Source organism: Falco biarmicus, chromosome 8 (genome assembly GCF_023638135.1).
Source record: "Falco biarmicus isolate bFalBia1 chromosome 8, bFalBia1.pri, whole genome shotgun sequence".
NCBI classification, from domain to species: domain Eukaryota; kingdom Metazoa; phylum Chordata; class Aves; order Falconiformes; family Falconidae; genus Falco; species Falco biarmicus.
The window spans coordinates 3,416,680-3,488,768 of NC_079295.1; the positions used below are offsets into that span (position 1 = coordinate 3,416,680).

Consider the following 72,089-nt stretch of genomic DNA (forward strand, 5'->3'; position numbering starts at 1 on the left):
GCTTTACTTCTCCAGCAATACATATTCATGAGGAAGGTCATTATAGCAGCACCCAGTAGTGTGGCTCCAGTTTCGAGCAGTGGCACTCGGCGCTTAACAGCCAAACTCACAGAAGAGCATTGCAGAACTGAACACCGAGGTAGTTAGAAGAAAGCAATTTTCTGAAACCCAATGAAACCAAAAAAGTTTTCACTTGCCTTATTGGGCTACCAGGGGGAAAAGAGATTTCTAACTTATTTGAGTCTCTCTTCCTACAGATTTTAAAATGCCATTTTGCCTTGAGAGTGCTCTGGCAGGGTGCAGCATAATGGATTTTTCAGATGCGATAGGAGGGCTGCACATGGCAAGCAAGGCTGCTGGGCTGAACGCCACGGATTCAAATAGCCTGCTTGCTGAATTTCAGCAAAGAGCGGGCTGGAAAGCAGTGCAGGGGTCAGGTTTCTTCTGCTGCGGGCTGTGGCTGCTTGAGATCTTGATGACAGGCTGGACAAGACAAGAATACTTTCAGTGTAAACCAAACTCATACCCAAGAAAGCTCTGGGTAGCGATTAGCTGCAGAACTGAGAATTTAGGGGAAGCTCCTGGCGTCTCCCTCAGCCTGCCTGAGCTCGAAGCTCTGCATGTCCCGGCGTTATCCCAGACCTGTCCGCTGGTCCCAAATGCAACATTAGGGCATCCCTCCCGTAAACTGCATTTCTCAAATACTTTAAATCCCATCCACCTTTGAGTACCTGCCTCACATCAGTCTATTTGTACTTGCAGGACATTATAAAACTATTTTTAAATTTTTTAAAAACTGATTTACAGTTTCATGGTAGCAAAAGTGTATGCAGATTACTTAAAGACTTAAAGACTAACATATGCTAGACAAAATGTTGTTAGCATTCAGATATGTTTTTTAATATTTCCTAAATCAAGCATTTAATTCAAATTACTGCCTATATCACTGTTGACACATTTCGGTGTACATAAGTGTGCATGTGTTTGGCTGAGTGGGTGGCAGTAAATATAACATATAACCAACATATTTCTATACCACGAGCTCGATATTACTTTCTTGTAAACTGTGTTTTGCCAGAGCATTAGCTTGACTCATTAGCTCAAGTACTCATGCATGTATGAGCAGCACAGGATAACATAACAAGACATAACAAAGCATCCCTATCCCCCAGCTGAGTCTACCTTTCTTTGTCTCTAGTCTTTGATCACTGACTTTATCTCCTTGTCTCTTTCACGTTCTGCAGGTGTGACCATGAATGCAACCTGCGGCATGGAAGAGGAAGGCCATTTCCACCCATTCTTACATATTAATGCCTCAACAGGAGGAACAGACAACGCTAACGCGAAAGGCTGGTGCCATACTGCGTTTTCTGCAGGTGACTACAGAAGAAAGCGAGAAGAAAGAAAACCTCAAAGTGGCAGTGAGCCATTTGTATGCAATCTGGGGCTGATAGGGTCTAAACAGAGAGCTCACTGCTGCTGGTGTTGCTGCTCACCCACCTTTCTGGGACCTGGTAGCTTCTGGAGGAATCGTGCCTCCTGTCGGTACTCATCTCGCATTTTGGGATGAGGGGGATCAAGTCTGGGTCCCGAGTGTTTTCCCTTTCTTTAGTGTCAGCTTTTATCCTCACTGTTCTGTGGGACTGGCTGTCTCTGCACTGCAGTCAGGGTCCCCCACCTTTTTATTTCAGTGATTACAAGGTAAGATTTTGTTGTGTCCTCATCGCCATTGTGATCCTGGAAACAGCTTCTGTACTTCCCTGCACTTATTGGTATTCTGCCCATGATATTGGTCTGAAAAATTGTTTCTTCTCCTCTGAACGTCACCTTTCCTGCTTTTGAGCCTGTGGCAAGTGAATGTGTCTGAGACGTGCCCTTTTGGCCTCCCTGCCTATCTCTGGCATTGGCTGGCAAACTACAGGGGATCAGGAGGTCTTAGCCCAGAACTGTGGGGCTGTGTCCGGGCTGCAAACCCCACGCTTGCCTTTGGCAGACTTTGGGCTGCCAAACTCGGGGCCACCCCTGCCCAAGCCCCAGCAGTGCTGCCAGGTGAGGGGAGATCCTTCAGTCAAGCTGGCCCCATGCCAGCACGATGCAGAGCGCAGTAGTACATAGCTGTTCATTCCTGCTATTTGCAGCACTTTCGTAGCCAAAAAAATGTCCTTCTCTTTCCGGTGGTTTTAAAATGGCAACTTAGTTTTAGAGTTTTTTAAAGGAAGTGATTTTCCACAGCTGAGATGGCTTTTATCAGACTATCCTTAATATTAAACAATGATGCCATTCAATGAGTCAAACCCACCACCCTCTAAAGACTATTAAAAATTCAGTAACCTTGGCAACAAAATAAAAAGCAATACTGGTTTAGTTGTTGAAAATGAGGAACATACACCCTTATGTGTGTGAACATATTGTTAACAGATTGGTTTGGGTTGTTTATATTTTCCTAATCGTATGGCTCAAGCCTACATTTCCTCCTCTTGCTTCCTCAAACATTCCAGTATTAGAAAATACCATTTTTTCTTCATATAAAACCTGTCCTACATCACAGAACATCATCCGATCAGGAAAAAACATTAAATCTCTCTGAAACAAAACCAGAAAGTCCAGAAAGTGGGGCAGGAGCCTATAGACACTCTTGTCAACTGACTATAAACAGAAAATAAAGTATGCACTCAGGTAATTTTTCCAGGCAAACTGAATAGTCTCTCATGGTTATTCTCATATTAAATCTTTTAGAGGGTGTATAAACTTGCTCTCTTCTAGCTGGTGCTTTTCAAAAGACTAGATTTGCATTTAAAAAGGCTAAAAAGTGCATGAAGAGGTAGATACTATGTATTCCAGGTTAGGAGTCAAGAACAGAAATATTCCCTTCAAGAATGAAGTCTGGTATAGGTCCAGAAGCTGAGCTGTGTGTTAAGAGACAAGTTGGTGAGTTTAAACAGTGCTCCTAAGCATGGAAATATCTGGGAACAGCAGGAAAATCCTGGCTAGCCGCTTGCCCCAGCACCCAGCATCACTGAGGCTGCTGGTGCTCTGCACTTCTGGAGGGATGTGTTTGAAATTTGCTCTTATATTTGGCTGCCTGAGTTTTTGTGTGTGCATTTGCTTTTGCAAATTATGCCGAAGCATTCCGCTCATTCATTGAAGGGGCTCGAGGCAGTAAGTTCAGGCCATCTAACAACAAACTCCAAAAAGTGCTGTATATTTTCTTTGTTTGAGTTTGTGAAAAAATTTGTTTCCCCAAGCTAGTGATAATATGGATTTGGAGCACAGCTTTCCAAGATTTATTTAATAAAAGGTTACCATTTTTCTTCTAGCAGAAACAAGCGGAGAAAAGAAAGCTATTCTCTTCTACACAATGGAAGGTAGGATTATAGAATAAACGCAAGGGAGATAAGAAAGGTGAATCAATTTAAATGACCTTTATTCAAGCTTCATTGAAACAAATGAATAAGAGGATTTATCCCCCAGAAAATAAAGCGGAAATAAGAAAATAATGACTAAATAGCAAACTAAAGGAAAAATTCTAATTATATTGAAAGCGATTTGCCAGGGTTTCTTAGTTTAAAATTAGAACTAACTAAGAGTATGTTAAAACATGTATAAATTAAAGCTGAGCAAACACAATAAAACCACTTGGATAGCTAAGCTGCGAGTAGGATATAGTGCAGTGCTTGCAGCTGAGAAATGGCTTTGCCTGTTTGCACCATTAACCTTCTAAAATTTAGTCCTCCTACCCTATGGATCAACTGTTTTAGAGATTAATTGGCTCTCTAATCCTGTGAAAACCTGGTTTTATATTTCTTGCATAGGACAGGACCCTAAATATTCTGTTGCAGAGCTAGGCAAAAAAGCAAGTAAGTGGTGTTTTAAAGGAGTCACAAGCAGCTGGTGTGGGGCTCAAGGGTCAGCGGGTCAGGGAAACCCTGCCATGGCGCACAGGACCCTCAGGCTGCCCTCGGGTTCCCTGGCTGTGCAGAGCAGGGGCACCTCGGAGCAGGTTTCAAGCACACAGACGCCTGCTGTGCAGCCCCGGGGCCAGCCTGGGTGCAGCAGCACCCCTCGCAGCCCCTGGGCACGCGCCCGGAGCCCTTGCTGCTGGCGGCCAGGTAAACGCTGCTTCTGAGCACGCTGAACGTCATCAGCCCTGCAACGATGGGCAGAATTTTATGTGTTTTTTCTTCTAAAAATATTTTTCATATGTTTAACAAAACAAACCCTTTAACATAAACTGTATATGCAGTTCTCCTGGTGCCTTTTGTTTTGTTTGTTTGTTTAACTTAAAGCTTTGCATCTTTTTGGTATGGTGATCAACCAACTAAAATTGTTAATTACATGGTGATAAATTTCTGCCAGTGTACAGATCCTAGGGTAATAGATCTAAGTGAAGTGATGGAATTTGGCAGCTTTCCTTTCCTAGCAAGATTATGGCAGTTGCTCCTAAATCTATCGATCCGGTGAGACAGTAATTAGGTAATTTAATGAGAAACAAAGGATTTTTAGTCTGCAGAATTTACGGTACTAACAAGACAGGTTATTATTGGAAGCTATTTCTGATAAAAACACTTCCATCAACCAACAAGAATATTGTCCCTTGATTAAAAAAAAGGGAGCATCGTTTATTGTTATCGCTGCAGGGTTAGGCCACCGCGAGAAAATATCCTATACTTACGCTGGTGATGGCGACAGTTACAGAGTGTTTTGTTTTAAGAGCATTAATATGAATCGCCTTTGCAAACATGTTTTTGTAGGGTGCAACCATGTGCATGGATGGTTTTGGTTCAGTGTGTTAATTATTTCCCCACGAGTGAGGCAATTTCTGCTGGTCCCTGACTGCTGTGGCTGCCAGGTAGCTGCCGGGGACAGCGCGGCAGGCAGGGGAAATAAGGCTTCGAATTGGAAATGTGCCCAAGCAGTATTGGTTTCAGCTGAGGGGTTCAGTACAAGCTGAATGTACAGGAAAACTGTGTTGAACTCGCATGATACTGGAGACTGTCTTTGCCATATCTCTAAGAACAACTAATTGATCCGAAGCAACATCCTAAGCCTGGCACTTAATTTAACTCCATGGAGACGCAGAAGCTCTGCTGGTAGCAGAGACAAGCAAAGAAACCAAAACTCTGCTCAATAAAAGAGCAGATCAAATAAAGCTAACCCGGAGCTGACTAAATGAAACATGCAGTTCATCCGCTTGTGCTGCGCAGGGGCAGATACAAAAGCAGACAGACACCCCTGGCCCAGATCCTGACTGTGCAAGGGGCCCCTGGTAAAGCAAACAGCCTGTGGAGCAGTGTCTCCTGCAGTCCTGAGAAATCAGAGCAGTAGCCAGGAGCTGTAAGGTCATCTCCACATGATTTACATGATGGGAAATAGATACCAAGTGACTGTGGCCTTTGCTTTTGTAGGTTGTGGCTGCAGCACGTGCTAACCTCAAGCTGTGAGCGAAGATGCAGTGCCAGACGGTAACACCACTCCTCTCTGCAGTTGTCTCTGATTCAGGCTTTCACTACAAACTTCACGGCTCCTCCTGTGGGTGATATTGCTTATTCTCCAGCACCTGTTTTGCAAATAGTCTGAAGACTTCAGATGGCTATGCGGAAGAAATGTGAAGGTGAGAAATATTTTGTGGCAAAGCTTTTCTTATGGCATAAATATTTAGAGAGGCACAAACTTCCTGAGGTGCTTATTCAAAAGTATCTTCTGTTCACTGCGAGCTCCAGAATCACTGCATAATATCCCCATCATACAAGTAGTAAGTCAGTTTACACATAAATATAAGAAGTTTGTCTCTTGTATTTATCTTTGCTTACGTAAAATAGACATTTGACTATAAAAATATTGTGATTAATTTGGGGAATTAGTTGGCTGAGTACTTAAACAATTCTCCTACCAGAGAAATAAGAAGTATTTAACTAAAGGAAGAGTCAATGTCTTCTCTGAGGATACTTTAAAAGATTATTTAAATCTTATAAATATTTAAGGGCTTGCATAGAAGGTAATGGATTTTAAAGAAAAAAACAAAACAACAATGTGTTTATGAGAAATACCATCTTATCTTCTACAAAACCAATTAAATAAGAGAGCAAATCCTGTGTGGTGATTGTGTTTTGAAATTTACCTCTGTTGAACTAGAGCATATCTCTGGTGAGATACAACTGGGATTTTGTTGAAAATAACACGGACATATTTCAGCTTAAGTAGGTTAGAGCTGCTGCTGTAGGAGCATCGCATAGCCCTGAAGAACCGATGTGAAGGTCCATGTTCCTCAGCCTTCCTTTTCCTTGCTGCAAATCAAAGGCCCCAGCCAGTACCTGATTCCCACGCTTGTTTTAAACTGTGGTTTGCCTGAAGACGAGACCTTCATGGTCTAAAGAATAGCCATGATGGTTCTGAGGGGGTTAAAGAAGAAACTCAAATCTGATTAACTTTGTTAATGAAATGACTCAGTGCAACCATTTCTTTCTTCCTGCTGCAGGTGACTGTGTGCTTAAGCGCATATTTACGCACGTACCTTGCAGTTGAAGGTGAGCACATAGTAAAGCGTGTGGAAAGGTGTTTGGTTAGGCAGGTCCTCACACGGTGTGTCTTGGCCACCCGTGAGGAAAGCTCCCTGGTTTCTACAAAGCCCCAGCTCTCACAGAAATGAACCTGAACACCTTCCCCACCTGTCCTGTTTGGGTAAACACAAAAGAGTTTCATTATAGCTCTGTGTGCTGAAGGCACATTTTCCACTTGGTCATTAAGCTTGCTCACGAAGACAAGAACATCATTTGCACATATTTTGAAGACAGAATAGCAGTCTGATTTAATTTAATTCAATACAAAGCTGGTGTGCACCATGTCTAACTGAGAGGAGAAAAAATGTCCTTGTTACCGTAACCCTTGAACCTGTAGAAAGTTTAAGGTGACATGAAAGGTGTGGGTTGTTTTTTTTTGTTGTTGTTGTTAATGCTCTGCTTTATTCTCACAGAATGAGTTGACAAATGTTAAGATGAAATCTCAGCTGAAGGAGACTCTGCAGAAATACTGTCCCCCTAGCAACGCTGTTACTATGCACAAGGAGTATATAAAACCTCATTCCCCTAAAAGACTGTGTTTGAGAAGGAAATAAAATTTTATTTTATTTTTAAATAAAGATAAGGTGCTTGTAAATGTTTCACGTACCTCTAAATATACCCTAAGCACAATTTGAATAGAGGCAGGATTCATAATATAAACTCAGAATAAAGACTGCAGTACCAAAGCAAATAACTAGCGGAACCACAGATACAGATCTTTTCTGTGAAAAGCGTGTTTCCACCATTATGCGTGGGGAGAAACAGAGCATTTGAGTTTGATGCCAGAGAAATAGAAGTGAGGAGGACAATAGCATCCACAAAGGGTAGCTGCTATAATAATAGGAGAGGGCATTTGAATGGGGAAGGCTTGTGGCAGCTAGTTATCGCCCAGAAGAGGCCTAGACCCTGCAAAGGGAGATGGTTCACAAAAGACAGTCCTGCAAGAAAGCAAAGTGAATAGGAGAGGAAAATGAATCTTTTCAGTGGGCAGATGAAGGATGCACTCAGAAAAATGTGCCTCTAGAAATAAATCCTCTTTCTCTTTTCTCAGCAGCTTACTTAGGAACCAGAGCTTACAGAGTATTAATGATTGCAGCGAGTTAATGAATATGTGTTGTGTTGGTGCGGTTAACAATTGACTAGCAAGAAGCAGGCAGCATTTTTGAAAAATTCTGCTGTATCCTCCAAACTGTTGCTAAGGAAGAATCGTGTCACCAGGAATCTCTAAGCAAATTCTTTGAATACGTTGCTGTTAGTGATTGTATACTTTCTCTTTATTGCCTTAAGTGTTTGCGAATGGCTGGATGCTGCAGTGCACGTCTGTCACCTTGCTTATACAAACAGCTTCAATAAGATGCGTACAGTTTATAGCCTTATACGTTTGGCCACCAGAAACAAAGGTGTTCTTTTCTGTTCCAATAGCACAAATGGATGCAAAAACCAGACTGGACTGCTGAGAACTGTGGGTCACTCATGCTACAAAAACTCAGCTGGTATCCTGGGAAGAGGGATGGGACCCAAAGTCTGCGGTGCTCACAGGCTCTTGGGCACCCCCTCGCCACGAAGCTTGCCGGGTCGGGCAGTGGCTGGCACAGTGAGTCATTTTGATGCTCGGCAATGGCCGTTCTGCACCCTTGCTCCCCAGGGAAGCCAGGGCCCAAGTCCCCAACAGCTGCACAGTAGGACCCTGGTCCTGCAGTGCCTGCTGCTGCCACCCCCCCACCGGGGACACGTCCCCAGCAGCCTTACCAGCTCCTGCCACGTCTCAGCAGCTCAGCCCCGCTGCAGAGCAACAGAAGGAAGACGAAGGTGCCTTTTTTTTCCTTCTGAAAAAGCCCATTTCCAGCAGCAACCGCTCTTGTAGCCCCTTTTACTTTCCCAGCTGAGCAGACCCAGTGCAGGTGCCACCCAGTGGAATTGTTTTGATTTTGTACACCCACGATCACGAGTCTTTCTGAAATGGCACTTTTCACGCTTGTGACAGAGGCTACCAATTATACTGCATCTTACATGGCAACTGTTTACAAGAAAATTACATTGTTTATATATTTTTGTTGCAGTTAACAAATTATCTTAAATGTCAAGTTGCTTGATAGAGAAATATGGGAGTTTACTGTATGCTTTAAAGCACTACAATTGTTGGTAAATGGCATTCAGCACAGAATTATAAACATTTAAACGTTTAGAAGGAAAATACTTTCCCAAAGGATTCATCTGACATCATAAACCATGAAAGTGAAGGCTTTGCAATTTATAAATGTCAGCAGCATAAAACCACCCAACTTCTGAGTGCAATTAGTCACGTGCAGTTAACGGTTTAACTAACAGTTGTGCTGTACTGCTATTGATTTCCTATTGCTTTCCTGAAATTAATTTGATAGCAGTTCATTTTTCATTAATTGTGTTGTGAGCCTTGTAGGGGTTTGGGAGCATGGAGGAGGTCAGCTCACGGACCGGACCCAGCAGTTTGCAGCATAATGGTGAAAAGTGAGCCACATCTGTCATTCTGCACGTAAGAGCCATCCGTAACCATCATCTCATCCCTGTCCTCACCGCTGTCTTCTGTGTCACCCTGGCAGCACTTTAGATCAGTTAGGGCTATTAGGCACTTAAAATAAAATCAGTGTTTTCAGGTTTCATACAGAGGTGCTGCCAGGCAGGGGCTGGGGCAGGTGCGTTTCCATACCCCTGGTTTCCTCCTGAGTCCCCTCTGTTAGTGCAGCCTGCACGTGCAGGTGCTCTGTGCTCCCCCCCCCCCGTCCCCGTCCCCAAACCCACGCGCTCCATGGCGAGCTGCCTGCTGCATTCAGCTGCTGCTTATCCGGGGGACGCCACCAGGACTTCGCTTTGGATCAAAGGTTTGGGTAAAGGAACCCCGTTTTTCAGGATCTAAAGGACAGGATACCCCTCCAGTGAGAGCTGCAATTTACCTGTGGTGGTCTGGCCAAGCCCCGGCGGGGCAGCGATCCCCTCTCACCCAATTCCCAGCGGGAACGACTGATCCACAGCATCTCAGCAGACCCCCATCGCAGGCCAAAGGCAGAAGGCCAGGGCTCCATGCCTGTCGCTTTGCTTCCTGCCACTGCGGCTTTGTGTTGCAACAGACGGGGCATGGCATGTTCCACAAGGTAAAGCTGTGTCAGTACTTCGTCCTTCTGATAGAAAACCTTATGTTTTCCACTTACAATGGTAAATCATTAATATTCGCTCTGGTCTTAGTAATGAACATCAGTCCAAATCTTCAGGAGTGCCACATTTGTGCTTTTGTCTGTATTCACCCTATTTAAATGGAGTAGTAAACAGGGGATAGACAAGTCACACAAAAAATTGCATTAGGAAACCATCACCCATCCCCGCATCATACTTTATACTTTCCAAGCCACTAGTGTCTTTCTGTACCTATCCAGCAGTGGGTCCCTAGTCAGTGCAGAGGGAGCTTCACTATTAATTATGATGATAATGTAGTATGATTTGCATTTGCTTCATACATATTACATATTTCACATGGATAACAAGGGGAACAGCGTAAATACCCAAAGAAATGGCTTAATGGGTTATAATACCTATGGGATTAATGGGATCCCAGAAAGAGAAAGAAAAACATATTTGTTGAGAAATATTTTGGGGAAGTCTGAAGCAAACAGAGCCTGAACAAAACTGACTGTAGAAACAGGAATTAGAACAGCCCCAAGAAGAGCACTGTTTCTGTATATTTCCTCTGAACTAACTTGCGATTTAGAAGATGAACATCCTATGCAGACTGACATTAAAAATGAGATTAAATAGAAGAAGGGAAAGGGGAAAGGAAGAAGAATTTCAGAATAAGGGAAAGGTGAAAATGTTGCATGGATTAAAACCAGTAAATTGGCACTCAAGTAGCAGTGACAGGGGTATGACAGATAAATTGAAGGAATATTTTTTCCCCAACAACAGAATAATTTCAAGCACATTTCACTATGTCTCTTATTTAATTATTTTTTTTTGATCATTACAGACTAAGACAATGACAGTGACAATTTTTCTTCAGCTTGGAGGACAGTCAGTGCTTGTGAAGGAAGATTGGTCTACAGCAACCCAAAGGCTGCAGACAGCTGATGCCAATTGGCTGGTCCCAGTCAAGTCCCTGCACTCCATGTGCCTTTTCTACAAAATGAAGGTTGTATTTGTTACAGTTGTGATGAGGAATTAGCTCATAACTTCAAAGAGCTTAAATAACAGAAGTGCCCTGCCAGGGATACGTACTGTTATGGAGGAAGGAGATGGCTCATGCACCAAAGACTTCCAAACAGGAACCCCATCATCGTAAAGCATTATGGTAAGGAAGGGTGTTGTTTTCTAGCTTCTCTTCTCTAAGTGTTTACATGGGATAGCATCTCATATATTAGATAGCATTTCATTATCTTTCATAGTAATGCTCAAGTCGTGTATCGTATTTTCTAATAAATCTTAAATTTGTGTAAATCTTAATAAATATTTTCTAATAAATCTTAAATCTAATAAATTTAAATTCAGCATTGGATACACAGGGCTACATCCTTCACATGTTTTTTTCTGCAGTTTATCAAAATGAAACATGACATCTACTGTAAATGATATTCCCATTTAGTGCTTAATGATACATCTGCTTCCCATCATACACAAATTCTGATGGTTTGCTAAACAGATATTTTGTTTAGTGACAACGTATATGCCAAACTGAAGGTTCGTTAGCTTCAGACTATCAACAGTGGAAGCTGGTGTAATTACAAGTTAAGTCTATGAGGTAAAATGGCTTAGTTATTACAACAGGAAAAAACCAAAAAAGTTTACAAATATTGGATTTAACATTGTGCTGACTTCTGGAAAAAAGATCACTTTTAAAATTTGAAGAGCCATCAAGTACTGTTATTGCTTTCCACTCAACAGTGGAAAAACGGTGCTCTGCCAACAGTAGCTCGACCCAGAAGCTACCGCTATTGGGATGGAAAATGTAAGAGAGAGCATAGTATCTTTTTGTTAGCTTCTGGTGTACTTGATAAGCCTTGTGGACACAGTCAGAATTTCACGGGATTCAGGGGCAAAAGAGCATAGAAAAGCCTATTGCTCCACCCCCCCGCACCCCCCGGCCTGTGCCCTATTTAGCAGTCTCTAGGCTGGGGAGCACCCTCTAATGTTCAATATGAAACTCAGCAGGGTTAAGTACCAGAGATTTGGACACCCCATTTCCAAGTGTTTTTTGATGGCAGAACATGCAAATTTTGGCAGACCTACAGCAAGGTTATTTTTGAAAGTTAAGGTGTGGGAAAAAAAGGTTAAAAGCAGTTTATTCATTTCTGTCTTTATATTTTCTTCTTTTTTTGTCTTATACTCTAGTCTTTTTTAAAGAAAGTTTCTGAATTGTGACAGAATCAGTGGGAGTCTCAGTGGTGTAAATTAGCTCTTAACTACACCGAGGCAATAATCTGAAGGAATTAAATGTACACATTTCTGTTGTCATGCATACTTAGTAAAAAAGCACAGTCGTGATTGGTATCCTGACTGTACATCTGAGACACATTTTTTATCTTGTAATATCTTATATGAGCGGTGGTTGTAATTCATGGAGATTTTGATTCTGTGGACAATCACACTAAGTTGGCTCTGGAAAAGGGAGACCTAGACTTGTATGAGTGAGGAAAAATAATTATTTTTCCTGATTTCAGTTACTTTCCAAGGGAGGCAATCAAAACTTTCTTTGAGCAAATCAGAAAGAACAGTACATAGGTCCATACTTAAAATCTGCTTCTCATGCACCATACCTAATATAGCTTTACATCGTGATAAATAGGGTGATTTTTATGAACTGATAATATGAGATTTCTATATAATTATTATAAATTGTTGGCATAGATAAATAATGATTTAAAAAAGAATCTCCACAGTAAAAGTCCATGCCATGACCCAAACCGGGATATGTTTCATACGTTTTCCTTTGACCAGCCGTAAATTAAAAAGCCAAGATGTATCTGATCCGGTTTCAGCACCAAGCCACTAAATCTCTTCAGTCCGAGTGTTTAAAAGCTCAATAATTAGAAGCCTCTTTCTATTGTTTGTTTCAGAGCCATCTGTCCTCACCCTGAGCTTGTCCCTGGAGACTCCATGTCCATAATTTCGGGACAGAACTCAAGGAGTTCCCCCTCCCCTGACACACGTTGCTTCCCTGACAAAAATCTGCAAACCACAGATAACCCAAAGTTAACTTCCATTTCCATTTTCAGCACCACACCTCCCTCAGCCAGGCCTTGCTTGATATCATCATCAGTTTTAGAGCTGCTTCATATGGTAGCAAATTTTCTATACCATTATGCACTTACATTTATTAAAAAGTTCCACTCTGATACCCCCGAAGTGGCTGCAGATGATTATAATCAGCGACGGTTGCAGGAATGGAAGCGCCAATACTGTAGCCACGTCCGATGCCCCAGACCCTCCTCGTTTACTCCAACGAAGATGACAGTTTACTTGCAGAGAGTGGGCACCTACGACTCTAGAAAAGAACATGTACTAAGGGAAATTAAGACGTATAGAAAGGGGGGAAAAAAAAAAAAAAAGAATCTCCATTTTTCTCTCTGGAGAGAAGCTCTCCCCAGCTTTTGGCCAGGCTGTGTGCAGGGAAGGGGCATTGCCTCCTTTCTCCATTCCACTCACGCCGAAGCTCGAACTTAGGAGCAGATGGCTCTCTGGCTGTCACTCAAACCTCACCTGCACACTTCTCTGACAATGCATCGAGCTGTTAGAGGTTGACTGTGATCCCAAGCATCCCGGGGACATGGCCTTGTCAAAATAAAGTTGACCTCTAAATGACACTCCAAATATTAAGACATCTGAGATGCTACTGGGAGAAAGCAGAAAGTTGACTTAATGTGAGCTTTTCACCTGGATTTCCAGCCTTTGCCATGCTCACATCGGGTTAAAGGAAGAATAAGAGGCAAATCATTATTTTTGATCTTACCTGTCACTCAGTGTATTTCCCCCTAAGAAAGCTGGTACCCAAGAGACACACCCCAGGTACCATTTTTTGGCACCTGTCCCAAAGGATAAGGTAGCAATCCATTACTATGAAAGATAGTTCAATATTTAACAAGAAATGTAGGTTTTTTACAATATTACCCATTTTCCAAGTGAAAACTCTACAGTCACTTGAGAAGATCATATCTATACCTTTCCCTAAAGCCTCCAGTCCTGCAGACTCCTCTTTCTGCAACAATGATCCCTTTTTTATATTTATTTTTTTTTGACACCCCAGGAAAGCGGTTCTGGTGACTGCAGCTGTTTCTACACATCCCATCCTAGACTTGGGGCTAGACTGTCCTCCCTCCTGGACCACCAAAAGTGATGCTAATTTCCTCATGCTGCTTCTGCCTTTGTCTCCGTAGTGACACTGATGCTTTGGCTGTCACCTGGATGCCATCCCTCAGCCCTCCTCTCTCCTGCCACCGCTGCGGCCCCCGTTGCTGTGTGCCAGGGCACAGGGATGCTGCTTGGAGCTGAACCACCACGCTAAAGTTTCATTTGCCTTCATGTTCCGCTTGCTCTGCTCCAAACTGGTTTTGCTTCTCTCCTTCCAGTTTAGCTGCCAAACAAAGAAAAACAAACAAACAAACAAACAAACAAACAATAAAAAACATTCCTTGCCTTAGCCATACCCAATGTGATCCAAGGTCTTCACCTCACCTTCCAGTTTAGCTGCCAAACAAAGAAAAACAAACAAACAAACAATAAAAAAACATTCCTTGCCTTAGCCATACCCAACGTGATCCAAGGTCTTCACTGTGCTTCTCAGCCCTGTGCTGGAATTGCATGCAGCTCTCTGTAGTTATTAAAGGAAATTCACTTCACACGGACTAAATCTCCAACACAGGAGCAGAAGTAATATTAAAAACTGTTTGGCTGTGTAAAGCACTTGATGAAAGGCAAACGTAATGGCCAAATTGCCTTCCCTCATCTATATCCCTGCCTGGCCTGGCACAGACCCCATCGGGATGAATGGAAGGACTCCCACTGATGTCAGCGGGCTGGGGATCAGGCTCTTCATATCCGTGCTTTGAGGGGCTGAGCAAAAAGCACTTTGTACCAGACATAGCTAGGTGATTTTAATTGTGGCAGTGGAGTAAAACAGCACCGGCAGTGGCAGGATGGGAAAGGGAAAGCTAACAAGGGGCTGTGAAGTGCTGTGAGACAGGGGAACTGCCTGCCAGTGGAAATAAGGAGTCTAGGAGATGTGTAAGTTTGGGGTTTTTTGAAAAGAAAATGTAAAGTGCCTCTGCTTCTCTGTGTCAGTGCAGTATTGACTTTTGTTAATGCATGGCTCACTGGACATGTGTCCTCCCTTACTGAGATGCAGTGGAGAACTGCGCTCCTCCCCAGCTCTCCTCATCCCTGGCCAGCAAAACCAGCTTCTGCTGGACAACAGTCCCAACCCCTGCTCTCAGGAGCAGAATTCAACTACCTTCTATCTGCCAGATGCACCTTTTCTCCTCTGAGCGACCTTCTCTCCCGCCTTCTCTGTGGTGAGAGCTTCCCTAGGGGTGCAGTGCAATTTCCTCCATCCACTCTCCTACGTGAATTGCTCCCATGTACTTCATCTCCAAGACCAGCCTCAGCGTGCTGCACGTAAGAAACGCCTGATGATACAGGGAGAACAAGCCTGAAGGATTAGCACGCGTTTCACGCCACGGGGAGTTGTAACTACTATAATTTTCCCACAGGACAGGAGATCCAGTCTATCCTGCTGCTTGATCCTTAAAATAGCTTCTTTATTTTTCTGTTTGCAAACTAGTTCAATTTTCTGAAGATTAAATTCTCTCTACATTAATGATGGAGGCAATCAGCTTTCTTACAAGAAGTTTCTTTAACATTTCCCTCAGCTACAAACAAATCTAAGCTTTGAGAAGTTGTATTTTAGCACGAATGCCTGGGAGTTTGAAACGCTCATGCTTTTACTGGTATTACAGGTCACTGCCCTTCTCAGCATTTACCAAAGCTGAAACACTAAATAGCTTGTTATTTCTATTTAGAAATGTGTCTATGCTTGCACCCGCTAGTAACCTCAGTGTAGCAAAGAAAGATTAAACATTCAAGTAATTTAGCTTAGTTCCAGTTCATTTTCAATTAACAGGAGAAAATCCTCTCAGACATAATAGGCTATTTTAGGTTTGGGTTTAGTTTATTTGTCTGACAAAAGTAAGCATTTAGGCTTACAAGTTAAAATCACTAATGCTGTTAAAAATATAGATTATTAAAATAAAAAGAAATAATAAAGAAAAAATAATAGAAAATTAAAATACTGGTTTCAAAGGTATTTTCCCTTTCAGAATATTTTTAAAGTAGTAAATACCCCAGAATGAATACAGTACAAAACATTTCAGGGAAGAAATTGTAGTGTTGTTATATAAGGGTTTATTTCCTAACCTTTCTATATGTTTTTTTACTGTACTTCGAATGTAAAACCCGCTCCTGCCCAATTTATCGATGTCAGCTTGTCTTTTCTGATATTACTCTTGGCTGTTACCTGTGTTGAGCGGGGAAGGTTTACCCAGATACCCACCTTGCTGAACATATTAGGCAAGAAGGTGTTTTCTGAAGATGTCTTCTTGACTTTACAGGCAAGGGCAATATGGGTCTGGGGAAATTAGAAGGTTGGCTGGCCAATGTTTCCCATTGAGGTTGAACACTGTGTGATCAAACAAAAATTACAAAATAGTTTCATCAAAAAAGGATGTTAATTATTAGGAAAGACAAAGTTTCCTCTTTGTGTGTCAAATGAGGTCCAGCAGTTTCCATGGGTAGAAGATCGAAAAGTGTAAGGGTGAAGAAGAGAGCAGACATACCTCAGGATTCTTGGGTCAAATCTCATATAGATGGGTACATCTGAAAACTCACACATCTCAGCTGTGCTGGTTCCGATTTTTATACTGAGGAATTATTTTTCCCAAATGACTTTCTGCCCAAATCAGTAAGACCTCAGACTAGAACTTCCTACTCCACCTGCACCCTCAAGCTGCTAACTTTTATGCTTTATGTGTTTCTTGTGTTACTCCCTGTCTGAAAAGTTATAAGCCCATCAATATTTATTTTTTTTCATCGAATCAGTTAGTTTCCCATAGCAGGACAGAAGCTGTGGATGGGTACATACCAGTAAGCTGCACTGGGAAAAGTGGAACGGAATAAAGGGGACAAGAAAAATACAAAGAAAAATGCAGAAAATCCTAGAGTATTTTTAAGCTGCCTGGTGCACCTTTGATGTAAAGCAAGAGCTCTGGTAAGGAATAACGAGGAAGTTAGAGGTGCAAGGGATCAGCAGTGCAGTGGACACTGCATCTGAGAGAAATGCAGGAAAAAAACAGTACCGCTGTTTTCAAGCATCATAGTTACCTCTTCTCCAGCAGTTCTGGCTGAGCAAATGTTTCCTCTTGCCCTCACCTGGTGACAGAAGGAAAACGTGTGTATCCAGCTCCTCAGAGACATCAATGCTTCAGTTCCAGGGCAACCTGTGTTTAGAAAATCAATTGGAGTGAAAAGGAGACTGATAAACATTTAAGAGCAGTGGGAAGCTAATGATCCTTTTACAGTCCAAAGACACCACAATCATTGCAAGCTTTACAGAAGACTGAGAACAGCAGCTCCTACCCCGAGCACCCGTGGGAAACCTCTCGCCTCTCTGGGGACTGGGTGCTGCCACAAGGCAGGGCGCCACCACGAAGCTCTACCAGCGGGAGATGCAGGACAGCCACCATCCTGGGCTAAAGGCAAGGTCCGCTTGCTGCCGTGTTTAAGTTAAACTGAGACATCTTTTCATTTCCGTAAGATATTTTAGTCCTTTTAAGGTCTTTATTTTCTGACTCACCTGGACGTTATTTTGGCACCTTTGTACTTTGCCATCCCCCATTACAAAGTGGAAAGAAGAGCCAGGAAAATAACTGCCCTGGGGCCTGACTGGCTACATCTAGGCAAAAAACCCTCTTGCATGGTGGCGTTTCCCATGGAAAGATGCCTCGGTGCCTTGTAACTCAGCCTCTGCCCTCGCCTCCCGACTCCTGGCATCCCCAGGCCGGGCACTGGTAAGGGAGCGCCGGCAGGGCTCAGCCGTGGAGCTGCCGGGTCCCAGCCAGCTCTGCCTGCCAGAAAGCTGCAGAAACCCCAACTACTGACATTTAGCCAGCTTCCCATGACAGAAGTTTGCTTTTTCTTTCCTTCAGGAAACCTCTTTAGTCCTTTTCTTTTTTTCTTGGTTGTTACAGATTGATAAACCTCAGTTTGAATCACAGACTTCAGGATTCACCTGAGTCAGAAATTTTCCTCTAGTTCTCTAATTTTATCCACGTGGATTTTTATGTTTTCCACTTGTCCTGCATAATTTATCTCCTATATTCTTCCACCCCACTTCTGTTTCCCTTGTGACTGGTCTCTTAGCACATTGCCCTTCCGCCTTCCTAAAAATAAAAAGTCTTAATTTTCCTACGGATTGCTCTGCCACCCACCACTGCGATTTATAAAGACCTGTCACCACATTCAAACGCCAATCTTCCTTGGTGAGCAAATACCGTTTGTTGGTGCTATATGTCTTCCTGAAACCTCAGATTCTGCACTAGATCTGACAGACCCAGGCTAGTACAGGAAAATTTTGAAGTCAAAATTGCATGGATGGGATCGGAATTAGGCAGCATCTTCCTGGCACTGTTTTTTCTTTTTGTTAAACCAGAAAAAGCACTGATGTACTTAGCCCAAAAGGAACTTTGTGTTATTGATTTCAAAGAGCACCAAATATTAATTCAAAGCCTGAGTACTAAAATGCCCCATTCTTGGTCAAAATATTTCCATTTAGTAGCTTTTTTACACAGCGATAGTTAGCTGGGGCTTTTTTGCTGCCCCCTGCTCGCCCCACAATGCACATAACTTAGAGATACAGTTTATGCAGGTACCATGCTAGTCTTCAAAACACAGAATTAATAGGAAGTTAATCTATCCTAATGCTGAAACAATCTCTTTTGTTTTTTTACTGACTGAATAAAGACAGATTCCTAGAAATTGCTCTCTGCAAAATAAACAGTTGCGTTTAAGGACATTTGTCACTCTTTAAACACGTGGGTCTTAGAAACTGTGGGTAAGGTTACGGTGTCATACCACTGTTCTCTGTGCTTCTGACATAAATTAAGGTTTAAGTACCAGGTTATTTTAAGCAGCGATCAGACTGAACTAGAAGTCATGACTGATGTGGTTTGTCTTTCCTAATCAGAAAAAAAATCCTATGAAAATCACCACTGCAAAGCCCCGGTGTTCTGGCTTTGAAAGGAAACAAAATGACTTGTCAGCAAAGACAGGCATCTCAGCACAACCACTTTCATCTACAAAACTGCAAATGGCGTGATGGAGCGGGTACGGCTCTGAAGCAAAGTGTACCCGGAGAGGCCGTCCCGCACAGCTGTGTTGTGCTTAGTCCAGAGCCCAGCTACTGGGCCTGGGCCAGTTGTTTTCACTTACAGATTCTTTTAAAAAAAACCCCTCAACTCTGAGATAATAATCTTAATTTTTTCATTTATAAGAGGATTTTCTATGATTTTCTGGTTGTTTGTCTCACTTTAAACTTCCTACTGAGTTTCCATCCTTTGCCCTCTATTAGATTTTGTCTGCACACAGATTGCTTTTTCATTGAAATTTATTCAATTTCCTTACCAGTTTTAGGAGAAGAGACTTGAGGTTTTCTCTTACCTGGTAAAGGAAGTTCAAGATGGAAAACGTTTGAGTCAAACACAGCTCTTTTGTATAGAAGAATTAGAGTCTGATGTTTCTCTTGATGCTGGAAGAAATGAAAAGTCTTTGAAGTAACTCCATCAAAGTCAACAAGCACACAGTAATAATAATAAAAAAAAGCTGTTTATGTCTTCGTTTTTGTTTGCTTCTTGCCTTAATCTGAAAAAAAAAAAATCATCTGAATTATGATTGTTCTTTGTGTGTGTGAGGCATGACAAATACATTCAAAAATGTAGACCAAATACAGTTCTGATAAAAAATTCAGGATTATTTCCCTTTGTTTTCATGGGCTGAGTTTCAGCTTTTCGTTTTGATTTTTTCAGAATTCACATTTACCAGTGTGGGCTATTTTACTTGGTTTATTAATATTTTTCATATGAACAGAAGTGACAGAAGTTCTGCTGCACTTTTGACATTTAGAATTGAAAACATATAATGAGTCAAAATAAATGAAGCTCACAAGTTTCTCTCCATTATTGTTTTTAATGACATAACTGTGAGTCATAACTTTGAAGCAATGGTGAGTTATAAATTTGATGCAGTGACTGTAAGAAACACATGAGTAAAGGGGAAAAATCTCACATAGGAAATTAAACTCAGAAGAGAACTGAATTAACTAAAATGAATTAACTGTTTTTCCTGAGATTAGATTAATTTTCACAGAAAGAAATGGCAAGTGATTTCAAGTGTATGAATACAATGATAAAAGTGGAATATCGGTGTTCATTCAGAAAAAAAAGATCAGGCTATTTAAAGCCTGAGGGGTTTGGATTTTTTTTTAATTATGCAAAATTAAATTACAATGATTATGTTGAGAAGAATAAAAGCATGAACAAGGCACGCATTTTGGCAGGGGTGGAATGTAGCTGTGCCAGAATTTCTGCACATAAAGATCATACAAGCAAATTTTAAATGGAGGGAAAAAGTCAAAGCGAGCTCCCTGGGCGCATGGCGCAAGCACTGGCCAGCCCAGCGCAGGGCAGAGTGACTTGAACGCTGGGCTCGATGCTGCCGGCGCTCCCGCCGTGCCCCTTCCCACGTCTGCAAGGTTCAGCCCCAGTTTGGGTTCTCCCTCAGTTTTGATTTGCTGGTCGGGCCTCTCCTTTCCTTTCTTTGCTACTTATGTGCTTACCGTTAAGCAGGCAGCAAGCATCTGGAGCAGACTCCTCAGTGCCTTCTGGCACCTCTGTGGAGGGTCGCCCCAGACTTCCACTGGTGGAACACAAATTTCCTTCCCTGTGCCATTGCAGGGACAACCTTCCTGCCTCACAGGGCTGGGGAAGTTTTTCTAAAGTCTACCACGAGCAGCAAATTACCCCCAACACGCTATTTTCAAGGCTTTACAAACAATGTGGGTTTTGTGACCAGAAGAAAGGTGTTCCAGGTATCCTGTGAATTCACATACGCACTGAGCAAGCGCTTTCCCACGGTCCCTCCTGACTTTTGACTTTGTCTTGTATTACCCCTGAGAGCAGCTATCAAAGCGTTTCTGCCGTGGCAAGGTGCCAGCGAGGACCCTCCCAGGCACCAGCAGGAAGGTTACCTGCTGTCCCGGCCGAGGACCTGCCTTCTCCTGCCTGCAGAGAGAGGGAGGCGGCAGCCGAAGCCGGGGTGCGGGATCCATGCCAGGGCTCCGGGCTGGCCTCGTGGCACGCTGGCCAGCACCAGGAGCAACTCTGCAGCCAGCGTGATGGAGGACAGATTGAGAGAGATTCCCCCCCTGTTTAAACTATAGAAAATATTATTCATCCAGATAAATCCTAAATGTACTCTTAGAAAAAGCCTGAGGAAAAGCATAGGTAGGGAGAAGAGAAGCAACGGAAATAGCAGTAGGTGATGTAATGGCCTAAAATCATGAGGGACCAGACAGCGGGGTGCCAGCGGGCACGTTTACATTGGCCATACCTTCATTTCTGAGGAATCTGTCCCTCTTCAGGGCTCGGCAACACTTGTAGCGCTTGCCATGCTGACCTAAATCAAACTGACTAGAGAAGTCAGTTTGCTTTAGTTTGGGTAGGGAGAAGGGACACATTTTTGCATCACGAATCTCTTCAGGGATCTGAATTATCTTTGTTTCCTTGCAGTCGTAAGAAATATGTGTTCATCCCCTATGCCTGTGCATGGTTAGTGGCTCCTGGGGGAAGGAAAAAGACGCTATCCTTGTTGCCTGGCGAGCATTTTAGGCGTCCCCAGAGGTGCTCCACTTCTGTGCATCCTCAGGAGGGCAACCACCACGCGAGCACAGGCGAATCAGTCAAAGACACTGTTCAAAGGGAGGTGAACATTGCAAATGATCGTGTCATCATCGCACACAAGTCCTAGAGCAGATTTTGCCGGGAAGATGCAAACATTACAGCTTTTGGAAGGAAATAGAGCCACAAAGCAGGCACAGTGAATACAAACACGGCCCCAGTCCTGCAGCCGGGGTGACGGCGCAGCAGGAGCAGGAGGGAAAGTGCAAGTCGCATTACTTCTTCTAAAGAAATATTTAATCTAAAGGAAAAGGAGGAGGCGGAAATGTCAAGGAAGCATCGTTTAATTATGATAGGGGGAAAGATTATAGGTATATCAGCATGGAAGATGTAAAACCTATTTTGCAAAAGGGATTATTAAAAATTTGATTTCAAGTACAGAAATGTTAAAAAGCCTCTCCCATTTCAAGATTCTCTGTAAACAAACTGAGAGCAAGTCTTGTTTAAGAGCATCATATTTAAGTGCAATATCACTGAAATGAGCTTGATTTCTAAAAATATAAAGGATAATAAAGCAATTAAAAAAAAAACCCAACAATCTCTTAACCCCAAATAGACCTAATAATTTCAAATTACGGCTTTCTACATCACCTTTCTGCCCCGTCCTCCAGTTTTGATATCAGTGACATATTTGCAAAGGCTATGGAGACCTCAGTGAAATTACCTCTGATCAAAACAAAGGCTTCCCAGGCTTTCTGGGTCTCGCTCCATCCGTGGCGGTAACCAGACATTAAAAATAGACTGTGCCCTTTCACTCTCCCTCTCGCTAACTAAAACGCAATCGATACCTCATCATCCTTTCTTCTGCGCAGCAGCCCACAGGTTATTTAGCTTCAAAACACTGCTATTGAGACAGCCACTGGCAAAGGAAGCTGCAGGATTGTCCTGCACTGATGCCATTCTCTCCCTAATGTGGTGGCTGGGAAAACAGGTTACCTCCATCTCTTGTGCCACATTCAAATTGCATTCAAGCCTTTATCAATTCCTTCCTTTCTGTCCTGCAATTGTTTTCTTTTGTTGTGGGAACCAAAGAGGCTCAATACTCCTTTAATAATCTCTCACTGAAGATTTCTAGGAGCAGCTCATGTCTGAGAGGATCTCCTGGTGGGATCTCCTCAGCAGATCACTGCCAGGGCTGTGGCAAAAGGATTTCGGGGCTGCGTGCCTCCTGCTTTGTGCTCAGACTCGTTTCAGAAAGTTTTTGGTGATCAACCTTCACCGAACCTGAGCGTTAATTTTTGTGGTGTGGGGCTCAGTAGCATGCAGATTGTTGTGTGTAGCTAGAAACAAAAGGCAGGCACCCCTCCTGAATGGCTCACCCTTGCCTGGTCTTTTCAGTTTGGGAATCAAGAAGGAATTTCACCGGTGCGCTCCTGCTGAGGCTGATTCAAGCTCTTTGAAAATGCTGCAAGATTATTCCCTAAAGACCAGCTTTGTTGTGCTCCACCGTCACAAAGAAGTGGCGTTTCTGATGTTGGGTGCTATCAATCACACTTTCTGGCGGTTTCTGTGTTCTCCAAAACACCTGCAGAAGAGGCTCCTCTGGCAGTGACCTCTGCAGGTCACTTCTTGTCTGCGGTGTGAAATGTACTTGTAAGCTGCACAGCGCAGAAGCATAAACTCATGCTCAGAGAGCCTCAAAGTTTGCACGATGGCATTATCATGCTCTGCGAAGCTGTTGGCAACTGCCAAATGCATTTCATTTATATTGAAGTCTGAGAAAAACATAATTAGCACCTCATATTAAAAAGCAAGCAGTGTGCTGTTGACAACAAGCCAGGAAGTTGATAAACAGAACTTCCTCAAATTAAGTTTTCCTGAAAAACCTAGATGAGGACATAAATTCTGAAAAGGACGGCGTTAGCAGCTGTGCAGCGCAGCCACAATTAAACTCCAAACCCTAATGTTATTGCTTGCTTTTATAATACATCTTTTCAGAAGGTTTTCAAATTATATCAAGCAAATATAATGTTTTGGGTGTGGGGCCTCTGGGCAAGGGATGCTTTGCTAAAATAAACACCACGCAGAAAAGAAGCATGCAAGTTGCTAAAAAGCTCCTGTGGTTCCAGAGCAGGTTGTCACCCATGTGTGCTGCGCAATTCAAAGGCCGGCGCCGCTTTGGGTTTGTAGCTACGTGGAAATGTAGCTTTTCAACACTGAGATCCCTTTAGCAGGTAGAGCACCATTACAAAGAGGAAAAGAAGTGAACCCATACGTTACACAGCCTCAGGCCTGACACGTGCTGTTCCTAGACCTCTTGCCGATGTGGCACAACCTTCACACACCCCACATTTTCTTCGGGGCTTATCCCAAGAAAGTCACGGTGCGACCTTCCACCATCTTCTCTGCTTCCTCCTCTCGTCCTTCACCGCCCCGTCCCCCCACCTGCATAAGCTGGGCTTTCTTCCCCCGCACATACCTCTCCCTCCTCCTACAACTTAGTAACTGTTTCTCTCTAATTCTGTTTATTCTTTGGTGTTCATATCCTTCTACTTTATTAGTCCTTTTCTCATTGTGCAGATTTATGTGATGCTGTAGCAGCTTCCAGGTAATTTTAATGTATTGTCCGCCAAGCTTTCCTTAATAAATATTAAAAGACACACACATGTACGCTCAGAAACCTGAGAGAAGCTGATTTCTAGAAGCACACCAGAAGGCTGCCTGTATTTTTTGGCTTAGTCCCAAATGCTACCCCCAGTTCCACCAACATAAGATTATAGTGGGTGCAGCTGCTTTTGGTGATGCCAACTGCCCTGGCAGGAGGGCACAGTTCTTCTGAAAGCGACAGGTGAAATGAGTAAGAGAAATATCAAGAAAAGAAACTCCCATGACCATTAAATGCGATGATTTGTGTGGGTATCTGTACCTGGTATCACAGTGCAGCTCAGCAGAGATTGCACAGGATTGTCTGCTGGCAGCCTGTGCGAAGGGTGAAGAAGGATTTTTCATTTCATGCATCATTTGCAACTACCTTCAATAATTCAGCAAAGTCAATACATATCCTTGATGCAGAGTTAAGAGAAAAACCCTGAAGCAAACAGACAAAAGTAAGTAATCCAGAGAGTGACCAAGCATAGTTAAATCCTTTTTTCTCTTTCTCCCCCTTGTCTCCCCCCTGCCCTGCTTTGGCTACATCCTACATGAGGACATGTAGTTGTTTGCATAGAGTTCATTACAGTCATGGAAACTCCTTGAAATAAATACACTGGGAACCGACCCCTCTGCACCTCAGATTTCAAGGGATTTTGTAGTGTCTGTGTTCGCTCAGACCATTCAGTGTTCGAACTGCTCATTGCCCCGTGGTAGAGACCACAGAGCGGCCATGGGAGAACATTTAATCCCCAACAGCAAGAAGAAACTGTCATTTAGATGTGTGACTTTGCCCTGACCTCTGCTTCCCAAAATGGAGAGGAAAAAATGGGTAATACAGAAACTAGAAATCACTGCAGAATGACCCCATAGCCCACAGGCCGAGGTCAGACAAGTGAGGACTGACTTTGTCGGGATGACAAAAGCTCCAGATTTGATACACGTCCTACTCCACACGTGACAAATTCTGACTCTGAGGGTGGGCATGCCACGTAGCCATCCCAGGGCAGGCAAAGGGCTGAATCGACAAACCAGACCCTCCTTGTGAGACAAAGCACTTCTTTATCCTCCGGGGATTATTTTTATTTTTATTTTTATTTTTATTTTTATTTTTATTTTGGAATGTGACCTTCAGCTTACTGTAGCATCAAGTAAATGGATAAAGTCTTGTGACCTCGACAGACTGCATGGCTCTGCTGAGAAAATGGTTAATGTGGCAGACTTGAGGGAGATGATCATTCCATGAGCAAGGCAAGTCTAGAAGCCCCACAAAACCCCTGCAGAGAAGAGGAGGAGTGTGCCTGGGACACACATTTGGCCATGGGGTCAGCAGGCTGGTAAGTACAACTTTTCCTGACAGCATCTTGCTCGAGAGCCAGGGGTGGTTGTTTTGGGGACTAGACAACAGGAGTCTAGTCATTTGCTAGAACATTTGCTCCCATGCCGCTGGATGACTGGGCCGCATCCTGCGGTAACACCTATTACTTGCAGAAGTAACTGTCTCTTTTTCCACGCTGTTCCTCTCGGACATGGCACCGGGTTGGCAGTGCCAGCCAGCCTTGCAGATGTGCTGACCTGCTCTTCAGTGTTTGGAAGCCTGGACTGTAAATGGAAGAGCCACAAAAGCCACTGCTATGTGGGCAGAAGAGCAAACTTTCTTACTCATCACAGAATCCCTCAATTATTAATGGCTTTCAGTCTCAACCTGCTTCCCAGACACTGCTCGTAAAGCCAGTTCAGAGCAGCCTCACGTGTGAGGCAGCAAAGGCGTTCGCCGCTGGGGCAACACGGGGGCAGCTGGGTGAATCACTGCACACAAGAGGCGAGCTGGACTCGGACACTGCTGGAGGAAAGACTCTTGGAGAAGAGTGTAGGCAGTGTTCTGGGGGTTAATTTTTCTCCAAGTTTTCTTTGGAGAGAGGTTTTTCTTTCCTGTGAAGAATTCAAATTTCTTTCAGCTCCTGCTCCGTCCTCTTGCTCCAGCAGAACACAGCACACACATTTCATTTCCTTTCCTGCCTAGTGGGATGCTGAGGAGATGTGATCTCTGAATTGGTATACGTTTCAGCTGGCCCATATTTGCAGCAAAATTTATGACACATGCCAGTGCCTCCGCTGGTTGATTGGATACGGCCAGGGAAATGGAGAAAGCCTCAACTCACTGAGCTTCAAAAAATGAACTTCACTTAAATGATGTATTGTTGTTTTTCAGCAGAAAGGAACACCTGGCTTGTACAGTGGGGAAGAGGAACAAAATGCAACATTCATAAAAATGACTGAAAAGGGACTGGAGAATATGGTTATTTTTGCTTCCACGTGACAGAAAGTGCCACAGAACAGTGTTTGCAATTATAATCTGGCTGCTTTCGTTTGCCGTGATTGCATTGCTATGTCCACTAATTCAGTTTTAATCTTCATTAACATCTCCTGTACTTTACAGAACAGATTCAGACTGTCTGATGCTTCCCATGTCACTTGGAAGAAGCATTAGGAAATTATTATTGCTTTTCTTATGACACTAGATAATGACTTCTTCAGACATAAAAGTAATTTATATTGTATGAGTGAGATTCTGGTTTTGCTTATCCCACTGTACATCTTCAGTGCAGATGTGTTGGCTGTATTCTGAGATAAGTGAGAGTAGAAATGACTCCAGAAAAGAAAGATTCTTGCACGTAGCTTCAGTGCAAAAAAAGATTTGCAAATATTTTTTAGGTAGCTTAGAGTTTAGAACGGTGAATAGGGAGCACACGTTTAATTCAGCTAAAATAAGAGTTAACTCAGATTGTGACTGGGTGGAGAGAAGCAGGGAGGCACGGGAGGAGGGCGAATGACCGGAGAGGACCCAGAGGCAATCCTTTACCTATTGAGCTACAACAGAGTGTACAAAATGCCAAGTCTGCATGTGTGTGCATGTGTCTGCAGGATAGACAAGATCTAGATTTACGTACACATTCATAAAAGAAAAATATAAATCAAGGGATAAACTTTTAGCAACAGGATATATAATGCTACAACACGCACTAATTTCCTTTTTCCTCAATGCCACAGAAAAGTGAAGCCTGTAGCAAATTCAGCGCAAAGATATAGACAGACCAGCTCTTTTTGAGCAAGTAAACAAACACAGCTGACACTGACTCTTATTTACATGGACACACCTGCACTCTGCACGGAGCAGTAAAAATTTTGAGTAGTTTTAGTGCTTGATAAGTGTGTTATAAGGTCTGAGCACAAACAGGGATGAGGTTCCGGGGAGAGCAGAGGTTCCTTATGGCTTTCTGTTACGGGCGTGCAGATAAATGGCTCTGCATCTGAGTGCTGATACAGAGCTACTACCTGGGAGCGTTAATAGAGTTAGCACCTAGCAAGCCTAATTGCAAATGAGCAGCTCCACCTAACTGGTCCAGCAATATTAATATAATCAAAGTATACCCATTTTCACTGGGACAATGTGATGCCCATTTTGGTCTGTATTGTTCCTGGAGATATCATTGGAGACTGTTCTTGGGAAGCAGAATCCATTATGATGTATATCTTTTAAAGAATAATTACTTGCCAGTAAGTGTTGGTCCCAGAAGAAATATATTCGGAATTGACTAGCACTCAACCACCGATCCCTCCATAGAACTGGGGAGTCCTGTAATACCTTTCATAACTTTTCAATTAGCTTTTGATTTGGGAGCATTTTTGCCTCCTGCCACGGAGGGAATTGGCTGGCAGAGGGCAGCGAGCAGCGCAAGGAACCGTGCCCCCCCCTCCCCCCCCGAAGCCACTGCTAACTACTAACTAAAACTACTAACACTGTGTTTTTCAAAATAATATGGAAATTAAACAGTGCTGCTAAATACATGCCATTGCATATGCCCCTTGGGTTTTTAAACACTTGGCATGTGGGTTCCTCAACATTCTGGCGCTTGGAGAAGGCACCGTCACTCCTGCAGAGATAGATCACTGATTACAAGCATTGCCGTGCATGCCTTCGGTTGGGTGATCTGCTAAATAAGAGCAATTCCTGAGACTGCAGTGGACAATCCCACCCTGTGCATTACTCTGCCACTCAGGATCAATCAGGAGGTGACCAAATCCCTGGCACTGAGCTGTGGGGCCAGTTACCTTCTGTGGTTACATGAGAGCAAATCGTACCAATACGGAAACCACAGGCAGTTTTAGAATGATCTGCCAACCACAAAATGAAATAAATTGGCTGGATTATTTATTCACAGAAAGGTAATTCCACCAATTTTACCACTTATTCTCCTCCCTCTCTAAATGGAAGCCTGGAAAAAATCAGTTGTCAATGTATGTATTTTTTGAGTAGTATTGTAGGAGAAATGATCATCGCAACATGCTGTCAACAAAGTTATGGGAGCACCTTGCATTTTTATTTCAATAGAGGAAAGGAGCTGCTCATATGGAAATTACATAAAAATATAATGATGGTGATTTCTTAGTATTGTAGAGAAAGCCAAGAAAAGTACAAGAGGCAATTTGAAAATAGGATGCTAGGCACACTGCTTCCATCAAACCAAAGATTAATTGTTTAACAAAGGCCTGGTGGTCAGACCAACAATTATCTGCTGTTTCATCATAATAATTATAGCAAGCAATTGAAAAAAAAAAAAATCTGTACCAGCAAAGAAAATTCCTTAACTGCTAATTCCAAAACAGTAGCCTGTTTCTGTCTGTTTGCAACAGCAACTTGGTATAACAGCATTTTTAGCATAAATACTTGTTTCTTTCAAAAACAGTAACAAATCTTTCATTAACTCTGGGAAAGAACTAAAAAGGAGGACTACTATATTTTACTTTTATTTCTATCTCTGTTTTAGTTACAAGAGTTTGTAAAGTCCCTTTCAAATGTGAATAAGTTTGTCTAAATATCATGATTCCTTCCCCTGTCCTCCCTACGGTGTGGATGTGCCTAAGGATAAGAAAGGATGTGAGACTGGGAAAATATTGCCTACCAAACCATCTCAGGATGCTCTTTTATACAGACAGATTATCAGTACAGCATCTTTGAAAGCAGCTGCTCAATTTATTTTAAGTCAGGTTAATTTTGCTTCTGATGTCATTTACTGATAGTCTAGAAGCTTGTTTGCATTGGAAGGCAACTCTCCGGAGTGAAACGCGCAGAGAGCTGGGCTCCAGGGAATGCTTCAGCACGTGCTGGTGCCCTGGAGATGCTGGACCCGATCTGCATTTCGCCCTGCTAACTCACAGCTCACTTGTACAGATTCTCTCACGTTCTTCAGAAGAAAATATTTTCTGAGAATACTGAAAAATATGACCAAACCAGCAAAGCTGGTCAATATGAAAGGCTAAAAAAAATATAAATAACAAATAAAACCGACAGCAAGAGAGACTGACTCCCCATGTCCTTGCTCCCGAGCAGGAGTACCACCGTGCTGCCTCCTCCCGGGAGCTGCATCCCCCATCGCGGCTGGCTCGGAGGAAGGACCCGTGCCGGCCGCAGGCGAGGACCGGCCGCGGAGCTGTGCGGCACCCCTGGGTGACAGCGCTCTCAGGGGAGGACCCCGCGCTGGGTCAGTGCACCGTCTGCTGGGGGATGACTCATGTCTCTATGCCACTTGGTGCAAAATTAATGCTGCCAGTGCACAGCCCAGGGTCTTACTTAACTGTAATTCAAGTCTTATTTTCTCTGAAACCGAAAGATCATTTCCAGGAAAAAGCAAACTCAGCCCTTGGGGAAGCGACCTTCCTACAAGACACCTCCCAGACTTGAAGCTGCCAGCATGAGGGACACCTGCTGGGGAAGGACAAGGTGGGTGCTTTTGGCTTTTCCGAGTGTTGCAGTGGTGATGAAACACAAAACACAGAACCGACACTGCATTTAGCACGTATCGGCTGCACGGAACCTTGGAAAATAATTTTATAGGAACTGGCAAACAGCACTACCAACCCCGGTGAAAGGGCTGAAGTTTCTTTATCACTTCTTTTAGCTTATGGCCCTGGTACAGGTGCTCCCTGGGCACAGCCTTCCTCTTTCAGCTAACATGAGATCTGCAGAGGAGCAGAGAGGGGGGGGTTGGCAGGTCCCGTTACCTCCCTGCCGCGAGCAGAGCCACCCTGGGGACCCGGTGCCCCAGGATGCCACCAGCCACCCGTTCAGCGGGCTTCACCTGCCGGCCAAACAAACGACGAGGTGGGTGCATCGCGATCTCTGAAAGCAATGTAAACTTGGGGGTTTTTAGTAGCAAAGGTGTTGAAGATGTGTTTGAGGCGATGTGTGAGTGTTTTGTTAGAGGAAGGATGAAAAACTGGTAAAGGGGGTACCACACAGTGGAAGCAGAAAAAACAACAAACTGTTTTGCTCAGAATGGGAAAACTATTGTTCCGCTTCTGTCACTGAACTAAGACCTCACTCCTGGAATAAAGACACCTGCTTTCATTGCAAACACTAAAATCACAAGAGCTTGTCACAGCTCTGGGATCAGCAGATCCTTGTTTTTTCATGGCAGTTGTGCTCCCCAGCCCCTGCTGTGCCCTGTGCAGTTGAATTGTTCCTTGAATTACTAGTGCTTTCCCAAGTAAAAAAAAAAAAATATTAAAAGTGCAATAATCAAGTTAACTTGTTCTACAAGCAGTGACACAAGGCTTTTTCTCTATTTGGCATTCAGCTTCACTGCCTAATTAATTAGCATTTGTACAGCACTTTGAAAATATGAAATGCTATTGAAGTGCTAAGTATTATTATTAATATTAGCAGCAGCACCATTTTGCTCTACTGAATGCTTTTTCCACCAGACTTGCTATGAAAAAAGCAGTCAAGCCAGCTGAACTGACGTGCTATAAACCTGAAATGCACTTTGAGCTTCTTCACCATATTTGATTACAGTGAGCCAAATGGCTGAAACATCTGCATAGCTGTGCAAATTTTTTTAATTATTAAAAAAAAATCAACCTCATATAGCACAATTTGTTCTGAATCTGTCACTAAGGTAGATATATTTTGCTTTGCAGGACAATTTTTGGATTGTTTATGAAAAGGATTCTGAGATGCTGGAACGCTGAAGGCTACCTCATGTATGTATCCAAATGTGCGATCAAGAGAAAAAGCTGCTTCTGAGCTCTTGTAATTGTATCTTTCTCATTTACCACAGAAACTGCTGATAGTTAAAAGGCACAAACTTCTAAATAGGTAACTGATCCCTGTTGCCCTCAATTTAAAATATAGCTGTAACTTGTAAACGCAGGAGCTCCTGAGACAGATCTTTCTTGATTTACATTTTGGTAGCTGCTGGTTTTGGCAGTGGCAAGAGGTTATCTGGCCTTAACCTTCTGAATAGGTTTTATTTCAAAATCAATTACTTTTACCTTGTGCTGGCTATTTGATGCTCACATGCTTACTAACACGTGCATGGGTTAGTAGCTGCAGTCAACATTTCTTCACCTGGTTGCTTATAACTAACAGATTCTTATTTCTGAGCAAGCCAACTTGTTCTGCTCGAGGTAATTTGCAGTAGGCAAGAGCTAACTAGCACTTGGCTGCCTTAGGCCAAAGAGAGACTGCAAGTGACTGTAAGAACAGATCATTAACTTCTTGCAGTTCACGCCTCCTGATGGCCCCGGTAGCCGTCCAGAGAATGGGACACGTGCCCGAGCTGTGTCTCCATCGGTGCATGGGCTGACCTGGGGCGAAGCTGCCTGCAGAGGCGGCAAGCTGAAGCTGCCAGGCTTTGCACGGGAGCGGAGAGGGAACATGCTGGAAATCTTTTCTGACAGTCCTGCTACAGGAGTGGTACCCCCACTTCAAGATCTGCTTTCCTATCCCCGAGTCCATCCCTGCCCGTGTTCCGCAGCGGGAAGTGGAACCCATTGACCTGTGAGGGACGAGCCCTCGGAGCCCTGCCCAGCTCGTCTGCTGCTGCACCAGAAGGCACGAGGGGACAGCAGGGGTCGGAACGGGCACCACTTCGTTTGACATTTATGGCATGACCGTGTCTAAATATTCTGTTTATTGCGCCACAAGAATTTCCCTGTGTCTTGACCCCTACCCGATTGTGTATTAATCAAAATAAAAATAATCAAAGTTCAAGTTCATGCTTCTCAGTTCCCTCCTAACAGTAGCTGTTATTGCCATGCTGGTTGGAGAGGGGAGTTTCATAGTTGCAAGAAAGTAATAAATGCTCTTTAGTTCAATAACAAATAAAACGGGGCACCAAGGCAGAACAACAGGTAATAAGACTAGAGACCCCAATGCCACGGGGCCCGAGATTGCACCCAGAGCTGTAGGAACTGCCCGGTGTGACAGGCACGTACCCACCCCCAGCGCAGCGGCGAGGTGGGTCAAAGAAAAACCCAGCTTTCGGGGTGAGCCAGGTGATGGGCACAAGCCCAAGGAAGCGGGCAACCTGACAGCAGAACCGGCACAGGAATCTTGAACAGCTGATGGATCGCTACAGACAGAGAGCATCCAAATAGCAGCAACAGCAATACAGAGCAACCCTGAGCTGCGTGGAGCTGACAATTTTCATTAAAACATGGCATTCAGTCATAAAAATATTTTGCGGTTCTAGTGAGCGCTTCACCCTCCCCTTCCAAATCCCCTGACACCGAGATAACACATCCCTTCAAGATGCATAATAGCGGAATAGAAAGATCTTTCACATTTCAAAGCTGTGTGCTGCAGCGTGCAGCCAGAGCTAAAGTGCTGATGAAGATTGGCCTGATAGTTTTCTGAATTCTGGGGATATTTCCAGAGCCAGAAGACCTGTTAGAGAGGCTGATACATAAAGCAAAACCAGCTCCTTCATTCATCTCGTGTGCAGGGTTCAAAGGAAAGACCCTGTGAAAACGTTACGAAGCACTGATAATACAAACCTCATGAAAACGAAGGAGAAAGAAAATACCCAAGAAACAAAAAGCCTCCAGAAAGTCACATAATACAGAACTCAAACCCTGCAAAGTGGGTCTTTGAATACAAGATTGGCATAATACATTTCCAATCTTCAGTCATACAAAAATGTCTTTTTGCATATGAAAAGTCTTTGCAATTTTTGCTATCATCACTATGAGCCTCAGATGCATTCTCTTTGATTTAGTAAACAATAAAAAAAGAAAAAATTCAAGTGTTTTCTACAGATGTGTAAAGATGCTTTTAAAAGAAATTATTGCTTCTTCCTCCATACCACTTGCAGAGGGAACTGCCATCCATAACTGCTTACATTTTCGTTTGCTCTTTTTTTCTTAAAAAAAAACCCCAAACAAACAGCAAACCAAACACAAAACCCCCAAACCCCAACTCTTAGCCTGCCTGCCTGAGTCTTTCTGGGGAGAAAGCGAGGAAAGAAGGCCAGAAGAGAAAGGAAGGTTAAAAAAAAAGAGGGGCAGTGGGGTATACTTAACGGGAGACTGTGCATCAAAGGAAATTAATAAATTAATAATACAAAGCATATGCTACTTCCAAATTGAGCCAGGGGGAACTATTAAGCATATTTTAAAAGGTATTGTGTTTTGAAACAACTGGAAAACGTGAGTTCTGTAGGCTTAGAGTTTCTCAAAGATCCAGTACTTTTAAAATTACTCAGTTGTTCGATATTTATTTTCTGAGGAATTATTTTTCCTCCTGTTTGCATTTATCTAGTGTTTGAAAGAGGTACGAAAAGGCTGCCCTGAAGAAAAGCAGTTCAGTTTTATGTTCCTTTACAGAAAAGGCATAAAATCGGAGCCTGAACTTACGTCCCAGCACAATCCCACAGAGGTGCCGGCAGCCCAGACCTCCCCTCACAGCACCAAGTCACTAGGGGCCTGTGGGATGCTCCGAGTGACACCCACAGCTCCCACCCGATTCTCGGCCTGCAAATGTCATGTTTGGGCAAGACACAAGGGGCCATCTGAAATAGAGGTGGAGAACAGCGAAGGGACCCCGTGCTTTCATGTTGCCCAAACTCAAGGAGCCTCGCCTGTGATGTGACGGAAAGGCTGGACCATATGCATTTTATGGTCACCCACACAAAGTAACTATTGTAGTTGTTTAACGTGTTTTCATTCCTTGATATGATATCTTAAAGCCTGAGCAGAGTTCAAGAAGCTCATTTAATTTTAATGTATTTTATCCCTCTAACCAGAACAATTTTTTCTTCAATTACCTTTAGCAGAAATCTAATCTAGCAAACAAGAACAGCAACAAAATATGTCATTACAAATGATTTTTACAATTTTGTTGCTGCTCTGATTTATTATGGTGTCAAGTTTTTCTAATTTTGTTTGCCGATTTCCTTTTAGAAAAAAAATATGTCTTTGAATTTGCAACAGTTGCCAGCAACATGTATGTGAATATTCGGATGTAAAGAGACAATTTCAATAGCCATTTAAACAGGGTAAAATACCTGCTCGGATGCAGACAGTAATGAACTCAGGTCTGTTTACCAACGGTTTACAAAAAATAGTACAATGCTCTACAAGGCTATTACAACGTACAGCTGATAGCCAGAATTTAAAGTGGGATAAATACTTTCTGGCAAGGTCATAAAAGGAATCAATGCTGGAAATTTAGTCTTTCATCACAGAACTACACAGATAATTGCCAGGCAACAAAGAATATGTTGGCAATGACCATTTGTTCTGTCCTTTAAGAGATACAGGCGCATCCACAGTTGCAAATGCTGTAGCGCAAGAGCAAAGGGTCTGTGGTCGTAAATAGCTAATGCCGTGGACTCAGCATCTACTGGATTTACGTTTGAGTTGTGCATTTCTGCCTGGGTTGATCTGGACCTTGGATACAGATGGATGCTCTTCAGAGACCATGCAGCGTTGGGAGCCCTCCTGGAGGTTGCCTCTCAGGTTAGACTGGGGCATGAAGGGACGATTCCACAATTTGCTTCAAACGCACTGCCTTGACCCAAAACCAGACACGGGGGAAAGCACTCCCACTGAGGAAGCTGGTCCTGCCCACCACCACCATGCCCTGCTGCGATGGGCAAGCCACCTCCACGGAGGCCAGCAGCACCCAGCTCCGCATTCCTCCCGGCCGCTCCTGCTGGGAGCGCAGCCCGCAGGACCCAAGCGGCCCAGGGCAGCAGGCACCTTGCTCGCTCCTTCCAGCCGGGCACAGGGACAGAGGGTCTCAGGCACCTCCGGCGAGCCCCCCATGCTTGGTCTCCCACAGGCCCCACGTGCCACCCACAGTAGGCTGAGCAGTTTTGGGGACCAGTTTTTGGACTGAGGATGGAGGAGCCAACGAGGCTGGCACTGAGCTCCTATCGCCCCCACTGTCAGAGCCAAACCCGAAGCATCTCTCCTCGGGCCAAACACAATTAAAAGGAAGACTCTAAAGACCCCACCTACTGGAGGTAATCATGCAGCTTCGAGTGGTTTTCCTGGCCTTGATTTCTGTTGTTGTATCTCGACAAAACTGCAATAAAAATAACGTATCGACTTCCATTCCAGATCCAGAAGAAATACAGAACGCAAACCACCAGATATATTGCCTTTTCTTGAGATATAAATTTTGGTTCAAAAATGGATATTGATAAATAGAAAATATTTCATTGACTGATGGCAAGTTCTTTAAAATTTTACCCCACAGGAAAAGTCAAATATAGTACAGAGCATACAGCGAGGAAGGGGAGAAGGGAAGGCCATGGAAAGCTCCGGGAACCAGCTGCTTCCTCTGAGGCTGACACCACGTAGCAAGTACCCCTGGATGACATTCAACACTTACTGAAAAATGCTCTTCTAAAGCGCATCTACTCAAGGCCTCACACTATTTTGCCGTTACAGCTGCCATTTTACCCGCTTTTGAATTCTTCCAGCTTTATGCTGCCATTCAGCTCAGCTTAACCACAGGCAGCAGCGTTTCCCAACCTTTGCAGTATTCAGTTCCAATTCACTCCAGTTAACTGTTCAAGTGCAATAAAACAAACAAAAAAGAAACCCCATAGTTTCTTTGGAGTTTTAAGTTATTTATTTTGTGTGATGACAAAAGCCAATGAGGAGGAATGCTGTGCCAATTGCTAAAACTGTGCAACACTTGCATGAATTTCCAGCAAAGAGCAACTCAGTTAAACAAAATCTGGTAATCGCTTTTTTGGTGACTTTATCGAAAACTCTTTGTATCAAATAAATCTTTGCTTTGAAAGATTGAGGAAAATGATTAATAAAATCAGCTGGAGCTTGAATTCCTTTTATTAAGAAATTCCTTTGATTTTATCAGGGCTAAAAATCAAAGTTGAAGTCCTGTTTCAGAGGAGTCTTTGTGTTTCTATTTTTTAAATTAAATTAGAATAATGCTTATCAAAATTTTACTTCAAGTGGTTGTCAGGAATAGCCTCTTTTCTTCCTCAAACCTCCAGAGGCTGATCCTAACTATCCAAGTTCGGTAAATAAGTTGTATAAACAGTGCCAGATAGTTTCCCGATGAATATAAATATTTTATATTCAGATAGCTTCTTTTATTTCTACCCAGGTATATCAAGGTCATTTTATTCTGTATTTGTTCATAAAACATTTGTTACTAGTCACACGGGAGGAGCACTGGCAAGGCAATACAGGCGTCTTTCCAGCAGAGGGGAAAAACAAAACCCCCATAAAGCATCTTAAGCCCTCTAGGGTTTCTCCTTTGTTTATTCCCTAAGTGAAAACGTGGGGTTAGAAGCCACGTTTCTCAACTATACTTGTTTTCCTTAAATCAGGTGAACACAAAGGCTTTAGGAAATGTTCTTGAGGAAAACAATTCATCCGTAGCCACCCTGCACTCTCCGAAAGCTGAAACACGTGAGAGAAGGGCGACAGGAGGCCAGGGGGTACCGCAGCTTTCAGACCTGGAGCACGCCTGGGCTCTGCTTCTCCAGGAGAAGGGGGCATTACGCGCCGTGCAAAAGGAGAGGGCAAGAGCCGTGTTTTCTAGAGGCTCCACAATCACCTGGAAAAGTAAGTGCACGTTCGGCAAAGTAAAAGGGTCTTCCATGTCCCGCTTCTTGGTGACAAATCAGTTTTCCTACAAGTTTCCTTAATTAGGCAAAGCTTTTCACTTCATAAGCAGGCACCCTGGGCACGGGGTACCACAGCCTCCGGGGCTCGCGCATGCAGTAGCAATCCAGTAGCTCTTCATGTTCAGTAAAGACACCGTTACATACTTCTCCATGGATATGCCGGTCTATGACTCACATGGGCACATCACAGTGATGATTTTTAAACCTTCAGAGAATAAAAAGCTAAAAGCCAACCAGACAGATTCTTTGGAAAGCAACAAGAAAACCTGAAGAAGATGTAGGCTACAGGTAAAGTACAAGTAAAAACTGCTAGTCTAATGCAGATTTTAACTGCTAAGCAGTGGGAGGGTAGTTTGCTTGCAAGCCACAAGCCAAGCATCCTGCTTAGACCTGCAATCTAGGAAACCATGGACTTCACACCTTATAAAGCCTCGGGATGGAGCACTGTGTCCTTCTGCTGCTAGAAATACTTAAAATAAACACCACAGAAACCAGCTTCCAGTTATCTTTTGTTTAAGCTCAAATGCTAGGCAGCGGATGGAAATTTCTACCCACTTTTGAACTTGCTGTTCAGCCCTCCAGAGGGAGGTTCAGCATCTCCAGCATTTATCGCCCTCAAGACAGAGAGGCCCCTAGATGCCTTTTGTCCCTTCCAATTAAGTTACCTGCTGTGCTCCCCGCATACACGCAAGGAAATCTGCTAAAGCCACCGCTCCTCTCTGCTGCTTTCATGTTGCTCTCTGAGCAGCCATCACGCAGAGCAGGCCATATGTTGGCCTTTTTTACTAAACTCAGTTTAATGCTCCCAGCCTTTTCTTAAAATACGCTGAGCAAAGATAGCGCAGAGGACATTTGGAAATGCCTGATGGCAAAGTGGGAGTGTTCCATCCCATTCTGCTTTGCACCGGGTGCGCGTGCGATACCGATGTCACTCGATGTTACAGATTTTTGTCTTTAAGGACAGTTTGGTGGAGGGGGGAGGTCACATTTCCCTTCCCTTTGCTGTGGTGCTCTTCTAAAACTGTACGTGACATAGATAGGCTCTGAAATATAGCAGCATTCCCTATGATCTGGATGCAGTTAAACAGAAGAAAACAGGTAGAGGCAATGAACATGGAATTATGTAGGTATTCTGCCTTTCAAAAAGCAACCTGACCTTTCAATAAAGTGTCACTTTTAACATTTTCAGCTATAGCTTGTAGCCACTGGTGACGAGCCTGACTTCTCCATTTTGCTTAAAGCAACCCAGAACACTCACGTGTCTCTGAATGTATCGTTATTGTACGGGAACTATCGAGAGCGCTGTCTTTCTTCTCCTAACTAGAGAAACTAAGCCCTGGTGAACATACATAATGCCAGGCTTGATGGGCTGGTGGTTTGAGGGTTTTTTAATCACAATTCCACCACTCTGAGCAAAATGAACTTTGAAGAAAATAATTTCATTCTAAAATGATATCGAGAATTTGTGGTTTTGAGGAAGGAAAAGCAAAAGAAAGTATAATTGTTATGGGTACTATTATGACATAATGTGACCCAACACATCATAAATTACATACTCATGAAATGGAGTTATGAGCTGGGCACTGTGTTTGACACGAGCGATCAATCAGACCTGCTCTGCAAGTGCCATATTAGCAAAGCAAACATTCTGGAAAAGCAGGGATTTAAATGTATTGAGAAACAGTTGCAGCATGTCTCAGCTATTTTATTTTTTAAGCTAGACTACAGGCAGGCTATAGCAGTGGGTTTAATGCCATGATTTGAACATGAAAGCCAACTGCCAGGTAAAATGAGAGATTATCTTTTGGCAACTGCCCTCTCCATTTCCTAAACTAAATGACCTTCAACCAGAGCAGCAGTGAAAATCACAGCAGTCTAATCTTAAATGTGAACCCTGTGGTGAAAGACCAGTGGTTCATATTATAAGTAGAATGCATAAATGCTTTGAATCATCGTCAGATTAGATGAAAAATGCCACTGTGTTTAAAAAGAGCAGCTATTACACAAAGAAATGTAATAGAAAAAGGCTTAACAATGTCATAGAGACAGGCTAATGGGTTTCCCCATTTCTTTCAGATTCATGAAGATACTGTTTCCCTTGTTCACCTTCTCAATGCAGATAATTTTCTACAAATTATCTTTTCATCTACCCTAATTAAAAAAAAATATGCATGCATTGGCTGCTACTTAAGAGAAAAAGTAATCACTTTAATTTCTGTATGCTAGCTTTGTGCTCCCCCCAACGATGACCTTACCTCTCCCATGATGTGCACCATACAAGACAAAGTCATTTCATGGACAACCGTCCTGTTCTCCTGAGTGCCAGCTGCAGGCAGCAGTGACCTACTTTTACTTGCTTGCAAAGTAGTTTTAGGGCTTTCACCTGCCATCCTGACCAAACGTTTCAGGATAGCAGGAGTTTTTTGGGTACCTCTGTTCAGCCTGGAAAACAGGAAGGCTCATCCTCGCAGTCCCCCAGTCTCTACTTCGCTCTGGGACACCCAAACCCTTCAGAGCTGCCAGGGAGTTTCAGCCAGCTGGAAATCGCTTCTCATTTCCTTGAATTATAACCCATCCACTGTGCAAACGAGGCAGCAGTCGATTATGTTTTTACAGTAACTGCAAAGAGCTCCCACCTTATGTGTTAGTGGAGACCAAGCCTCAGTGATTTTCCCTCTGCAACGGCTGTTGTTAAGCTGGCGGCTCCCCAGCCCCTTCCAGGTATGTTTTCCATGTAACAGCCTAAACTAGCAGACCTGATCCTAGTTGGCCAAGCAGAAGTCTTGATTTCACAGCCAACCTGAGGATTTACCAGGGGTAGCCATCTGCATTGGTGCTTTTACAAGAACGGTTCATTCTTTTTCCAAGTTAAGTGATCCCTGTACCTTTGGGGAGTTTGGGTTTGAAGGTCGAGGCAGAAGGCAGTGCTGGTTCCATGCTGCATCTCAAGGCATCCCAGCAGCTGGTGTGCAGCGGGGTCTCTCCTCCCTGCCCTCCCTCCTCAGATGTGCCTGCCTGCATCTGCCCTCCCGCATGCTAAAACTCTGTGGCAAGGAGAGCACTCATCCCTGTGTCAGGGGAGCAAATGTCCTTGTCCTCACATGTCCCTCTGAACACACCGACATCCCATCTTTAAGTCAGAGCATGAGCCAGTTTGGCACATGAAGGGCGGCAGCGGGTACCTGAGCGGTGCTTGCTACAAGTAAGAGAAACACAGGGCTGCCTTTTGTTGCCAGCTCTCTGCTGAATACATATACAATAAAATCACTCTGCTGAATACATATAAAATAAAAAAAAAAAGAGAAAAAGGATTGTTCCAAAGCTTAATTTACAACAGCACATTAGTGACCAAATTAAGACTGAGCAGAGAACATGGCAAATCATTAAAATGCTAATGACACCACTGGAAGATATAAAGACCAAGGATGCCTGTTTTGTGTGTGGTTTGGTGATAGACACATTGACAGAGCTGATACTAAGCCACAATTGATGGTGCCTTTCTAATGTGATTTTATGTGATTTTAAATGCCTGCATTTTTTTTCCGTAGGAGTTTTCTGTCTCTGCTCTGTGAAATATCATCCTTGTTGTTTCTGTACAGTGTAATTTCCCTTAAGCACCCCAACACGGAAGACAAAACTTTAGTGAAACCGAACTGCGCTGGGGATTTTCCCATACTGGCTGTATTTCTAGGGAAAAGCCGCTGCACAGAAAGGGCTGGTGGGAGCTGGGAAGCTCCTTACATTTCCCGACCCCAGAAAGGTCAATCACCAGTCCCTGCTAAGGCAGGTTGAGATGGGATGTAAGCTCCACAGAGGCAAAGCAGCACGGCGAATGCAGCGTAGGGTGGGCAAGGCCTGGAGCCAGGCCAGTGGAGGCAGAGCTGGGTGCTGCGGGTCCGGGTGCTGCGGGTCCGGGTGCCTGCCCAGCTGCTCGGCGCCGCCGCGAGTCCAACGCGCTGCTGCAGCTTTGCACCGCAAGCAACGGAGAGCGCAGCTACTTATCTCTGCACCGTCGAGCATTTGTGACTTAATGGCATCACATCTTCTACTTGGCATCTGATCTGATGCCACGCTGATTATACACTTGAGGCGAAAGCTCCTTCTGTGAGATTGCCGATTTCTTTAATGCAGGTCAATACATCATGGTCAACCAATGCACTACTTTCTAATCTGCTAGACACACAAGCTTGCCAGCCTTCAGGGCAGCCCTTGCCCAGGTGCTGCTGAGTGCTTGGAGGAATTCAGGTTTGAACAGAGCCCCAGAGAAACATCATAAACAGCAGAAAAAGGTGGCGGTAATTCCTTGTCCAGTACTTCTGGTTCAGTAGCACTGGAATACCGGTAGCCCTTTTCTCTTGGAGAGTGGCAAAGTAGTAGGGGAGGTTCAGCATGGAAAGGACTAAAAAACCAGAGGAAAGCGAATCAGAATATCTGTGTACCTGTGGCTATCCTGCTGGCATGAGGGGCGATGGATGATGGCATGTGCTCAAGCCCCTGCTCCCCTCCAGGAGCACCTGCCTTCTCCAGACACTTTAGACCTGCAACCCTAACAGCCCCTGCCACTTGCAGTGACACCCATTAGATCACCTAATGAAGATGACTTCACCAATTCCTTTGACCCAGGCTGAAGGAAGACAGGAAATTTTAATCCAGCTGGGTCTGAGAGACCAAAACAGCAACCTGGTGTCAGGCAAAAGCCCTTTAGCTGCACATAACCACGGCACTACAGGACTTGCACCAAGTCGCACAAGTGCTTTATTCGTAGGACAAAGGAGGAATGCAGAAAGCTTTACTTCCCCATACTGATTCCCCGAGAAAATTACCTCCTAGTACTTCTTTATTTTCTTTGAAAGGAATTACACATATTTTTCTTCATTACAAAAGGCTAAATCTTTGTATCCTCCCAGCTTCAGTTAAACTCTCTGGTGTGGCAAGAGATAAAAGGTATTCAGAAATTAAAATATGTGACTTGTATAAATACATAATGAAACAATTGGCAAACATTACAAAAAATAATATCCCTACTGATAGAATACAGAATCTGAAGTCCCTTTAATAAAACCAAGCATTTGGTTTCTGCAGAAGAGAAAGCTCCTAAGAGGCTTAACAGCATTAAGAGAAGAGAATAAACTATTGTTAACTTAATTTACTTAAAAAAAAAAAAAAAGTTAATCCTACAACAGTAATTTATATTTTTCTGACTCAAAGGTGCTACTATGAGTCACTTTTGTTCCCAACACCACTTCAGTATAACGGAGCTCAGACCTGCCTACCACACCGCTGATTTATCAAGCTGTAAATTGTACACTCTTCAGTTTTACAGACCAGTCACTTAAAATCTTTGTGACGATGATCTGTGCTGGGAACGGTGTTAATTCCCCCCTCACCCCCCTTCTTTTTGGGAAAGCAGAAGAAACCATATGGCAAAACTACACACAAGCCTACCATAATTGTTCCAAAAAGCACAGGGGACTTTTCTCTTGCAGTATTTTTAGGGGTTTTTTTAGTAATTGTAAAAGAGTTGTCAAATCCACTTTTTCAGCACTGTTGCTGAAAACATCACTAGCTTTTCCAAGGATACTTCAGCTGAGCAGTGATTTTGGCTTGAATTTGTTTGGCTTACAAAGACCCACAACCTGCCAAATGTCAATCTTTTTGCTTTTCGCTGTCAGAAATCACAACTAGTGATCATGGACTTTGTCATATTTCAAAGCATGAAATACCATTACAAGATGGATATTCAAACTTGGTGTGTGGCAACAGGCTTCACAGAGAGGAAAATATTTTTTTTACTGTTAGATTCAATGCTGCTCCTCACTTCCAGATCAGCTGGAATAAACATCTAGTTTGTCCACAGCATGAATTGAAATTGTAAATTAAATAGCTTCCTATTTGCTTCATCTTGAGCTACCATAGAGACCCCGAAATTTATCATATTTAAACACAGATTTCTCAAGCTATCCATGGTAGCTTTTAAGAGACACCAAAAGATATTGCACAAGTGTCACATTACTTTTCAGAGAGGAATGAAATATATTTAGTGGAATAATTTGCCGAGACTCAATTCAGAAAAATCATTGACAACAGACAAAAGCCGTCACAGCCACCTGACAGACGCACTGCATCTCAGCCCTGTCTCGTACCCGCCTGGTAGAGCTCCTTCTCTCGTGCCACAGCCTAGCACCTTGACACTCCACAAAAAGTGGTTTTTTGCCAAATATCTGCTCCGATTAAAGTGTCGGCAAAGCTGCTAGTGCTTTGTTAGCTATCCAGACGTTAACTGGGATCAAAAATCCTCAACACCCCACATGGCAGGTTGGAGAGAAACCTCCTTGCCTGGGTCTGCCTTCCTGAACCCCCCCGCGGAGCACAGCGTGCCCCGCCGCACATCTCCCGCGTCCTGCTCACTGATCCAGGCAGCACACCAAGCTGGGTGCGGACCCCGAGTCACTGCAGGAATAACTCACTAAAGCAAGGCAGAAAAGAAATAAGCCCACGCTTCTGGCAAGCCATACACGAGTACAAGGATCTATTGCCACTAACAATTGCTTCTTCAGGACAAGTGGTAGGATGCTTTAAAAGCACTCAGTAGGTTGATTTAAGCTAAAAACATCCCTTGGCTGGGACACGTGAGCCATTCTCACGTGAACCGTGACACACAGCATGGTCCGTTAGGGGTGTCTCTCCCGGCTGCGCGCATTGGGACCAATGCTCATGAAGAGCAAAGGCGTTTTCCTGCTGACAGAGTTACCACGAATCCCATTTACATTGTCAGAATGCCAGGCGGGGACACAGTGTTGCTTTTCTGAACTCTGGTCAGCCATCCCAGAGGTCCTCATTTGCTAACTTCCCCCCTTCCAAAAGAAAACATACTTGGCAATACATCTAGCTCTTATCTCACAATCCCAATTCTTCCCTTCCTCTCATCTCACCGAAGGCATCCTACCACTTAGGTCATTTCAGCAACACTTTCATGGAGCATGAGACAGAGGAAGAGGAAAGGGGTGAGGCTTGTTACAACTTAAGTGCCACAGCCCTGGGCTTTAGATTTATTTTTATACTTTCGCAACAGAAGCCAGAAAAGGGGGAAAAGGTGGTGAGAAAGATTTTGGTATGGAACATTTCAAAATGCAAGTGAGATGTATCCTAAATTAAAAATAAAACAAAGTGCTTGCATTGCTAAATAATGGAAAGTTCTGACTTGGGGAAACAAAATCCTTTCTCTCCTAAAAGATGGGCATTACTTTGTAATATTTGAGAAAGATATAAATGTATAGTTTCTTGAACACATCGGTATTATTAAAGCTTATTATTAAAGTGTGACTGTGTAAGAAGGCAGAAACAGTCCTTTGGAAAAACGCTGTCACAGGACAGCAACTGCACCAGGTGGCAAAGCTAGGTGAAGTCTGTGCATGTCGTCAGCTGCAGGGAAAAAGCCATTCCAGGGCTGCCAAGAGCCTGACACAACCACTGGCCACCAGGTTTGAGAAGTTCCTTTTACTCATGCTTAGTGTTTCAGATGATCCCTTTTATCAGTTGTAAAATTACAACATTTCTTCCTCCTTGACAAGCGAGGGAAAAAATTCCTAGCTCTCCTGAAGGCAATATGAAAAATGAATACACTGCTTCCTAAGCACCCACCTGCCTTCACAGTGATAGTACGAACAATTACAATGGAAACAGGAAAAAAATACAGTTATGATGCTGCTCTTGTTTTGATTTAAATAGGACATTTATCAAAATAATAAGATGGCCATCAATGAGAACACCAGTTCTGTCTGCAGTCTTTCGTTTCGCTTTATGAACAGATGTACCTCTTAGGCTGTTACATGTTAAGCAGAGACCAAAAGTCTTTGATCCTATCACTGGAAAAAGTATTTTTCTTCAATTATGGTTCCTTGCATTTCCATTTCTAATAGCCCACACAGCTGTATATTAAACAAAAAGCCATGAATCCCTTGACTAACTCAAACGAAAATGTTTCCTTTGCTGTATCCTAAAGATCTGGCTGTAACAGCTTCAACTTCCAAATTTCACCAAATTTGGTTACTAACATTTAGGGAAATGTCTCTGCACTCCAGTTCTAGCTCAGGACCCTTACAGGGGCTTTGTTTCCAGAAGAATTTCTGAATTTATGTCTACATCAAAAAATCTTTCCTTAAAGGAAAGAGAATTGAGATTAAACTTATATATGACAACTTCCCAGGTGTGGTAACTTTGTAGGAGCTCAATTTACTTTAGGCACCTCATAAACGAAAACACTTGCAGCTTCCCCCATTAGAGATTCTGTTCTTTGAGTGCAGAAAATGCCTTAGGTCTTGAGCACAGAGTCTTAAACAAAGATAGGAAACAGTACTGCCCTTGATAAATGACACTTAGAAGAGTTGTGTGGATTTTTAACCCTTTCCTAAGCCAGAAAGATTAACCTAGTAACTTAGTTCATGAGCACAAGAAGAACAACATCCAAAACCGAGAAAGAACAGGCAAAGTTATTCTTCTAAACCCTTGAGCTACTACTAAGCTATAGATTACAAATATAAAACTCAAAGGAAACAGAACAGACCTTCAGTCGGAGAGAAGAGAGGAAAATTATCGCAGCCCGCACTTCCAGCACAAAGTCTCCATCTCTCCCGTTTCGGCCCTGGCCAGGCAGCCCTCCCCTGGGCTGGGGGACCCTCCTCAACAGCCTCAGCTCTCATCATTCACACAGTCACCTCTTGCACTTGGTTTCCTCCTCCTTGCTAACCGGCAGAGGCTCACCCAGGTGCATGTGTTTTCTTGTTTGGGCTTTGCCTGTTTGCTAAGGAAGCATCAACAGGATAAAGACAAATCGAAAGGGAAGCCAAAGCTGCCAGAGAGAAATTGTGACTCCCACATGCTCATAGCACAGAGAAACTGGAAAGCCAAAATGATGATGTGATCCTCACCTGTAAAAAAAAAAAAAAGTAAAAATCCCCACATTCCAAGAACATCTTATAGGAACACTCTACCCTGTCATCACACTAAAAAATTACATGTGCTCTCCTGGAGGGTCTTTTGAATCATAAGAAAAAGAGAAATGAAAGTGTTCGGTGAAGACTAGGGAAAAATAGAAAAGACTGCTCGTACAAAGTATTTTTTTTTTAAAAACCAACCAACCAAACAACTACCCTATATTTTAAACAACCCCTGAGATTTTAGATGGAATACTTTCATACTTTGACAATCATCTCACCTTTATTAGCTTGTTGTGAAAGCGGAGGATGAATTAACACGTCGTATCAGGCTGCACTGGGGAATTTTCCAGATCAGACTCTCCCGATGGCCCCTTTAGCCCTCCTTGGGCACCCCGGTACAGCGCTGTGCACAGAAGGTTCCCAGCGGGTCTCGCCCTGTGGGGACACTAGCCAGAGAAGAGACCTGGTGACACTCCAGTGGTGGTCAGAGCAGATGTCCAAGCTGTGGAGAAAAACCAAAGACAGCTCAAACCCAATTGCTGGGAGCTCAGATCACCTGCAGCTGAGGAGCCAGTCCGAGAAGTTTTGCCAACATTGACCCATATTGGCATCAGCGGTGGTCCCTTTTGGCTGGGTGTATCCCAACGCACAGTAACTCCTGCCTGAGCTGACGGCCTGGCTAGAGCTCCTGCCATAGGGAATTTGCCCAGGAGAGCCCTGGAGAGGGCTGGGCATGGTGCTGGACTCCCACTCCTCTGCCCTACCTGGCTGGTGCAACAGGGCTGAGGGACTGGTGTGGGTGCCGAAAATGAGCACATCTCCAGGGGCTCTGCGTTTATGCCAGGGGTTTCCCGTCGCTGGGGATGGGGAAGCGCAAGGGGGGCACATCCAGCTGTTACAGCCTCCTCTGCAACACCGCGCACCTCGGCGGCACTCAGGAGGCACTCCGCAAATGAATCTACAGCTAGCTTGCCCATCTTAAGAAGTTTTCCCCTTTTAAAAGTTATTTTCTTTTCTTTTTTTTTTTTTTTTTGTGGACAGGATGAACATTAAACTGTGTCATGCCTAATTTTTACTTAATTCTGTCTGTTTAGAATTTACCTTGTTATAATTTCTTGCAGAAGGCACCTGCCTTTTTCTTCACTCCAGAAATGCATTCACTATCTCAAATACAAACAAGTGCCCTTCTGTTCTAGCTTTCTTGGCAAGCTTGCTGAAAACTTCAGAACGAAAAATGAATGAATATGACACAGCATAACACAGTGTTTCTGACGCCTTTCGGCGGTTCCCCCAGAAGCCCTCATGCGCCATCCCCAGGCTGAGGCCACACGCCGCGCCAGGCGAAAGCCACCTCCATTCTTATTTCTTGGAACAACCGTATCTTTACACACTGGAAATTTCATTTTGCTTTAAAGGCCCCTTCCCTGCTCCAGCCTCCAGAGACGATATGTTTTATCAGTCCAGCGTCAGCAAAGCGATAAAGGGTACGGTGCTGCGGTGTGAGCCAACCGCCGAGCCTTGCTCAGCGGTGCAGCCGAGTGCCTCAGCGCTGGTGATTGAAAGCGGAAGCTTAATGGGGTGAATGCGAACAAAGAATTAGAATAAATGCCACCTTTTGAAATAGAAAGCAAGTGGCTAAATGGCTTGGGTGAGGCAGGAAAGCAGATGTAGGGCAGAAAAGCAGTGCTGCAAAGCCAGTCTGGATTTCAGATTACAGTTGAGTCATTTTGTCGGCCAGTACACCGACAGCCTGCCTGGGTGGCCTCCTGCCTATCAGCAGGTGTGATGGGGAAAAAAACCACAGGCTTCTCTTGCAAGATCTGATTTATTTCAGCAAATGGTTCCTTTCTGGTCTCCTGAGCAAAGCTTCTTCTAATTAAGCATTTCGCATTAGAACATGCCACCCCAATTACCTGGACATATATCCTAATCTTCAGCCTGATGTATTTTCAGGCTTTAGCGGGATAAGCGTAATCATCTATGAAAGCTTGTGCCAGATAAAGGGGAAGGAAAGGGGTTTTCCTTTCCACATTTAAACCGGCTAGAAAGTCTTGGGAGAGTTCTTGTGCCGATGGCAAGCCAGTTGAACCATGAGAGCCCCACAGCAGCTCACATCACATCAAGGTACAAATGCAACGGCATTTTAAGAGAAGGGGCACACATGGCTCTGTACCTCCTCCTGAAGGACTCCTTACCTGGTGGTAAGGACTATCCCTGTCCCTGCAGAGCCTGGAAGGACCGTGGTGAGCCCTGGAGCATGCCCAGTGAAGCAAGGGCTGAGCTGGCTCCGAAGGCGAGCTTACAGCGGGCTGGTTGCTCCGGTCTTGCGGGGAGTGAATTCTCACCAGCTTGGCCAGAGGTGGCTGTAACTTGGCCGGAGGAGCGAAGGGTCCCACTGCCCGAGGGAACCCCCGGAAAAACCAGAACACTGGGGGTGGTGGGGGGAGCGTGAGGCTGAGCCCCAGAACTGAGGCGTGACGTGGCATTTGTGCAAGAGCCGGGAGAAGAGGCTTGAGAAGAGGAACCTCTGAACCCTGGCAGCACAGTGAGGATGAGGCACAGAGGCGCTGGCTGCGTCTGGCCGCAGTACAGCTGGGACTAACGGGACGTAACTAGGAAAGCGCCTTCTCTGCCATTTTTCCCTCAGTGGTCTTCTTGTAGAGCATGTTTGATGAATGTGAATAACCATAAGCCAAGAAGTGAACAGACCTTTGTGCAGCTTGAGGGCCGTCCATGAAAATAATGGGCCAAATTTTGGTATAGATGAACGCTTCAGTAGCCCTCTTCATACTGTGCCAAGAGAAAGTATTTGGCTGCTGCCCCTGGCAGCGAGGGTAGGGGCAATGCCAGCTGCCGTTCTGATGAGGCAGCTACTAATGGATTTCACCATCAAACAACCCTCACTGAAGGCTGTCCAGAGATGCCTGGATAGACAATATTCATCAGACAGAAGAGAGGAATTTCTTTGCTGTGAGAGAGGCTTGGAAAGCACATCATTCCTACGCAGCTGAAGGGAAACAGATACTGCTCTGGTCTGACTGCTCTTCCCTGCCTCCGAATGCGGCAGCAGGGATGCTGTCTTGTCTTGGCAGAGTTGATGAGTGGTAATTATGAATATCTGTCAGATCTTGGGTGTCAATATTTGTAGGTAGCTACCTGATCACGTTTTGAAAACAACAGAGCATGTTCTGCACTTGCCATGCTATAAAATGGATTAAAAAATTTCTTTAGGAAACCAAATGTGAATCAGGGGACTGAAGTCAAATTCAATCTTTATTAATTACAATTGTAACACCATTCAACTTGACACAAAGGTGAAACTGCATTCAAGTCACTTCCAGATTTGTTTGTAGCGTGTAGGAATCTGACCCAAGCTAGTGAGATGGATCTGCGTATTTGAGGAGGGGACTGCTGCACACATGCCAGTGCCCGGCGCAGGTAATACACAGGCACGCTTTGTAATGGCCAAGTTTATGCAGCTAATTCCTCACATTCAGTACTGACTGTACAATAATCCTTTTGACAAATGAGTCAAGAGGCAGGGTGCTGCTGAGCATAATATGCGTTATTGCCTTGCACAGATCTAGGACATGTAGATGAGTGAGGATTAATAGTTACAATTAGAAATGTAAGAGCAGACTGTAGATTGTGAAAATAATTAGCAGATTCTGGAAAGAATTTCCAGCCTCACAAAAATGTTTTAGTGCAGAATACATTTCAAACGGAAACAATAAAAGAGACTCAGCCATGCTCTTCTCGTAACGATACATTCGGGATTGTTAAGCTGGGATGTGAAAGCTTGCTGGCTCCTTAACGAGGATGGCTGCGTGCTCACAGCCAGCAAGGTGTGCCGCCCACGCTGGGGGGGCAGGCGGCTGCTGGGCTTCGCAGGGCGGTCTTGGTCACATTGCACCTGCATTCCGACTTGTGCTCTTGTTCTTCTTACAGCTGTGGCTCTTCTTGCTCCCACAGGGTTTAGGCTCCCCAAGCCCTCTGCCCATAGAGAAAAGCATCAGCAGCACTGCAGAGTGTGAGCACCTGACCCAGAGCAAGGATGGGGCAGGGTCCTTGATGCAGGACCCGGGTGGGTGCACGGGAGGAGCTGCCCTCCCCTCTGGGACCATGCCTGCCCCTGGGCCGTAGGAAGACAGTGGCTAGAGAAAGCTCCTGTGCTTTGCTGTGTGCATTTGTTCCCAGCATGTTAATCGCGTCCTGCTTTAAACATTGCTAATAAAATGTGGACGCTCCCCCAGAAATTGCAATAACCTCAAAAATGGTTTATAAAGTTATGTTTTTAAAGTAAAATAACTGTTAGATTGACTTTGTTTGACTCTTAGAATTAGAGGAACATGTTTTTTCTTCTTGAGGCCAACTCTGGGATGCCCCCGTTTTTCAGGAGTGCTGGATTTCAGCAGGGGCTCTACAGATCCAGAGACCTGCAGCAAGGTGGAGAAGTTGGCAAAATGAGCAGCACAGAAATGGCCAAACTTAACAGCCGTGCCGAAGCAGCCTGGCAAAAAGCGGTGCTGGCAGAGGCACTGAGCTGGGGCCAGCAGAACTGCGCTGCTCAGTGCCGGGGCCCCTCCGGAGCAGATCCCGGAGCTTCTGTCCTTTACAGACTGGCCACTCTGCAGCTGCTTCCCAGGTGGGCTGTCTCTGGGATGTAAATAGCTAAAATGCCATTAAAAAGATCATAAATCATGCTCACTCAGCAATAGGGAACAAGTCTGATTTGCCTTTCTTTTCTCTGTTTGAAGGTAATAGGTGACTGGTGCCTACAGTTCCTGAAGAAACTGCAGTCCACAATTTATCTTTCCAGAAACGTGTCCTCTGGTGGCTATCCTTTCACACTTTCCAGAAGACTGGAATAGTACTAGTACTCTGAGAAACCCAGTTAAGACCCAGGGTGGGTTTCAGACGACAGACTGTAACAGTGAAATGATGGCTTGTTGCCAGTGGTTTCACCCAGGTGAGCCTTGCTTCTGGCCAGGAGACAGCACCAGCATCCCTCCCGGCTACGGAACTGGGGGGTGAATGCCTTTCCAAAGGTGTCAAGTCTCTAGCTTGGTGATGAATAAAAAATTCTGGCAGGAGAGGAGCGTGTAATGATCAAGTGTAATGAAATGGTAACAATACATCTCGCCAATCAATAAGAATGCTCTCTTTGTAAGAACATATTCCTTATTTATAGATCATCTAGCTTGTGCAGAAGAGGGGAGTTAACAGCTTTCAGTCTGGTTTAGGAGAAAGACTAACTGATGATGTGAAATTACCTGGAATACTTAATCATAAAGATCAAAAGGGTTTGGGGATTTTTTGTGTGTAAGTATAGCTTTAAAAATCATATTATTCCAATATAATTCCCATTGTTGCTGTCACTGTGGAGTGTCTAAGTGCCTAATATATCTAACACAGATGTGCCAAAGGGCTACAATTAAATCACTCTGCACTCATCTTCTGGTACCAATCAACTTTTTCTCCTCTTAATGAACAGACACATGCTGTTTTATACAGAGTCTGATTGACTGGTTGATATGAAAACATAAAGTGGCAGGAGCTGGTGAAAAGTATTCATTATTCTCTCTGTTTGGAGCTGCAGTAGAAGTGAGTAATTGTTTCTGATTGTGGCAGCCACTCTCGTGCTGACTGATGAGTGCTACAGCACTGGCTCAGAGGTGGTGTTAGGTGGGAGGGGAACTCCTTCATGAGGCCTTCACGGAAGCTGAAGCATCCCCAACATGTTTTATTTTGAATGGCAAACGTGGCTTTGAATCGGTATTTTTCTATTACCTGGTCCATAGGAGTCATATTCACCCCTTGGGCAGATTTCCCAGGAGCCCAACTCCCATGGACCTGAGCCAGGGAGGGGCCAGGCAGGCTTCTCCCCACCTTTAGCAAGCAAGCCAGAGTAACCTTCACGCTGCCGGAGACCCTGTCCGTCATGCTTGGTACTCATATTCATATTCAAACTGAGGTCTCCTTGTTGATCTCAATGCTAGAAATTATTTTTTCCCAGAGCTCAAATACATTGCATCAGAAATGAAGGTTGATGATGGGACCAGATGAGGAAGGAACCTCTCATCTGATGAAAGACACCTCCTCAATATCCATGTGCTTTATAGAGATAGTAATGACCATGCCCCTGTACTACTGGTCTATAATCTTTTTGGTCTCCTGGGTCTGGGCAAAGCCACCCTGTTTCTGTATTACTCTTCAGTAACACTCTACACTGACAGAAAACTGAGTTTGCCCGAGAAGAAGGGCACTGACAGCCAGCTGAAGCAGTGCCCACCATCAAAATACCACTTACAGGGTAAAAACCAGTAGGAAAACACGTTACTGTTGAAGCAAACAAAGACAGTTGAGTGGGAGCATGGCACTTCATTTGGAGAGAAGGTTGATTAAATTACGGTCCCCAAATGAAGGATGGGGATACTTATTTTGAAGGGAAAGTTCATTAAATTATGGTTCCCAAATGCAAAATATCAAACTAAAAAACATTCTTTGGAAATACCTGGGAATTTCAGTTACTTTTTAAGTTCACATCTTAAAGAGCAGATGTGGTGACAAGTGAAGGGGCTCTGATTTGGGCTGGATATGAAAGCGGCCGTTTTCCGGTGCAGACAGAGGGGGTGACGTGCCCATGGCTGGCGTGCCTGCGCGAAGGCAGCACCCCACCCCCACCCCCCCGACATGCTCCTCTGAACTGCGCAAAAGACGAAACAAAACCAACAACAAAACCAACCACAGCTTTTCATCCCGAAAGAGCACGAGAGCAAGCATTGAAACTGAATCTCAGTGTTGGCTGAGTATGTACATTTTGCTTGCAAGTACTCAATTTTATTTTCCTACACAATAATAATAAACTTTCCTTGAGCAAAGCACTCAGAACAAGTGCCGGAATCAAATTATAAACCTGTGCTTTTTGAAAAAGAATTAAAAAAAAAATAAAATCCCACTTATAATTGTCATTTGACAACCAGTGGTTCCCATAAAGGCTGTTTTAATACTATGTCGCAATGACAGAATTACATTAAATTCCTCAGTAGATAATCATAGTTTTAAATTAGTTAAAAATACTGCTGTGCTCTTTGGAGGGCTTTGCAAGTTTAACAGCAATTTTTCTGTGTTTTTTTTTTTTTTTTTTAATCTATTTTTGTTTGTTGGTGCGGACTGCCAAAGTCTGTGTAGATATTTAAGCCCAAGACGGCATCTTAGCTTAGCCATCTGTGAAAACAAAAACTGGGTGAAAATATAGCTTTGAATAAATGAAGCACTGAGGGAATTTCATACTCGATATAAATAATTGCAGCTATAGCTTGTTGCTATGCAGTTAAGAAAAACATTTCTCTTATCCTTGGTGAAGACCCATTTCTTTAAAAGGTTTCACTTTTAAACATGATGACAACGAAACATTCATATTTTTTCCATCTTCTGCTTCAAGTGTACATGCGAGATCAGTGCCTTGTGGCTGGTTTGCCAGACGAGCGCGAAGGCTCTGGAGGAGCGGCGGGGCAGGGGCTGCCGGCGGCTGGTGCTCCCAAGCCCCAACACCTTCCATGGCCTCGGCAAAGGGCCAGGGCTTTCGGCTTGGAGCCCAGCCCCGGCAGGCTTGGCGACCAGTGCCCTGTGGAAGGACCAGGGTGATGAACAGAGGCCCCTTCCCCCTGGGGGGGGTTAAAGCAGAGCTGTAGGGCACCAGCTGTGAGAAAGTGGCACTCCCTTCCCAGGTATGGCTTGAAGAGTCACTTCATAACGAGCTCATGGGAGGAACCCTGAAAGACCAGAAAAAGAGGGAACGCAAGGGCAGTTCTGGCAGCAACAATTTTTCCCATCTTTTTTTTTTTCTTTCTTTTTTTTCTGTTCTTTTTTTCTTTCTCCCCCCCTCCCCCCCACTTTTTTTTCTTTTTTTTTTTTCCTCCCTCCTCATTTCAGCTTTTGGAAAGGGGCACTTTTTGTTGCAGGGCAATATTTGTAAGGGAAGGTTGTTTTAGGAACTTGTCCTTGAGCCATTCATCACAACGATGTATTTCACCGTGATCCTGAGCCATAAGCCTCAGCTCCAAAGCTGGGCAAAGCATTGTTATTCCTGGACACAAAGCATAAAGCATTATTCTTGGACATACTACGCACAAATTACAGACTTGACTCTTTTGTAATAAAAGCTGCCGTGTGATGGCCACCCTGAAGGCACAAATCAGGAGATGTCCTGCTGCTTTTAGAGCATGCCAGGGCAAGGGCTCACGTGCTGTACTGTCCTGGTCTCAGCTGGGAGTGAGCTAGCTTTCTTCTTAGTCACTGGTGCAGTGCTATGTTCCGGATTTGGTGTGACAATACTGTTGATAACACACGGATGGTTTCCGTTGTTGCTAAGTAGCGTTTATACAAAAGTCAAGGACTTTTCAGTTTGTCAGGCCCTGCCAGCAAGAGGGCTGGTGAGGCACAAGACACTGGAAGGGAGCAGAGCCAGGACAGCTGACACGAACTGGCCAGAGGGCCATTCTGTACCATGGGACATCATGTTCAGTATATAAACAGGGGGGTTGGCCAGGGGCCGCCCACCACTGCTTGGGGGCTGGCTGGGCATCAGCCCAGTTGGTGGTGAGCAATTGTGTTGTGCATCCCTTATTTTTTCTCCCTTCCCTTTGGATTTTGTTCCTCTTCCCTTCTCCTTCCTTTTCATTACAAACGTTATTATTATTTTTATTATTGCTATTACTTTTATTATTATAATTTTATTTTCATTATTAAATTGTTCTTATCTCAACCCTCAAGTTCTACATCCCTTCCCAATTCTCCCCCCCATCCCACTGGGGCAGGGAGGGGGCAGCTGCGTGGCCTTCAGTTGCTGGTGGGGCTGACCCACGCCAGGCACACAGCCCTGCCGCCCACCCAGCGTGGGCTGTGCCCTGCACCCCCCTGCGCGGCTGGGGCACAACGCGCCTGCTAGGGCTGCCCGAGGTCGCTGCAGGTAGCCTCAAGCAGGGGAAATGCTTGAATAATACCATGTGGCTCCCTCCCCACATGCCACTTTCATTTTAAGCCTGAGAATGAAGACTGTGAGGATCAGAGCACTTGTGTAATAAAAACATAAACCCAGCAGCTATTATGCTTCTATCCAGTCTGTGTTTTTGTGGGGATTTTCAGCCCTGATTTCTCCATTTCAGGTCCTGAGGGGCCTTTTCTGATCAGTGCTTTGGACCTGCTTTGTAACGGTGCACAGGGTTTCACGCCAGTCCTCAGTGAGGCCACAGGTCCCTGCATGCATGCTTCGAGTGCATATATGTGTGTACATTTCTGTATAAGTACAAGGAGAATAGCAAAACCAACAGCTTGCTTCAGCCCTACAAAAGCTCAACATTTTTTTGCCTCCTGTTTGTCTTGTTTCCCTGAGAAAAAACATCGGACTTGCTTGGCTGAAAGCTGTCATCTTCAATGAAAAGCTGATTATATAGTGGAAGTAAATAATAAAAGCATGATTCTGTCTGGTTGCCTAGGCTAAATTCATGAAAAAAACCCCTCAGTTGGCACTCAATAATTTCCTCATGGAAAGCAGTGTTTTCTTAAGGAAATAGTGACAATTTGCCTTGGACCAAATTAGTGAACATATAATCTGTCTTCACATCGAAGATGTCAAATTTGCATGCAAATAATTGTGGCATGAGAACTGGTGGTGTCACACAGCTTTAATGATGGTTCACAGTAAAAGTACCAGGAGAACAAACACCTGCTCTACAGCTTCTGCGAGTTGCCAGCGTATTATTATTGGTTCTGACCTTCTAATTGCCTCTTTATTTTCGGCTCCTGGCTGCATGGTGAATAACACAAGTGCTTTTTCAACTCCTACGTGTCTCCCACGCTCTCCCCCCTTCCTCCTCTCTCTCTCTCTGAAAATAAATAAACTACCAATCTAATGACTAACTAGACTGTACTTGTGGAAGAGTTTCCTGAGCTTTTTGTAAAAACGTTGAGCTTTGAACATTTTTCAAACAGACATCAGTATGTCTGTCTCTCTTTCTCTTAACTTTCTGTACATGCCAGTGAGAAGCATTTTAATTAGAGCACTGTCTGCATGACACTACAGCCCACCTGAACCTTTGCTGCTGGTAGTGGGGAAAGATGCTAGAGCGGCTGCTCATGTAGGCAGCAAACAGCCTAGGAAACAGGAGGAGTGTTAAAGACCCGGGTGCTGGGCACGGTGTGGTGTGGCTGCCGGGGTGCGCTTGGTACCCGGCGGCGGGTCAGGGATGCTGCGGGCGGGATGCTGTGCACGGGGATGCTGCGGGTGGGATGCTGCACGCGGGGATGCGGACGGGGTGCTGTGGGCGGGATGCTGCGGGCGGGATGCTGCGCACAGGGATGCCGCGCACCGGGATGCCGCGGGCGGGGATTCTGCGGGCGGGGATGCTGCGCAGCGGCCGGCACCTGCGGCGGCGCTCCCGGGGGCGGCAGGTACTGTGAGCTCTTGGGACTGAAAGAAATCCCGTCGAGTGTGTAATTGCCGGGACTAAGGAGCGCGGCGGGGGCGTGGGGCAGCGGCGGGAGCGAGCCCCGGGAGGCCGTGGGGCGGCTGCAACTCTGGCCAGGCGCCGGGAGATGTCACTGGTGCCCCACGCAAAACCCGGTACCAGCTAATTTGTCAGACACACCAGAATGACTGAGACGCGGCCGCTCCGTGCCTTTGCTCCTTTCCCCCAAAACCCGCCTTGCCCGAGCCCTGGCTCCTTCCCCGCCCCCCCGGCTCGGCCCCAGCAACGTCAGCGCAGCCCGAGCCCGAAGGCCCCTCCGGCAGCACCCGAGTCCTGCCGCGCAGCACCGCGCAGCACCGCGCGCATTTTGGTCTGCGAAGAGACGATGCAGAGATGCGAGGCTGGCACCGCTGCGACAGCTCCTACGCTGCGGCTGCGTCATGCCACCTTTCCCCAAAACGAGAGCACCGAGCTCCAGCCATTTTTCTGAGAGGCTCAAGTGAAAATTACACAGTGGCTCCCTTTAGATAGATGGTCTGACCCGATTTTTAGAAATGGTAGCAAGGGACTTCAAGCAGTGGTCTGAAGTACCTGCCATGCCCTGCTTGCTATAACAGTTTTATTCTTGTCTCAAATCTTCTGATTCAGAAAGAAGATTTTGTGGGAAGGGCAGGATCCTCAGTATTATTTTTGATCTATCTTAGAGCTTGATGTTGTTCAGCTCTTCAGCGTTCAAAATAAATGTAAACACATGCTAGCAGTGGGAAAACTTAATTTTCTGGTGAGTTAAATAACGTTGCTTTCCTGCTATATCCCATGTGCTATCCTGAATGAAAAGTTCCACCTCAAATAACTCAGGGAGGGGTGTCCTTCGTTAGCACTTAGAAATTCCTCTCTCATCAAACTTTCAAGACAACTGCACGCTTTTCACCCTAGCCAAGGTGGAAAGTAAATGAGGTTTATCCCTGCAGCAAATCCTTCAGAAGACTGGCACCGTTTGCCATGAGACAAGGACTGCAGAGATACAGATAAGGAAAGCAACTCCAGGAAGCATAGTCTTACTGAGGTGTATAAATATGCCATGTATTAATAGGTGTTTATTAAAACAGGTTATGAAATAAATTTTCAGAGTTCAGATGAGTGACCACCTTAGCCATAAACATCCCAGGAATATACTTAGATCAAAGTTTTATGACCTCTATTTATTATGGCAGATAGCACTACCTGAAAATGTCCACTTCTAAAATCTTATTACCATCAAATTCCTTATTTAGGCCAGTGATTTGACATTCTTGCATGAGCGAACATTAAAGTTTTTGCCTTTTAACCTCCTAATCCTGGTGCATAAATCATTTATAACCGACACTATTCTATGTGTCTTTTTGGTGTTATTGGATTCTTATCTTTCATTCCAGTCTAGGTTTCTGATTTAATATATTAAAAACTTCAGTTCAGCTTTGCTTTCCTTATTAAGATACAAAAGAAGTAGAGGCTTATAGAGTGCTGAAAGAAAAGCATAATATATAATTCTTTAAAAAAAAAAAAAAAGTAAAATTAAAAAGTTTTAGTTTAAAAGGAAGGAAGATTATGCTGTTTTCTCATGTGGCACCCCTTTATGATTGTTGTACCAAGGCAGAGAATTACTTCTCATTTTGAGCAAGTCCGTTTGCGTGCTCTCCCTTAGCCGCTTTCATTCAGATGGCGAGATCAAGCCCCGCAGCCCTAGTGCTGCCGGTGGTCTCAGCAAGCTCCTGCTGCTCCAGAGTGCTGCTGGAAGATCTCTCCCCGGGGACCTGCTGGCAGGATCGCAGTAAGGAAGGACCTGGACATACAATTCTGCTTTACTATCCCAGGTTGCCACATTCTCCTAGCACTTGCTTTACAGCTGGGTGAAAAAGTAAAATCGGAGCCCATTCCACCAGCAGAAAACTGGGAAAACGTAAAACCAAACCCAACCCCCTAAGTATTCATATGAGTAACAAAATCAAATAAGCCTGATTCATGTCTCACGTGTGCTCTCTGTTAGAGATTTTCTTATGACAAGGAAGGGCTGACAGCTGAAAGGTTCGAATGTGATGAGAAAACTGAGGGGACCAACTTGGGTTATAGAGCATTTGTGTTTGGAAAGCCCCACCTATATCCACTACAACAGTACGACAGACTAAGAGCCTGCCAGACCGACTTACAAAAGGCAAGTCTGATCCTTCACGTGGGTACATCCAAGGTGCCTAAGGGATGGATGAACCTGCAACAATAGCAGGATCACACTGCAAATTAAAAATTCATCCATGCAGATTTAGACACTTGAGTCACTATTTGACACAGAAAGAGGGGTGGTTAAAAATGCATATTTCTTGAACAAAGATGAAAGGTATAGCATAGAGCGATTTTTATCTGCATTTAAATGAAATCGACTTGCTTTAAATAAAAAAAAAATCTTGTTCGTGCCTGAAGTGTACCTGCAGTGACATAAATTGGAACATCAAGTAGCATTCCTCCCCTGTCCCAGGGAGGCTGTTAGAATTTATATATACATATACATGTACATATATCCACCCCCACCCCCTCTTGTACCCTGTATGCCTGCGACTCGGCCACACCACGCTCAAGGACCCTGGCAGCAAAAGGAAAGAGCAAGAGTGGGAAAACTTGTAGTTCATTCTCCATTTGGATGTATAAAGCAGAAACCAGATAAAATAGTAATGAACAAATACTCGGTATTAGAGGCTTAGACTCAGACTTAACTAACGATTTAGCTGAAAGTCATTTGTATTCAGGCTAAAGGGAATGAGTGCTTAAATGGTCTTCTAGTAGCAATAGCTGAAAGCCCGACTGACAGCCTGCCAGTGCAGGGGGGAAGGTGTCACCCAGCTGCTCTGGGTGTCAAGAAAAAAATCATTGTATCACCTTGCCCTGCTAGACCCCCCGCTGGGACCCAGCCACCCCAGCACTGCCGCCTGTATTTTTCCAAGTTGGCTTGCAAGAAGCTCATGAAATCCATCTGCCAAACCTCCACCTGAACTTTTCAGGTTACCTTACTTATTTTCTGATTTGGGATTCATCCAAGAAGGCAGATTTAGATTAGATACTAGGAAGAAGTTCTTCACGGTGAGGGCGGCGAGGCACTGGCACAGGCTGCCCAGAGCAGCTGTGGGTGCCCCGTCCCTGGGAGGGTTCAAGGCCAGGCTGGACGGGGCTGGGAGCACCCTGCTCTAGCGGAAGGTCTCCCTGCCCAGGGCAGGGGGGTGGGACTAGGTGGTCTTTAAGGTCCCTTCCAACCCAAATCACTCTATAGTTCTATATTTCTATGAAATGGAGAACAAATCTGGAGCACAGCTGGGCACCTCTTGCCTCTGGACAGCTTCAGAGAGCCCAGGTCCTCTGTAAGGGCTGCAGGGGGACACCTGTGTTCTGGGGTGCAGGTTTCCTAGACTGGGACACGCCCTGAAACCCAACTGTGATCCGATCCAAAAACTGGGAGCCTACCGGCTTTGTAGTGCTTCAGACCCAGGGTGGTAAAACCCTGACAGACTCACTGCCATTCACTGTTGTGCTGCTATAATTAATCCCTGGTGCAGCTGCCAGTTATTGCAGATGCCCTTCTGTCGACAAAAGGGGACAGATATTTTTTCCTCCTCCATTTATTTTTCTCCAGGTTTTCTGACCTGGAAACCTGGCATTTTCTGGTTCACACTTATGCACATTTCAGCTCTTCCTTGAGTCCTGTTTAGGATCTGTACTGACAGCAAAATGGCACAGACAGCGGAGTCTGTGACCACCGAGAGGAAATGGGAACAGCACAGCACAGGATGCTCAGACTCAGTCATCTCCCCTTCACTACCTAAATTTATTTATTCCAGCATCCATTTCAAGCAATTGCTTTTCTACACAGCATTTTCTATATCCAGCTCCACAACCACGCTCTCAGTCCACCAAACTGAAAGATTCCCCCCTGCTTTAACATCCCTTGAAACAGACACAGAAACCGGCATGAGTTTCCCTCTTGCTTCTTTAAAGAAAAGGCCAAAAAATAGGAAGAACCTACTCTACCAACTGACAAGCCTGCCTCTGTTCAGAGCGCTGCAGAAAATGCCAAAGAATCCTGGATTTGTGGGAGAATAACAGCGCCATGCGGCTGCCAAGGTCAGCCAGCCGTGTGCACTGGGCTGGCACGCCAGCGTTACTTACATAAGTAACAGCCATCGGCAGTCAACTTTAAATTTGGCACACACTTCCCCTGCCTGCCCCTATGTAAAAGGAAAAACATATTAAACTTGCTCTGCCTTAAGCTGTTTTTCCTCACTTGTTTATTTTCTACATCTCTTCCAGCTTGAGACGCTCACAACCACTGCTACAAGCACAAAGCCATGGTTCAGCGGGGGCCTGATGCTTTTCTCAGTTTGTTTGCAGGCTGCTGGGAGTTCCTCTCCTTAATGATGTAAAGATGCCAATAGGAAAGGTCACAAAAATAAGTTGGGTCATCACAGTCTAATTCTCCAGTTTCATCATGCATATGCATTTCTCATGTCCACTTCCTGCCAAAAACTGGTATTTCGTGGTCTTACCGACAGTAGCTGTTGCTTCTGGTGGGTATCACCACAGAGCGAGATGGATTACTCTAACATCACTACCTGGTCTAAATACAAAGACAGACACCGTAGGTACCCCCACCACTGCCCAGGGAGCAGCACATGGGGGGCTGTTGCAGGAAGCCCTGCACCCTCAGGGCAACTGGGGAAGGGCTGGGAGCCCTGGCCTGGGCTGAAATGGGGCTCCTAGCCCGGCTGGGGGGGGGGCCCTGCAGGTCCCACCTGGGGCTGCCCAGGGCCCTCAGGGCCTCCCACCACCCCCAGCAGCTGTTTCCAAACTACAGACCCTCTCTCCGGAGATGGCAGGTCGCAAATGAAATAGCGTAGCTAGTGAAAAAGTGGTTAACAGGAGCTTTAGCAGAAGAATAGAAGAAAGTGGAAATAAGCCCCCACCATTCCTTACATTATCTGAGAGCTGTTCAGCCATGAATTGTCTGTAATAATTAGCATGAGAATATCTCCTTGATGACATTCATGCCGCATAAAAGGGTCTGCATTTCCTCCATCAAAGTGCATATTTATGAACTGAATCTCCGAAAGACGGAGCCTTTGATAGTATTATTTTAATATTTTTTGCATGTGATTTAGAAGTTTAAACTTCAAGAAGCCATAATAATAAAAAAGACTATCAGATTTCTGCTAGTCACCTCCGTTTCTAGTAAACACAAACACATATATGGGAGTCACTGTTTAAATATGAAAGTGATAGACTAAAGAAGATAGAATGACATGAATAAGTTTACTTTTGATCTTTAATGATCCTGAGAACAGCGACTTGAACAACCCAGCCTTGAACGCTGAAGCCATTACGTGGCGTACGGTTTTCTCATTTCCTATTTATTTATTGACTCCAGCGATGACCTATTCTGAGTCACACTGAAAACAGTTCCTGGGTACATCCCTGTGTGCACAGGCTTCTGCCTTTTCTTTGTTCAACGCCCCTTATTTTATATACCTGATTACCACAATTCCCCATAGCTTAAGCTTGATCCGAAACCGGACTCGTCAAGGGCAGGAGTACAGGGCCCACCTCCATCAGAGGCAGGACCATGAGGACATACGATAGACACGCTGCCACCAGCTTGAGTAGCTTGTGCTTAACAGTCTTAGGTGTGGGGAATGGCAGTTGCTCTTCTTAGGTGTAAAACTAGAGATTTGTCAACAGAGCCTGCCCAAACAGGCGAACTTGTAGCTTCTTCTACTTACTATGGTCCTGGTGCTGTTTCTAGGCCTTTGTTTTAGCACCTACACCAAGCAGATGTCTAAAAGTTTTAAACCCTGAAGTCTGAAAGGCACTTTCTGAAGTGTTTGTAGAGCAAATATTCCATTTGGTTATTCTCCTTCTGGCAAAAATGGGCAAGCATGTGAATTACCCCAGGCGTGGACAACTCAGGCTGAAAGGGGACCCAGGGAGCGGTGTGTGGATGAAGTTGCGTACAACAGGAGGTGATGGGCAACCAAGCCTGGTGCTGTGGGGTGCTAGGCTCATTTTCTTCCAAACTCAAGTCCTCACCACGTCTTCTGCGCTGCCTATTACAAACGATTCCCCCATCGGCTGCATCTGCTCCTCCTTCCGTTTGCAAGACCTTGATGCCACTAGTGAAGATATTAACCCGCCCATGATGGCTCGGGGGCTGCAGCAGTCCCCTGCAGGTCCATGAACTACAGTGTCAAAAAGCCTTGGTTTCTCACTAGTTTTCAGTCGTTGCTAATGTGAGGTTTGGAAGGTTGAGGTGGAAATTAAAGGAAATATTAGTGAGGCATGGTCTCTCTGGGACCTGAGAAGGAACTTTTAGAGTGAAAGCAAAAAGTTTTTCCTACTATATGACACTGCCTGAAAATCTTCCTACAAGCTTTTCACACGAAGTTATTTCATTTCAGTATTAGGCGATTACAATCCCTGTAGCCAAAGCTGACACCTTTTGTTAGAAAGCCAACAATTTTAAGTTGCATAATTTCAAAATTTATATTATTTAGACAAATCCTTTGACATTTAACATGCATCTCTAAAGCTCCATTTCTAATTTAACATATCTTCTATTATTTAACAATAAATAATTTGTATTTAACTCATGACTGCAGATAGCAGTACATTTTATGCAACAACAAAATAATGAGTAGTGGTTTCTTACTCTTACGAATGAGAATGCTCTGGATGGATACCGGCTAAATCTCTGTACTAAAGAAAATAACTAATACTTGCCAAACAAATAACTATTCAAGACATTGTGATTTTCCTGTAAAATTGAACAGAATATTCTGAATAAAAAATTCCAGGAAAAAAAATCTCTCCATACTTTAAGAAGTTTTGCCTGGCATGCATAATAACTGCTGCAAATAGTAATACTAATGAATGATTGTATTTGCAGGAAGATTAATAAAATTTTCTTCCTTATCTTTCAGCCGTCCTTTATCTTTCTAAGATGCGAGTTCTTTGGTGAAGGGATTGACCTTTATTGGCCAAATATGTCCTTGCTTATTATCTCCGAGTATTACAGGAACTAAATTAGTATACAAAATTGTAGTATATTTATACTAATGCTTATAAAGAAGAGAGCATTATAGAGACAGGTTCTTATCCCGATGAAGTTACAAATATTTTTGAGATCTTCAGTGAAGACTGATTCATTTGTTCCAGCATCCCCCACTAGCTAAGAGAAGGTTTGGCAAACCCCAATGTATTCCACACCAACAGCTGTTCAGAGCTATTCTGATCTTCTGATAAAACACACAGTGAATCCAAGTATGTGCCTCTTCATTAACAAAAGAAATAAATTTCACAAAGTACATTTATGACGGACTTTGTAGCATTTAGTCTAGAGAAAAATGTAGACCATAACATCCTATTTCACGTATTTACTTTGAGGACCATTGAGAGGTTTAAAGACTACATTTCAATTCTGCCACAATTCCACCTTTTTTAAAATCATGTCACTGCTATCTAGAAATAACTCTTAGCACATCTTTTGCACCATCACTGCTTAGTTGAACCCCCCCCAGGACAATGGAAGTGAGCCCCCCAGCCCCCCATGCAAAGGCAGGCACAGAGCCCAAGCAGCGGCCAGCCCCAGCACACCCACCGTGGGGTCTCCCCCTAGGCCCCCGGCACTGAACACTTGTGCTGCTTAGATCAGGCATTGCTTGGAATAATCTGAAAATGCAGAAACTGAGTACACCTCCCTTTTTTTTTTTTTTTCTTTCCTTCTGACACAAAATAAGAAATGAATGGGTGAAATCAGTAAGAAAATAGATAAGAAGAAAATGTTGATCTGTACATCACAAACACTGTAAACCACTTGCCCTGATCAGAACACAACCACTTAATTCAGAATATGCAGAAGTGGCTGGGTGTTTTTGGAAAATGTTAATTCATCACCACCAGAAATTCTTGTGGGAACACACACATTAGTTTTGAAGGATGTTTTTTCTTGGATCTGAGACAAAATTTCTGATCAGAAAAAGAAGAGGATAATTGGTGGTTCAGATGTTGGCGGGGCACGAAGGAATCTGCCCCACTCTACTCAAGTCTCCATTTTTCTTCTAAAAGGAAACTTAAATGTGAATCTCCCAGGTGAACATTTTAGCTGTTGTCTGAGATGGGTGAAATTTCACAAAAGAGCTTCATAGGGTTTTAATTGCATCATGACTTTGCACAGGACATCTTCTGGATGCTTGAAAGAGCTGCTGTGACGTGAAAGGCTGTTTTCAAAGACTGGTGCAGGACCCTGCTCCAGCCCACTCCTCTCCTTCCCCCTCCTCCCTCTGCAAAGCCAGCGAGAACCAGGAGCAAGCGTCAAGTTCTGCTCTTATCAGGTTATCAGAATCAAAATTCATCCACATGAAAGGAGGAAAATAAATCCTATTGCTGTTAGGAATGATTTAAAAATCACAGTTGTTTTACTCATCGTTCTTATTCATAATTCAGCTTATAACTATAAAAGATGAAGGGGAATATGCCCTACTTTTCCCTTTGCAATTTGACAGCACTTCTGTTGAGCAGCTTTGCCATGAAAGCCAGTGGTTGCTCGGTTGCCCCTGCTGTGTTTTGGGCCTTCCACAACACAAACGGAAATAGGAAAATCTGGAGAAAGCTGGGGGGTGGGCAGGGGGGGAACACAAACAAAACGTCTCGGGCAATTACAGCCCTCAGACTGACTTGTGCCAGCCCTTTCCTCGCTGTTTGCCTGCAAATGGATCAGTTGACACTGTTTTTTACAGCTAAAAGGAAGTGTTTGCTCTTATTACTGACTGGAGGACAAATCTAACCTCTAATGGCTGTGACTAATAGTCCCAAATCTGCACTCTCCACCAAGCAGGAGCCTTCAGAGCATGTCAGAAGGAGATAAATGAAAATCAGAGCAGCAAAGCTGGGGAAAGGGGGTGAAGTCTTTAATTGCTCACATTCTGCTAGCACCCATATATTCCTGCTGAAGGCATAAACTCTGGAGGTAGCTCTGATGCCTGGGAATGGCAATGGGATTACCCACGCAAACATGCTGTGCACACTCGCGTTGCCTCTGCCATCGCTGCAGTTAGAGGTCACCCCATCCACCCCGACAAACGTCACAGCTGTCCAGCCTCTGCCAGGCAGCGTGTCCCTGCGCAGAGGCAGTGGCACATAGGTGATGGGGATAACCTGTCAAAAAGCCTCATCTCTGTCGAGTTATTCCTCTGGCAATGTATCAAATAGAGGCTGGGAAATCCAGCTGCCCCCTCAAAGCCTTTCCAGCTTCCTACACTGCTGATTAACACATCCCGATGGGTTTGGCCATGTCTCCGGGGTTTTTGTGTTTGCATGGCTGTAGCTATTTCCAAAGAAACTGCTGCTTCCAGCGACTGGGTCTGCTGTACCTTTTTCCTGCCTCATGAAGGTTTGCTGCTGCTGCTGCTTAGTGCATTTGTGCATCGGCAGATCCTTGCTGCCCCACAAACCTGGGCTTGCTGCCCTGCCTGAACGTGGCTTTGGTTGATGTCCTGGGACTTTGCCTGCCTCTTTGCAGAGATAGGATGTCACCCGGAAACCCTTCCCTCAAACCGGTTTATTTTGTCCCGTACTTTGGCAGCTATCGATAAACATCCTCAGCTGAACAGATCCCGCAGCAGGAAATATCTCCTGACATGCAGGAGACACCCTCTCTTCTTCTCACATTACCTATGATATTGTTGCCTGTTTTTTCTATTTGCTGACCCTTTATTTTGTACTTATTTCACTAACATTTTTCTTCAATTACAGAACCATTCTACCTGACAATACTGCTAGTTCAGTTTCTCGCTCTCTGTAATTTCACATGAATGCTCCCCATACTAAGTAGGATCTATTTTTACAGGTCTTTTGCTCTATGTTGTTTTCCATTTGTTTCTCTTGTGTATTCTGGTCAAGGGAAATCAAGCAGAGAGTCAGATTCTGCTGCTCGCTCTTACTCATGCTACAAAACAGCTTATTCAGGGAAGAGCGTTCTGCGAGGATAAAAATGCCAAAAATCTGTGCTTTGATCAGGGAGTGATATTTGAACACATGGTGCTGGGGCATTTCATGGAGTTTGTGTGGCCTAAACCAAAAAGACAGTAGTGAACTATTAAAATGCAGTCAGTAGTGCAGGTTCCTCCTTTCTTCTTAAAGCCCATTTATCTGCCGATGCACAGCAATTCACTAACATGTCTTGGCACCTCACAGCTAAACCCAGCAATTTTGCTTTGGCGAGCAGTTTCTCGGGCAGGCAGAGTGAAGACTGCTCCGAGGAACTCCAGCAAAGCCCTGCTCTCCAGCAGAAACAGTCCAGAGCACCTCAGTAGTCTCAGCGGCAGGATTATTTGGCACACACGCCGCAAGACACATCTTCCAGCTGAAGTACTAACCCGACACACAGGGCAGAAGATGAGCCCAGCGTGGATGGCCGGGCTGGCGAAGGCCACATGGCAGCAAGGGGCGCGCCGTGCCCTCTGCTTGCCTTCAACTGCTGCACGCGGGTGCCAGGCTGCTGCAGGCAAGGGGCCACAAAAGCTGTCTCTTGGCCACCCCTTAAGCTGCTCGCTCGCCCGCCTGTGGTCAGCAGCCAGCTTGTGACCGTGGCCAGGGAACTGCCCCAGCACGTCCGTTACCCCGTGCCGAGCTGGGTGCTGCATCTGTTCTCCGAGATCTCCTTTCTCAGCTGCCTCAGGAACGTGGTGGGAATCAATCCTCCCCCGTGTGTGAGCAGTGACAGGTCCCCCCCTCCGGCCACAAGGTGCTCGTCAGCAGCGCCGGAGCTCTGGCTGTAAAGTGCTCTGTGCAGCAAGGAGCGTTTGGTGACCTATTTCCTTGGTCAATCTACAATGACGTTATGGTCCTCTCTGTCCTCCAGCTCGCTGAGGTGAGGAATTTGGAATCCCCTATGGTAATATGGCATTGCCAAAACTGACTCCAGCCCTGAAATACTCCAAGCTATCTCCAGGCATCATTTCACTGGGATGGAGATGGCGCTCCTTCACCCGCACCAGACAGGTTAGCAGCATCTATTCCTGCCAGCCTGTCCCCGTCCTTGTGTCAGGAGGGGCACGGCTGCCATGTCCCACCACTCCCGCCGAGGCAGGTGCTCCATGCCATGCAGCATTCCTCCCCCCGGGTTCTGGGGACTGCCGTCCCACACCACACCGTGCCTCGAACAGACCGCGCAGCCCTGCAGTGTCACAGCAAAGGATGAGTTCGTCAGCCACTTATTTCCAGATCCTGGTGTATTATTTCAAACCTTCGAGAGGCTGTGTTACCCAGCTTCTGCGTTGGTCTCTCCCACTCTCATCTAAATAACAGATGACACCATTTAACTGCTAGAGCACACAATCCATCATTCCTTGCAACACCACAGGTGTAGTGGCTGTGCCATATGGCAACTTCTCATACTTGAACAGCCCCTTTGCATGTGTTCGCAGCAAAGAGTATTTATTAATCTGGGTCTGGTGTCACATGCTGATGTGCTTAAGACAGGTCAAGTTTTGTAAGCCTCTCCCCACCTGTCAGTTTGAAAGTCATGGTTAAGGCTTGGCTGATGATCAGCCATCAGGGGTTTATGGCCTGCATATGTCAAGCTTCTAGCTTTCATCTGAGCTGCGCTAATAAAATTTTAAATAAAAATTAGTGGCGGTAATAAGACTTTTCTCCATTGACTCTGCGTTTTGACACTTTTTTCTTAGCGCAGGAACATTTACTTTAGTGATTTGCAGAACAGGGAGGGAGCCAGCTCCACGCTGACCTGCTTTGTGCCCTCGCCATTTATCCAGGTCCCAGAGCTAAAGCGGCAGCACCTTAAAGGCTGGCGGAGTCCCTGCTCCCGACAGCAAGGACCGGCTGGAACCAGACCACAACATCGCAGAATCAATACTGGTAATGCTTTAGACAGCTCTTCATTTTGCTGCAGCTTCTGTTCTTCTGGGTTTTCATTAGGACTTGAAAAAGAAACTTTGAAATGCCTGCTGGAAGGCTTGTCCTGGGAGATTTCGGCTCTGCTGTGGCAGCCTCCAGGGGTTCAGAGAAGCATCAGCAAAGCGTGCCTTCAAGTGCAGGGCACTGAGCCTCCTGCTCCTCTAGAGCTCCATCCCTGCTACATTCAGTCGGAAAAGAAACCTGTTAGACTCGCTTCAAAAAAACCCAAACAACCCCCTGCCCCAAAGCAATATTAGTAGATCTGATTTTTTTCCATGGGAGATTTGCAATATTCACGTTTTTTAAAACTATTTCTCTGTCTCTTTGCACACTGTGAAATAAACAAAGAAGATCTACCTATTCCTTTTGCAGTAATACGTTGCCCACCTCCTTCTTGAAAATTAAAATAAAATTGGGCACTGATGATCATTTATTGTTTTAAGACAACATATAGCTCCATGATTTAGGCAGCAATCTTCTCTGTGGTTTAGGCACTCACTGATCATAATTCTATGAAAGAACCAAGCAGAGGTGAGCTCTGCTGAAAACCTAAAGAGATTTAAAACAAAAAATTACTTTTCCATTTTATGGCAGGTCTTTATTAAAGTGATATTTCCCCCCTTCTTATCCTCTGAAACTTACTGGAATTTTAAACTTTATTTCCACTTTTTTTATTTAAGTGGACACCTACTTCAACATCTTTAGAACTATTTAAAGTTCAGATATTAAACATGAATAATTGCCTCCTGATTTCAGTGCATGATGAAATAAAAACTGACAATGCATGTCTTCTGGTGACATTCACACCTGCATCTGTGACAGACTTGTAATTTGATGAAAATTAACTTAACTCTGGACTAGAAGGGCAAGGTTTAAAACAGCTTTGGTATCACCTTGTGTGTCACTTTCCCGCCTGATATACATGGGGCATGGGGTGGTGGGGGGGCAAGGAGCAGATGAACAGATTAAATCTGAGCACTGCTCAGTCCTTTGTTGTCTTGAAGCAGCTCGTCGAGTGAAAGAAAATAGAAAATTGATGTGTGAGCATCTTATCAGGGAGTTCTTTAGAGATGCAACAGGAAGAGAGAAGCTGAATGATCATCATTCAAAAGCCCAAGTCGCTGTTATGTCCTGAAATGATGAGCAAAAGCAGCGCAACAACTCCTCCCTGGATCTCCCACTCTCTTTCTGGCAGGCCATGCGCTGCTCCTCGGGGACGCGAGGCGGGCGCCAGAGCAGACACGCCACAAAACCACGCTCTGCCGGTGGACAGTGTGCGCAACAGAAAAAACAATAGTGACATTAACTGCATAAACGATGTTATGAATTATTCATGCCCTTTTGTGAACGTAGTTAAGACCTGTGGGAGTTAAAGAATAGCTACCAAAGTAAAAAAGTATGTTTTAATGAAATATAAATATTAGATGGAATTTTACGTGGAAATACTCTGGAGTCTTACACATCATTTCCAGGGAAGGAAAAGGCATATTTCTGAATCTCTGGAGGTGCCAACTCATTAATTAGTATGGATATGAAAGATATATGCTTAGATACATCAGTCAAGCAATTATCGAGGAAGTATGATTTGAGAGTAGAGTCTGGCAATGGTAAGTTACTTTTATGCTCGTTTATATTCACTTCATTGACATTTTACTTAGCAGGATCTAAACAAGTAGAAGCAAAAGCTGCAGGTGCCAAGAAGACCTGCTTTGGTGGGCAGCTTCCCACATGCCTGTCCGTGGCTGGAAGTAAAGGAGTGAGTGGCTCCCAAAGAAGATCGCTGAGGAGTTTGTTTGGGACTGTGGTGTGTTCCCTTTGCAGATTACCAGTGAGGCACAGACTTTCTGCAAGCCCCACTGCTCCACCACTGCTGCCCGACTTCCGGATCTCTGGGTGGGCTGGGGGCTGCCCTTCACCATCCTCATTCCTTATGTGTGCTTGTGCTGCTCAGCAAACCACTCCTCTCGGGCAGGCTGTGAGCAAAAAGGTGTCGAGGATGGTAGTGCTGCTGCCATGAGAAGACTGGTCCTTTTCCTTAAACACTTTTCCTTTCAGGTTTGGAAAGCTGTGAGTTCTCACACCCTCCAGCACCCACTCCTGCTTCTAGAAATTCCATGTAATAGAGGCTGTGGGAGCCAGGCCAGGCCCCATTCCCTAGATGCTCTCTACAGAATAGCTATGTAGGAGCAGTATGGCTGAGGTTGATGTCAAGACCTAGTCTCCATTTCCATCCATGGTTTTCTACCTGATGTGACTGATCTAGCTAAAATTTGAATAGGAGAATTTCAGTCTATGAAACTTGTTAAGGTTAGAATAGTTCATATTGACGTTATGTTTGATGCACAATGTAAATGTCCACTTCACGGTTACATTTGCTTCAGGTCCTTAGAGAAGTTGGAGTTGTTAATATGACTATAGTTACTAATAAAATAAATTACTAATAAAATAATTACTATTTGTTTGCTGGGCATGCTCCAATTTCCATCTAAAACGTTATTGCTTTTATGACTGGACTTTTGTTAAAATTATTTCCTCGCAAAGGATAAGCCCATTCGCTAAACGGACCTTTTATACACCACCCTCTGTAACGTGGGCGTGGGATGAAGGCTGACTTTCACTCCCATTCTCATCAGGATCAGGTCTTCAGAGAGAGACCCTTACCATGCACGTGTGTCGATGCATGCGTTTTCAGAGTTGATCAGGTGTGCTGTAAGCTCTGTCCCATCAGAGTAATTTTCCCTTTCAGTTTCTGAAGTGATTTTTTCAGGACTTTACATGCCCACCCTTCAAAGAACAACTGCACAGCAAAGCATAGGAAAGTGCATTCCTCAAAGCTCTTAATGTTTTTAGCGTTTCATATTGGCTGAACATGCAGGCTGAAGAAAGCCTGAAACCTCAAAGGCACCTTTTTAATTCAAGACCTTCTGGGAGGCAGTCTTTTTTGTGTGTGGCTTTGCTAGAAGAATTCAAATTACTTCTCCCACTGACTTCTTTCCTTCTTTCATTCACTCTGTGCATTCCTCCACACATATGCTGCAGACTGATTCCATAATCTGCCTTTTTTTTTTTTTTTTTTTTTTTTTTTAATATTATTATGCCCGAAGTGGATCAAATAGAGATGCTTCACTGCAAGGCAGAGTCAGGCAAAGATTTCAGCTCTCTTTCACATGGCACTTTCTATTTCATCACACTTGGCAGTCCCGTGTGTCACGCTCAAACGTGAGATGTCGTCATGCCCCATAACAAACTCAGTAAAGGGCTTCATTGGCTCTGTGAGCCCCCTCACTGTACCACGTGGCAGTGTCGGATAGGTTATATCTTGCATGAGTTATCATTGCAAAATTGAGACTACTTCCCAGCTTGTTCTTTTAATAACCTTCTTTTTTTTTCCTCTCTCTCCATTTTACATATTTGTTTGGAATTTGTCGTTCTGCCTCCTCAAGGATTGAAAGCAAAGCATCTTTTAAACTGTATGTTCACAGGAGAATGGTGCTCTGGTAGTTTGTGTCTGCAAACAGCTGAGACTGAGTAACCTTGGTGCTGGGGGGTGCATCTAACTATTTTCAGCTAAACTGATGAA

The 72,089-nt window shown here is 44.4% G+C and overlaps 1 long non-coding RNA gene across 1 annotated transcript; it reads right to left on the reverse strand.

Moving 5' to 3' along the window:
* Window positions 1–12,822: 12,822 nt before the first annotated feature.
* Window positions 12,823–46,533, reverse strand: LOC130153977 (uncharacterized). Its single transcript, XR_008823553.1, has 6 exons — window positions 46,334–46,533; window positions 19,284–19,371; window positions 16,950–17,065; window positions 16,123–16,248; window positions 13,278–14,148; window positions 12,823–13,062 (listed from the first exon to the last, which is right to left on the reverse strand). It is a non-coding gene; the product is annotated as an uncharacterized LOC130153977 (long non-coding RNA).
* Window positions 46,534–72,089: the final 25,556 nt, after the last annotated feature.